At 48.2% G+C, this 71,667-nt stretch overlaps 1 protein-coding gene across 2 annotated transcripts; it reads right to left on the minus strand.

Annotated features, from left to right (window-relative positions):
* Window positions 1-11,881: 11,881 nt before the first annotated feature.
* INCENP (inner centromere protein) lies at window positions 11,882-39,185 on the minus strand. 2 transcript variants are annotated; one of them, XM_082626439.1, is made up of 18 exons: window positions 39,085-39,185; window positions 35,823-35,973; window positions 35,295-35,408; window positions 33,688-34,478; window positions 29,460-29,511; window positions 28,556-28,613; window positions 28,361-28,478; window positions 27,239-27,290; window positions 26,673-26,790; window positions 26,467-26,601; window positions 19,390-19,499; window positions 19,195-19,315; window positions 18,691-18,813; window positions 17,287-17,417; window positions 15,582-15,660; window positions 15,292-15,399; window positions 13,914-14,064; window positions 11,882-12,411 (listed from the first exon to the last, which is right to left on the minus strand). In XM_082626439.1, exons 2-18 carry the CDS (start codon window positions 35,960-35,962, stop codon window positions 12,197-12,199), a joined length of 2,616 nt encoding a protein of 871 aa, XP_082482565.1. In that variant the 5' UTR covers window positions 35,963-35,973; window positions 39,085-39,185; the 3' UTR covers window positions 11,882-12,196. The 2 variants fall into 2 exon arrangements, with proteins under 2 accessions (XP_082482565.1, XP_082482564.1); XM_082626438.1 differs by having other exon boundaries at window positions 33,688-34,481.
* Window positions 39,186-71,667: the final 32,482 nt, after the last annotated feature.

The raw sequence follows: 71,667 nt of genomic DNA on the forward strand, positions 1-71,667 counted from the left end.
ATTCCCATGTTCACCCCGGCTGCCATGATTAATCATGATTGCTCTGGAACATTCTTGTCTTTCCCTCAAAATTGAAAGTCTTGGATATGAACACGTCTTTGGTCAACCTGGGCCGCCTGCTGCACGTCCAAGATCTCTGTGCCGGGGAGCTGGAAATGTGACCCTGTCCCCTCTCAGCCTCTACAGTGTGAGGTGGGGTCCTGTCTCCCACCTGCCTTCCGATTCCCATCAAATAGGAAGGGTCCAGAGCTTCCCTGGTGGCGCAGTGGTTGAGAGTCCGCCTGCCAATGCAGGGGACATGGGTTTGTGCCCCGCTCCGGGAAGATCCCACATGCCGCGGAGCGGCTGGGCCCGTGAGCCATGGCCACTGAGCCTGCGCGTCCGGAGCCTGTGCTCCGCAACGGGAGAGGCCACAGCAGTGAGAGGCCCGCGTACCACACACACACACAAAAAAATAGGAAGGGTCCAGATGCTGAGCAGTCAAAAAGGGACAATGGTCCATGACACATGGACAGCTCTTCTGAGAACCTGGAGATGCTACAGTCCCAGCAAGCCCAAGCCCTGGCTCCTCAGATTGAGACAGGCTGGGACCTGGGACACTTTGCTGCAGCGTTTGCACCTGGATAAACGTCTCCTCAAGCCACAAAATACAAAGAAACTATAAGGGACTAAAAATAACTGCATGCAGTTGGGGCAAATTATGGACAACAAGATACAAAAAGACCAAAAACCCAAATGCCACTTCTGAAGAACCCGGGAGCAAAAGCAGGGGGTCGGGAGAAACGCAGGGTACTGCTCATGTCCCCTGCACACAACGCCACCAAAGGGGTGGGCAGGCCACCTGAGCCACCCCTCCGGCCTGACCCCTGGACACACCCCTACCCTCACCCCATAGAAGGAACCAGTTCGCCCCCCTTGGGAAGAAAGCGGGCAAGCAAGGGAACCTGTCACTTGTTCCCGCTCCCCCCCTGCTGCAGCAAGAGCCCCAGTAAAGCCTTGCCTGAATTTCTTGTCTGGCATCTTATCAATTTCTATTGATTAAGGAGGCCAAGAACACCGGCCGGTAACAAGATCATCACAGTTACAGATCCATGAGCATTTAACCAGCAAAAGCCTCCATGCTGAGCTCTGTACAAAGCGGGTGACTTGGGATTTCAATGAATTCTCCTGGTGGGGCCTCTATTCTTATCCCCATTCTACAGATAAATCCCGCAGAGGTTGCCTGGGGGGCGAAGAATTATTCCTTACCCTTCACCTAAAGAAGTTTAGCAGCTGTCCCTCCGATTTGCTGCAGGGGTTGGAGCCCCTGTGTATACACGTGCTGCTCCCACCCCCACCTCCCTGATGAACTCCTATGCATCCTTCAAGCTGCACTCAAGTAGCCTCCCAAAGCCTGCTTTGACCTACTTAAGCAGGTTGAGGTGGAGGTAGGACACAAAGGGTAGGGCTGTCCAGCCCCACCTTTGTACCCCACTGAAGCCTGTGCAGGAAGGAGCGCCCTCCAAACTCCCCTTCCCCTGGCACCCTGGACTGGCCTCCATGCCCTCCTATCCCCGATGCGTGCCCACGCCACCAGCAGGAGCCCCGGGATTGCTGTGGCAGGTGGGAGCAGGTGCCGGGATATAAGCAGTGGACGCCACAGGCTCTCCGTTCTGGCCTTTAAACACTGTCCACTGCCGGCCCAGCCACGGAGGTGACCTTGGTTTTTCTGATCCTCACACTGGGACTCTTCACCCTGCTGAGTGTCCTCCAGGTCAGATGTCTCCTGCCACTAGAACATGGGTCACATTGACCTTCCAGGCTCCATTTGAACTCTGGAACAAATTCTGGGGCATCACCAAGGGACCTTCCTTTATTACACAAAAGAAATCCCCATATGGATTTGGAAAGAGATGGGAGACCAAATAGTAACCGTGTGCCTGGGCTATGGGGACAGAGACATGAACTGGGATGTGACTAACCGTCTACTCCCTGTGTGATTTTTGTCCCTAAGCCTGTTTGCTACTCTGTAAAATGGGCATGACTGCCCTGCAGGGCTTTGAGAGAGTGAGTGTGGATAATGCAAGTAAAGTGCTCATCGTAATTCCAGGCACATACTAAGCTTTTAGTACATGGAGTCCCTAATGACAACGTTCTGGATGATTTTTGTCATGCTTTATAATTAAAATATGTTTGCCTCTATGTACATCAGTGGTTCCCTAACTAGAATCCCCTCGGGAACTTTTAAAGCTCCTATGCTCCAGCGGTACTCCATACTGATGACATCAGAATGCCCGGGGTGCCACTGGGCAGCAGAGTTTGGGAACCTCTAGCACACAGCATCTGGCACGGTGCTCCCATAAGGTTGGCAGGACAGTGTGCTCACAGCAACATAGCAGATGAAGAACCCGGGGTCAAAGAGGGAAATGTCATCTTGCAGGTTGCCGACCAGGCTGAGGCAGGACGGGCCCTCTGACCACTGGAATCTCCACACGCAGTAGACACACGTCTGCGTGGATGAGCTCTGCTCTGAGCCTTGGATCTGCATTAGGCTTCCCCACCTGACCACGCTCTCCCAGCGCAGCTCCTTTCCTCCCAGCCAGACTCCCACACAGGAGGGAGGAGTGACCACCAGCTTCCGGATGTCACAGGCCCAGAGGCCAATGGCCATCGGGAAAATATCTGTGACTTCCGTCTAGAAGGCTGGAAACCACACAAAATCCACCCCCCTCAGCTGCCTCAGTACAGGGATATGGTCCTAGGGAAGTAGACTTGCCTCACAAAGCACTGTCTCGTTAATGATTTTTTATTATAAAGGTTTTTTGCTGTAACAGCTTTTTGCTACATTGCCACTTTTTGAAAAACTATTTTTTAAATAAATTATTTGTTTATTTTTGGCTGTGTTGGGTCTTCATTGCTGCCCGCGGGCTTTCTCTAGTTGTGGCGAGCAGGGGCTACTCTTCCTTGCAGTGTGCAGACTTCTCATTGTGGTGGCACGGGCTCTAGGCGCGGGGGCTTCAGTAATTGTGGCATGTGGGCTCAATCCCACGAGGCACGTGGGATCTTCCTGGACCAGGGCTCGAACCCGTGTCCCCTGCATTGGCAGGCGGATTCTTAACCACTGCACCACCAGGGAAGCCCCACAGCACTATTTACAATAGCCAGGACATGGAAGCAACCTAAATGTCCATCAACAGAGGAACGGATAAAGAAGATGTGGTACATATGTACCACAATACAATAGAATATCACTCAGCCATAAAAAGGAACGAAATTGGGTCATTTGTAGAGACATGGATGGACCTAGAGACTGTCATACAGAGTGAAGTAAGTCAGAAAGAGAAAAACAAGTATTGTATATTAACGCATATATGTGGAATCTGAAAAAATTGGCAGAGACGATCTTATTTACAAAGCAGAAATAGAGACACAGAGAACAAATGTATGGATACCAAAGGGGAAAGGGAGGTGCGTGGGATGAACTGGGAGATTGGGATTGACATATATACACTATTGATACTATGTATAAAATAGATAACTAATAGAACCTACTGTATAGCACAGGGAACTCTACTCAGTGTTCTGTGGTGACCTAAATGAGAAGGAAATCCAAAAAAGAGGGGATATATATATACGTATAGCTGATTCACTTTGCTGTACAGTAGAAACTAACACAATATTGTAAAGCAACTATACTCCAGTGGGTGGACATGTACACAGTGCTATATTTAAAATGGATAACCAACAAGGACTTACTGTATAGCACAAGGGAACTCTACTCAATGTTATGTGGCAGCCTGGATGGGAGAGGGGTTTGGGGGGAGAAGGGATACATGCATATGTATGGCTGAGACCCTTTGCTGTGCACCTGAAACTACCACAACATTGTTAATCAGCTATACTCCAATGTAAAATGAAAAGTAAAAAAAAAAATCCACCCCAGGAAGTCTTCATTTCCCCGCACTCCCAGGCTATGTCATCTGCCAGCCCTGTGGGTGATACCAGATACCATGCCCTGCTGCCAGCGGGCGTCAGGAAGTCTGGGTGAGCCACAGCAGCCTGGGGCCAGGGCCCAACACTGCTGGCCGAGGACTGGGCAGTCGGCAGCAGCATCAGAAAAGTCTGGGTGCCAACTAGAGGCAATGGGGGGCCCTCCCCTTACCTTCCTTCCTCATGTCTGGACAGCGGTGCAGCAGAGCTGACCTAGAGCAACACTTTCTGAGTCAGAAATTCCGACCTCACTGCACACCCTACGTGACCTTGGGTAATGACTTTGAGTCTCACTTTCCATAAGCTTAAAACGAAGATGAAAATAACACCATCACCACACCCTCCCCTGGCACAGAGAGCTGGTGTGATCGAGAAGCACAGCAAAGGCGCCTCGCACACAGTAGGCGATTTGTAATTGACAGTTATTATCCCTATTTCCAACTAGTTCCCCGGGGAGCAGTTATCTGGGGCTGGATACAAACCCCACATCCTTGACCCTGACACAGTAAGAGTTTACTGCCATGTTGTGTTATCTGCCTGAGTCAGTCTTCTTCATCTGTTTCAGCAAAACACAAGACACAACTGCCAAAAGGCCAGCGGCACCTGGTCCTGAGGACGGCAGCGCAAGAGACGATGCTCTTCCCATTGCAGCCCCTTGGGCTGGGCCAGAGAGGGGACACGTTCCTGCTCCCAGGAGCGTAGCCATCTGCATCTGGACCCTCCCCACTCCTGGCGCTGCCACCTCGTCTTGGCCCCTCTCAATAAAATCACCGTAACTGCCTTCATGGTGAGGGTCCTCCCTGCTGGGGTCTCCTGCAGAGGTGGATGCTGCAGAGGCAGACCCAGCAAGGGCTGGGTGCTGGGGGTGGAAGAGGGTGGCATGGCAGCCAGGGGTAAGGGGCATCGGGGTAAGAGGGAAAGGTTTGGGGGCCACAAAAGGTGTCCATCCAGGAAGCGTGATGGTCACCTAGATCAAACCAGGGCTTCTCAAGTGGCTATTGTCAGGTCCTTTTCAGCCCTGAAGGGATCTCTGATGCAACGCTGACCACACAGAACTACCGGCTCTGCCCTGAGCTTATATTTGCCCTGCATCGTCTCAAATCTCTGTCTCTCTCTCTCTCTGCCATTGTGTCTGCTCTCAATCAATTTAGTCCAGTGGGATCACAAACATTCTAATAACATGATGACCAAGATACCTGGGGCAGGAATCTTCTAGGCTGGCGTGTTTCCCTGCCATTCCTGCAGTGCTGACTACACCCTCCCAAGCCCTTCCTGCTGCTCCCAGCACCCCCATGAGGTTTCTGAGTACAAGCAATCCCTTACAGGAGGTGATCCTGTACTTGTTTTGTTACAGAATCCAGGGGCCCCTACTTCTGTTATTCTCAAATCACAATTCAAAGACACAAATATACCCCTCAAATTCTCCTGCTCTGATTCTGTGGGATGGATCCCCATCCCCACCAATCCCTCCAGGCGAGAGGCAGGGCTGGCAGGGACAACAGAGACCCAAAGAAATGTTACAGCTCTCATGGGTTATTTTTTATTTTTTTTGCAGTACGCGGGCCTCTCACTGTTGTGGCCTCTCCCGTTGCGGAGCACAGGCTCTGGACACGCAGGCTCAGCGGCCATGGCTCACGGGCCCAGCCGCTCCGCGGCATGTGGGATCTTCCCAGACCGGGGCACGAACCCACGTCCCCTGCATCAGCAGGAGGACCCTCAACCACTGCGCCACCAGGGAAGCCCTCTCATGGGTTATTATCTCCTCTCCCTTGACATGTAACCCTAGACTCGTTATCTTGAAATTAATCTGATATGATCAGCTTTCCTATATCTTAATAGCAGAGGAATGGGGAATATTTAAAGAGGAAAGTAATGTAGGCAGTTGTATGTTTGTGTGTGTGTGTGTGTGTCTGTGTGTGTGGGCAAATAAGATTAAAGGGTCGTGGATTTAGGCAATTAAATCTGAATGAAAGTGTTGGACCTTCATGTCCCCTTTTCTAGGCTTAATAAATTGCAATCAAGGCAAGTACCAAACGAAGGTGTGACTGTTTTCAAAGCTCCCCATTATAAGAAAATGAGTTCACTTCCTCTTTGCAGCATGCAGGACAGATCGCTTTGGTCGAGAAAGTTCAAAGTTATTGGCAGGAGTGGAGCTTTGGTTGGGGTGAGCCATGGAACTTATTTTCTGCTTTGCTGGTTGGGGACAACCAAGGTTGCATTCCTCAGTAAGGATACAAAGCAGGTGCCTCAGGCCTCGAGTAACTCACCTTCTCTAGTTCTGGCTGCTGCTGCCTGCTCTATACATATCCACGAGAACCTCAGAATTGAGCTCCAAATGGACAGACAGGACAGTAACCTGAGATCAAGTTTGCAAACCTTTGGAATGCAGGCTATGGCCAGGCCTTCTGATGCCTGCTCTTCCTTCTTTCCTGAAGCTTCTGCAGGAGTGTTTGCATCAGGGAAGCCCAGAGGGAGCAGAGGCTGCTGTGGCTGTTCCCAAGCAGGGCTTACCCAGCGTTCACTGCCGCTCGGCAGACTGAGCTGCAGGGGCACCCGTGGCATCACCATCCTGGATGGAGCCAGAAAGCAGCTGTGCCTTAGTCTACCTGAGGGAGATGGGGAAAGTCTCACAGGGCAGGGAACCACATGGGGCCTGACCAGAGGAAGAGTTTGAGGTAAGATGGAGGGCTACAATGAGGGGTGGGATTGGCACGCATGGATGGGTCCTACAGAAGCAAGAGAGAGCCTACATAAACCTGTTCTGTTCGTCTTTACTCTGACTAGGTGTTGAAGACCTTTCCCAGCTCTGTTCCTGGGAATATGGTAGGATAGGCTATTTGCGCCACCCTACTCATGGGGGCAGGGGAATGGTTAGCAGCAGTGACTTTTAAAGGACAAAAAGTTTGAAATTTTGACTTTTTTTTTTTTTTTTTTTTGTGGTACACAGGCCTCTCACTGTTGTGCCCTCTCCCCTTGCGGAGCACGGGCTCCAGATGTGCAGGCTCAGCAGCCATGGCTCACGGGCCCAGCCGCTCCGCGGCATGTGGGATCTTCCCGGACCGGGGCACGAACCCGCATCCCCTGCATCGTCAGGCGGACTCTCAACCACTGCGCCACCAGGGAAGCCCTGTTTTTATAGTTCATACTTTTTGTGTTGTGTAAGAAATCTGTGCCAAATACAAAGATAGTAGGATTTTGTCCCATTTTTTTTTCTAGTTTTATTTTTTAGTTTTTACATTTAGGCCTATGATCCATCATGAATTAACCTGATAGATGGTATGAGAAGGGTGGGAGATTTTTAAATATATCCAATTGTTCCAAGACAATTTTTTGAAAAACATTATCCTTCCCACACTGAACTGCCTTTCCACCTTTGTCAAAAACCAAGTGATTATACATATGTAGCTCTATTTCTGGACTCTATACAGTCCCATGGATCTATTCCATGGGTCTATTTATCTATCTTTACACTAATACAATACTATCCTGATTACTGCAGCTTTGTGATAGTCTCGAAGTTATGCAGTGTAGCCCCCTCAAATTTGTTCTTATTGACATCTTAAGAACACTGAGTTTCCAATTCATGAACATTGTATTATACATATCCCTTTTAGGTCTTCAATAGTTTCTCTCAGCAATTGTTTTTTTTTTACTATACAGGTCTTTCACATCTTTTGTCAAATTTACTAAGATTTTGATAATTTTGGACATTGTCAATTGCATTGTTTTTTAATTTCAACTTCTGATTGTGCAAGGTAGATGTATAGAAATACAATCGGTTTTCATAATATTAATCTTGTACCCTGCATCCATGCTAAACTCACTTATTAATCCTTTTGTAGACACTGTCAGATTTTCTACAAGTCATCTCTGAATATAATTTTAATTTTCTTTCTTGTACTTTTTTTCTTTACTGCGCTCTTGCACTGGCTAGAACCTCCAGTAAAATGTTCAGAAGTAGTGACAGTGGACATCCTTGCATTGGACCGGTTAGTAGGAGGAATGCATCCAGACATTCACCATGCTTCCTGAAGATTTTTTGGTAGAAGGGCTTTTTCAAACTGGGGAAATTCCCTTTAAATTCTTATTTGCTTAAAGCTTTTATCATGAATCAGTGTTAAACTGTCCAACTCACTTTCTGTGTCTATTAATTTAATCACATGATTTCCCCCCTGTATTAATATGGTGAATTACATTAATTGACTTTCAAATGTTAAACCTACTTTGCAGTGCTGGGATAAACCCTATTTGGTTAAGATATATTATGCTCTTTATATGAGTCATTTGTTGGATTTCATTTGCTAAAACTCAAAGAACCTTGATGTTCATGGCAGGTAATCTTCTAGCTTTCCTTTCTTGCAATGTCTTTTGTCTGGTTTGGGGATCAGAGCAATGTTGGCCACATAGATGTAACAGGAAAATATTTTTTCCTCTTTGATTTCTTGGGAGAGGTTGTGTAGAATTGGTGTTATTTCTTCCTTGAACGTTTACCGCTAAAGTGATCTAAGCCTAAAGGGTTCTTTGTGAGATTTTATTTATTTTTAAAATTTATTTATTTTTGTCTGCATTGGGTCTTTGTTGCTGTGTGCAGGCTTTCTCTAGTTGCGGCGAGCAGGGTCTATTCTTCGTTGCAGTGCGAGTGCTCCTCATTGCGGTGGCATCTCTTGTTGCAGAGCACAGGCTCCAGGCACACGGGCTTCAGTAGTTGTGGTGCGTGGGCTCAGTAGTTGCGGCACACGGGCTTAGTTGCTCTGCAGCATGTGGGATCTTCCTGGACCTGGGATCGAACCCATGTCCCCTGAGTTGGCAGGTGGATTCTTAACCACTGTACCACCAGGGAAGACCCTTTTTGTGAGATTTTAAACTACAAATTAAACTTCTGTCATAGATAGGGCTGTTTAGATTTTATATTTTTTCTTGAGTGAACTGAGATAATTTTGATCTTCCAAGAAATTTGTGTCCATGTCATCTAAATTGTCAAATTACCATAAGTTGTTCATAATATTCTCTTTTAGTTGTAGTATCTGTAGAATCTGTAGTGGTGTTTCCTCTCATTCCTGATATAGGTCATTTGTTTACTCTTTTTCTCCTTATCAGTCTCAACAAAGGTTTACATTTTTTTTTTTTGAGCTTCTTAAAGAACCAGCTTTTGGTTTAATAAAATTTTCTCTATCATTTTTGTCTTTCCAATGTCATTGACTTCTGCTCTACCTTTGTTATTTCCCTTCTTCTGCTTATATTTTTGTTTGCTCTTCTTTTTCTAGTTTCTTAAAGTGGAAGCTAGGGTCATTGATTTGACACTGTTTTTCTAACATAGGCATTTTAGTGCTATAAATTTCCCTCTAAGTACTGCTTTAGTTGCATCACAAGATACAAGGTCAATACATCAAAGTATAGAAACTGCATTTCTATATACTAGCAATGAACAAGTAGAAACCAAAATTAGAAGGACAATACCATTTATAACAGCTCCAAGAAAATAAATATTTAGCTTTAAATCTAACAAAACTTATACAGGATCTGCATGCTGAAACTACAAAATGCTGATAAAAGAAACCAAAGATGTAAATAAATGAAGAGATATATCATGTTCATGGATTCGTGACTCAGTAGCATAAACATGTGAATTCTCCCCAAACTTATATAGATTTAATGTAATTTCAATCAAAATCCCAGCAGTGTTTTTGTATAGATAAGTTGATTCTAAAATTTATAGAGAGGCAAAATTGATAGAAAAGCCAAAATAATTCTGCAAAGAATAAAGATGGAGAAATCACACTACCAGATTTTTAAGACTTATACAAGCTACAGTAATCTTGACCGTGTGGTATTGGTAAAAGGACAGACCCATAGATCAACAAAAGAGAATACAAAGTCTGGAAATAGACCCATACAAATATGGCTGATTGACTCTTGACAAAGATACAAAAGAAATTCAGTGAAAAAGAATAGTCTTTTAAACAAATGGTTCTAGAACAACTGGACATCCATCCATATGCTCCCCAAAACAAAAACCATAAACCTCACATAAAAAAAAAAATTAACTCAAAACAGATCATAAGCCTAAATGTAATATAAAAATCTATAAACTATTTAGGAGAAAATCTTTGAGAACTGGGGCTAGACAAAGATTTCTTAGACATGAAGCCAAAAAAGCACAATCCATAAAAAGGAAAAAAAGTTGATAAATTGGATTTCATCAAAATTAAAATTTTTGCTCTATGAAAAATACTGTTAAGTGAATGAAAAGATAAGTTGCAGACTAGGAGAAAATACTGCAAAGCACGTATCTGACATCAGATTTGTACCCATAATACATAGAGATTCTAAACACAACAGTAAGAAAATTAACAACTCAATTTAAAAATGAACAAATGAGGGACTTCCCTGGTGGCCCAGTGGTTAAGACTCCGTGCTTTTACTGCAGGGGGCACGGGTTTGATACCTGGTCTCCTGGTTGGGGAACTAAAATCTCACATGCCATGTGGCATGGCAAAAAAATAAACCCACAAGGCACATGAAGAAAGAAATCGTGGCCCAGTAAAAAAAGAACCAAAAACAAAAACAAATGAGTTGAACAAACACTTTGCCAAAGAGGACATGCAGATGGCAAGTAAGCACATGAGCAGATGTTCACCATCACCAGCTATTTCGGAAATGCAAATTAAAACCACGATGAGAATTCATTACACGTCTATTAGAATGGCTAAAATAAGAAGCACTGACAACATCAAGTACTAGTGAAGATGCAGTGCACCCTGTAACTACCTTTTTGCTGAATAACAATGTTTTTCTCAAACACACTACATAAATATGGTTTTATAAGAGGTAATATTTTGACATTGTGGTTTCAGGTAAAGACAGACTCACCAGTTGACTCAACACAACAGTTTCTCATCAGAGAACATATGGAACAAATTTAAATTCGCACCATATTTGAATGAACTGTAAAATGTTTTTCTTTGCATGGTGGAATCTTCTAGATTTCAGCCTGTTGTGTGCATTCACTCTTCACTCATTTTAAAGAGCTCTCTTATATTCAGCCTTTATTTTGTCCTAAAGCAGGGTCAGCAAACATTTTCTGTAAAGGTTCATAGTAAATATTCTCAGCTTTGCAAACCATAAGGCCTCTGTTGTAACTACTTAACTCTGCCCTCAGCAGAGTAGCCGGAGACAACAGGAATTCATTTCTACCAGGCAGGTCCCAATGAAACTTTACAAAAATGGACTGCGACTTGATTTGGCCCATAGGCCCAAATTCACCAACCCTCGTTCCAGGGGCTGGAGTAGGAGATGATGAAGCTGTGGCACGTTTAGAACACGGTTGGCAGCGATGAGGCAGGGCCAGCTTCCATGGACACTAAACATTTAATTAGCAGCTGCCTGAATTTGTTGGAGAAACATCTCAACTACTTGCACGTACTGGTCCCGAGGTAGTTTCAAGAGGCGGCCCCTTCCTAACCCAGACCTCCTGCTTCAGCAGCACGTCCACGTTCTTAAGTCCTTTCACCATCCGTGCAGCAAGGGTGGGTGGAGCCTGAGGCGTGGAGGGGCTGAGGGCCTCTCTTAAGTGGCAGAGCTGTGTCAAGAGCCCAATTCCCGACCTCAACTCTAGGTCTTACCCACTGAATGAGCCCCCCTTTACAGGCAGGGCGCTCCCCAGAAAAACAGGAAGTATCGTCACCTGCCCCAACATGAAAGTAACTGAAGTGTTTCTCAGGGCTGTCCAGGGCTGGCATCAGAATCACCCACTCCATCGGCATCTCTGGGGGTGGGACCCAGGTGGCCTTGATGCACACCCCAGGAGAAAAAGCAGTTCCTACTCCTCTAGCCCATCCAGCAGCCCGAGACAGGGCCAGGGTCCAGGGCTTTCTGCAGAGAAGCCCAGTCTTCATGATACTCACAGCAGGCATGAAGGAATAGACTTTATTAATCTAGCTCTCAAACACTAGAGGCTAAAATTCAGCTGAACTCTAACAACCTATTTACAGAGTGCTGTCAGCAGACCAGGCACGGCTGGCCCTGGGTCTTCCCCGAACACCCATCAAGCTCAGCCTCCCAACAGGCCAGAGCTGCTTTCCCCCTGCAGCCCACAGAGGAAGTTTATATACACTTGACCAAAACCTCAGCGACAGGATACCAGGCAGGATGGCACCAGACCAACAGAGACACAGACATATAGACACAGATGAAGGCTGAGACTGCTGAGCAGGCCCAAGGGCCTGGCTCAGTGCTTCTTCAGGCTGTAGGCCAGGCTGCCAGGGACCCTGGTGCCCTGCAGGGGCGGCGAGTTCCAAACGGCAGAGCTGGTGCGCTTATGGTAGCGGGGCTTGCTCTTCTTGAAGATGTCCTCCAAGTCCAGTGGCAGAATGGTTCCGAAGAGCTCCAGAAGGTTCGGGGGGTGGTAGTACTGGTGGATGATGGCCTGGCTAAGCTGGGTGCCTGCAGGAGGACACCAAGGACTGGGTCACTGCCCTGGGGCTCCCCCTGCCCCCCCACAAAGAGCCCTCGGCGCCCTCTCCACCTCAGCATTCCTTCACCTCCTGTCAGATCAGCTCCTCTCAGGGCCCTCCTCCAGCCGCCCCCCTCCCCCCCCCACCAAACACTGATAGCCTCTCGCTGCACGCTCCTACAGCTGCTTTCCAGCGACTCATGTGAGCCAGGCGCTCGGCTGAGGTCACTGTATGACCCCCTCATCCCCACAGCCACCTCGGAGGCCGGCCCTCTACCCGCCCTGGTTCACAAGGGTGAGATCTGCCCAGAGGCACACAGCTGGAGACTGGCAGAGCCGGGACTTAAAGACAAGTCCAGCTCCAGAACCAAAGCATCTGATGCCATGCTCGACTGCCTTAGTTGGCTACTCATCTCATCATCACCACAGCCCCACGATGCCTGGTGCAGGCTGACACTGCCGGTGGCTCAGAGCCCGGCCAGCGAGGCTGAGGAGGACCCCGGGGGGTCGGGAAGCAGAATGTGTGCCCGGCACTTGCCCTGCACCAGGCCTTCCTACGCTAACTCACTTCATCCTCGATAGCCCTTCTCAGTTGGGTGCTCTAAGCACCCCCATTCCACAGATGGGAAAACTGAATGAGAGTTTAAGTAGGCTGGTAAAAAGGTCAAGGGCTCCCCGGCCACGCTGACCCCTGCCCGCTGCCACCTCTGGAATGACTGGATGTTAAGGAGACGAAGTCAGATTCCAGTCACTGTGGGGTTCAGATGAGGTGAAACTCACAAAGCAAGCTCTCTTCTGTACAGTGCTGATCCCCTCCAGGGTTCTGGGCCCTTCCTCCGGGGAGTGAGACCGCAGCCTGCCCCGATCCCAGCTCGGCCAACTCTGTAAGGCAGCCGCTGCATGCACTGGCCCTGCTCACTCCCCGCAGGCCTTGCACCCAGGCCTGAGGTGGCACCTTCACACTTACCCACACTCCTGTTTAGAGGCCTGTAAACTCAGTGTCCCATCCTGCTGAGCCTCAAGTAACCCCATCCCCATCTCCAACTCCTCCTCTAGCTGGCTGGAAACCCCTGCTCCAGCTCTGTGCACTGCCAAAACCCTGCTACTCTTAGCTCTATTCCCACCCCCAGGCAGCATATTTGGGTCCCTGTGGCCTGCTGGGTGGGACTCCAAAGGGGCAGCCAGATAGTCTGAGGTGGAACACCCAGCACCACGCCTGCCAGCAGATAGCTGAAATCTAATGTATCTGTTGAGAATGGAAGCACCCAACGTCATAGGTCTGGGTCCTCAGATGAGCCCGCTGGCCACAGGGCGCCCACCCTTCCCCAGGCGCATCCCGAGGCCCGATGCAGACTTGTCGGCCAACGAGTCAAGCTGCCAGCTCATGGGTACAACGGGCTCCTGACCCCCGCAGCCGCTGGGCCACCCCCTCCAGGGCTTGAAGTCACAAGTGGGGACCCGGCTCTCCTGGGGAGCTCTGGGCCCTGCTCACCTCTGGCCCAGTTGGGGATGGGTTTCCGGGGATGGGCCTCGTCATCTGTGGAGTCATCACTGTTCAGATCCATCCCGTAGTTATCCGGGTTGATCTTGGGGGGCGCCCTGTGTCCTTGTGGAGTCATTTGATATGAGGTACAAGCTGGGGACTGGAAAAGATGAACAAGGCCTTCAGCTGCCTGCCCTGCAGGCAGGCACCTGCCACTACTGAGGGGCATGCGGCCCTGGCCACCTCCCCTCACTTCACGTGAAAAAAGAAAAATATTCAGGGGTCGCTTTTTAATTAAAAAAAAAAAAAAATCACACCACATACATGACTCCATGTCTCCCTTTTTCATGTGAAAGTATGTTGTGAACATCCTTCTAGGTTAGTGTGTCAGTGTGTGTCCTGTGACCCGCAGCAGGGCACTTCACTGGGAACCCCATGATGTGTAATTTAACCATGCGGTTCAGCTAACTTCCAAGTTTTCAACATCTTAAACCGTGTTGCAATGAAAACCTTATATTACATTTTGTTTGTAACAGCATTAATAGCCTAAATGCTTGTCATCAGGGACTGGTTAAAGACCTTCTGGTACCACTAACTGGAACACAGCGGTCAAAAGTAAGAGATTTACAAGCGGTGAAACAGACAGACGTCTAGGATACATTAAATGAAAAGAAAAAAATGAGAAAAAAATCAAACTGCCAAATGGTATGTGTTGTGGACTAAATGTCTGTATTCCCCCCCAAATTCCCATGTTAAATCCTAACCCACGATGTGATGATGTTTGGAGGTGGGGCCTTCGGGAGGTACTCAGGTCATGAGGGCAGAGGCCTAGTGAATGGGATTAGTTCCCTTAGAAAAGAGAGCTCCCTCTCCCCTTTGGCCATGTGAGGACGGCCGTCTGTGAACCAGAGGAGGGCTCTCATCAGACGCTGGATCTGCCAGCGCCTGGACCCTGGACTTCCCAGCAGGTCTGTCGTTTAAGCCACCCAGTCTAGGGTAATTTGTTGTAGCAGCATGAACAGACTAAGACAGTATGGATAGTCTGTGCCCATTTAAAACTCTGTATATGTGTCTGTGAGAGCAAGTGTGTGTATAAAACGTATTTATACGTAAAATATAGAGAGATATACACCAGACTTAGACTTTCCCTCTGGGGGTACCTTTCTTTTGCTTTATATTCTTTTATAAAGTTTAGTTTCCTTTCTTTTACAACAAATTCTGCTTTCAGAATAAGGAAGAAGACATATTTCAAAAATAGTAAAAAACAACTGGGCCAACCGTATCCTTCCACCTTATGGTCCTAATACACACAGCCTGTGCCTCTGGCTACCGGGAAGAGAATAACAAGAGCCAGGGGGCCCTCTCCACCCTGACGCCCGGGCCGCACCTGCACGTCCACGGTCACGTTCAGGCCTTTGCTGGCCGCCGCGGCCTCCCTGGCTTTCTTCTCCTGCTCCTCCTGCAGCCGCTGCTCAGCCAGGCGCTGCTGTTCTTCCTGGGGTGACCCGGCGGACGGCGGGATGTCACAGACCACGTGTGCGTTCTCCCACCACCACCACCAACGCCGCGCAGCGAGGCAGGCAGGGCAGCTCCTGCACCAGGGCCCCTGGACCAGGCCTCCCCAGCCCAAAGCTCAGCACAGACCCCGTGGGAGCCACAGGCCTGGCTCCCCTTTACCTTTTTCTTCTTCTCCTCCAGCTCCCTCTGCAGCCGCTCCTTCTGTAGCCGCAGGGCCTTCTCCCTCTCCTGCAGCTCCCTGAGGACCGAGCAAGAGCCTGTCAGGGCAGGAAGCTGAGGCCCGGCCCCGTTCCATCCTTGCCAGGGAAGCCAGGCCCCGGGCACACGCCGTGGAAGAGGAAATGGCAGGACGGGCACGCCAGCTAAGAGCCAGCAGCTGTGCTCGCGCCCAAGGGGCTAGGAGTGCACAGCTGAGGGTGGGGGAGCACTCAGCCTCGAGGCCCACCAAACTGGGCCCCCGCGCCTCCACACCACTTAGATCTCTGTGCATCAGTCTTGCCTGCTGTACAATGGGGAGCATAACACCTTTCCTCCAGAGCTGCCACGAGAACAAAATGAGGTCATCTGAGCTACCGCCACTCGTCCTGACCCACAGGCCAACACCCGGCCCCAAGCCTGACACGAAGCAGGGAGGGGCCGTTCACGGGCTCAGCGCCACCTCCACTTACTCGCTCATGACCCTGAACAAGTCACGGAACCTCTCTGGATCTGTGTCCCCCTCCGGGAAGTGGAGCAGCTGGTACCCATGCTGCAGGTGTCTTCAGGTGAGGATTAAACGAGGAAACGTGTGGAAAGCGTGTGGCTTGGTACCCGCCCAAGCTGCCAAACGCTATGACCATCGCCACCCCCCGAAGCCCCTGGCGCTGCCCGACACACATCCAATTCTAAAGCCACATCGGCTGCCACCCTCTGTGCCCCTCCCAGACTCCTGTCTCTGACTCTGCCCACAGGACCAGGGACCCCTTTGGGCTAAACAACACGACGGCCCTAACGCAGTCAGCTCTCTGGTTGTGACCCGCCTTCTTCTCCACTGGGCCTGTAGCCACCCACAAAGACGGACACGGAAAAAAGTGCTGCCTGGTGTTTCCCAGGGGGTGGAAGCAGGAGAGAGGCAAGGCCTGGGCCTGGGTCCACCCGAGAGTCCACACGCACACAGGCATAGGATCCCACGTATCTCCTGGCCAGTGGTGACGGAGGCTTATCCTCCTCGGCATCCCCAGGACCCAGCACAACCCGGCACAGGGACTGGCCTTGGATAAAGCGCTTGTGGAACTAAACATGGAATTCTTGCCTGTCACAGAGACCACTGCCTCTGCGAGGGCTCATCTGCCACAGTCCCCAGTTGGGGGGAGGTGGGACAGTCGGGAAATGTTGGTGGGGGGCAGCCTGAGTCATCACCAGCCCCAGAGGAGCACGCGCGGTGGGCACGAGCCAGGGATGCCGAAGGCCCTGCAATGAATCACAGCACGTGGTGGCCTGACTCTCCCCCGCAAAGGCCCTCAGTGGCTGCTGAGAAATGCTGGCTCGTCCTGCGGCGCCCCCGCCCCCTTATGTCAGCTGAGAAAAGAACGAACCAAAGGGCTCAGCTCATCCGGTTGGAAGCAGAACAGAGACACAATCCCGAGAGACCCTGCCCGTTACTCCTTGGATCTCCAGCAGCCAACACACCACGTTCGGGTGGTTCGCCTTGTCTGGGGCCAGGAAGAAAGCCTGTCCTTCTTTTCCAAACTCCCGAGTGAGGGCGGGAGCTGCCTCTAGGTGACGGCTACGTCTGTCTCTCAGCCACACGCGCACAGGAGGACGGCTGACGTGACGGCAAAGCGCTGCAAGGTCACCTGGGGGCCGAGCCTCTGGGACACCTCACCTCTCGGCCTGGAGCCGCTCCTGCTCGCGCTGCTCCGCCAGCCTCTTAGCCTCGGCCGCCTTCCGCAGCCGCTCCTGCTCCTCCTCCCTCCTCCTCTGCAGCAGCTCCTGGTGGCGCCTCTCCTCCTCCTCCTGTGACCAGAGAGCAAGGTCAGGGTCCGCAGGCCAGCCTGGGCTGGAGAGGCGAGAGCGGGTCTGGGAGGGAGGAATGGGGGGTGGGGGGAGGAGTGGCTGGCCGGAGGGCCTGTCCTTCCCAGCGGCTCCTCTCGCGTCAAGAACAGCGGGGGATGACTTCCCTCGTGGCACAGTGGTTGAGAGTCCCCCTGCCAACGCAGGGGACACGGGTTCGAGCCCTGGTCCAGGAAGATCCCACATGCCGCGGAGCAACTAAAGCCCGTGCGCCACAGCTACTGGGCCTGCGCTCTAGAGCCCGCGAGCCACAACTACTGAGCCCACGCACCACAACTACTGAAGCCTGCGCACCTAGACCCCGTGCTCCGCAGCAAGAGAAGCCACCGCAATGAGAAGCCCGCGCACCACAATGAAGAATAGCCCCCGCTCGCTGCAACTAGAGAAAGCCCGCACAGCAAGAAGACCCAACGCAGCCAAAAATTTAAAAAAAAAAAAAAGAACAGCAGGGGCTGAGCCCAGGGACACCCCATACGAGGCTCCATCCACAAGGACCACTGCAACCGGCTTGAGGAGCGTCTTGCGACAACTTCTTTTGCTGCAGCAGCAGATTTAGTAGTTAAGGGTACAGACTGGATGGAGCCAAACTCATGAGCTGGGTGACACGAAGCGAGTCACAGAAGCCTTCTGGCCTTGGTTTTACCCTCATTGATAAAATGGGGACAACAGTCACGCCCACGCCTCCTAAGACTGCTGAGTTTATACACATGACGCACTTAGAACAGTGCCTGGCACAATGCAAATACTCCATAAATTTTAGCCATTAGTCTTATAACCCCCTAATGCCAGATTTGTGTTCCCTAGAGTCATAAGACCGACAGTTCCCAGGAAGAGGTGGGCCCGTAATCTTAGAGGCAGAACGTTTAATCCTCACAACAACCCTATCAAGTAGATACCACTGCTACCTGAAGGAACCAAAGCACAGAGAGGTCAAATAACCCACCCAGGGTCACACAGCTAATAGATGGCAGAACTGAGATTGGAAGTCTGCCTCCAGAGTCCCTGCACTTAACCCTCAAGCTGCTGCCTCTACAGAAAACACACGGCGGGTCACCGTCCCCGTCCCCACCTCCATGGCCTTTGTTAAAAACCTCCTCGTGAGCTCAAGGCAGCAAAACCCACCAAGATCAACCCAACAGAGGTGGGTGTGCCCAGCGGTCCAGGGGCACGGAGGCAGTGCCGTCCTCCTCCTGCCGCGCGAGCCCGGCGCGTGTACCTGCTGTAGCCACCTGAGCCTTCGCGCCTCGTCCTCCTGCCTCCTGCGCGCCTCCACCTCCTCCATCTTCTTGGCCGCCGCCTTCTTCTTGGCCTTCTCCTCGGCCAGCCGCTCCTCCTTGGCCTGCGGAGCCCACCCACAGACGCCCATTGGAGCAGCCCCCCGCCACTCAGCTGTACAGGGTGGGGCCCAGTACGCTGCGGGGCAGACACTCCATGTCCCTGGGGCCCCGGCTTGCTCCCCACAGCCCGGGGGAGGGGGCACCCGGGAGCCAGTCCTGCCAGGAGCGCAGGGCTGTGCTCGGTCCCGGGCAGCCCTTCTACCCTCCACATGGCTCAGAACAGACCCCATGGCCCACGGGCGGCCAGGAGAGGGATACAGGGCATCAAACCCGTAACTTCCCGACGGGTCCAGTCCTAACCCTCGGGCCACCCAGTGTGACGGGCCTGGGTCCCGCCAGGGCACAGCGCACGGACGCTGCTGCCCACAGCCCGAGGCCTGCACCTTCTCCGTCTTCTCGTCGATCTGCGCAAACTTCTGCTCGATCTGCTTCTTCTTCTCCTCCTTCATCTGCTCCACCCGTTCCCGGGCCTGCAGCACCTTACGGAGGCGCTCCTCACGCTTCCTGCGGGCACAGCGTGGTCACAGGGGCCCAGCAAGGCCGCGGGAGACGGAGGGGGGGGCGGGGCGGGCACTTACAGCTTCACCTCCTCCAGCCGCCGCCGCTTGTCCTCCTCCACCTTCTGCCTGCGGAGCTGCTCGGCCTCCTCCTTCCGCCGCAGGTTCTCCAGGCGCTGCCGCTCCTTCGCCTGAGGGGGTGGCGGTGGGGGAGTGAGGGCAGCCCCGCGCTGGGCCAGGACGACCCCAAAGGCCTCCCAAGGGCCTGAGTCACGAGTGCCCTCAACTGAGCCCTGCCAAGGTGTGGGCGACACAAAAGTCAGGCTCAAGCCTGGATGATTCAGATTGATCTGCTGAACCAACTAGTACTTCTAAAAAGTTGTTTTTGAGATTATTATGTAGCCACATCACAAGAAGTTTGGAAAATAAAGGGAAAAAATGCCATCCCTAATCTACCTCACCAGCCTATAGTAACCTCTGTTAGCAGAGGTTATAACTATATAAAAAGTTATATTTGAAAAAAGAGTTAAGAACGAGGGACTTCCCTGGTGGTGCAGTGGCTGAGACTCCATCTGCCAATGCAGGGGACACGGGTTCAAGCCCTGGTCCGGGAAGATCCCACACGCCACGGAGCAACTAAGTCCGTGTGCCACAACTACCGAGCCTGCGCTCTAGAGCCCACGAGCCACAACTACTGACCCCGCGTGCCTAAAGCCTGCGCTCTGCAACAAGAGGAGCCGTTGCAATGTGAAGCCCACGCACCGCAAGGAAGAGTAGCCCCCGCTCGCCACAACTAGAAAAAGCCCGCGTGCAACAACAAAGACCCAACGCAGCCAAAAGTAATAATAACAACAACAAAAAGAACCTGATTGGGAAGGGACAGAAAGGCAGCTTTGAAAGTTATGGTTAATGTTCGATTTAAGGCGGGGGATGGGTACATGTGTGTTAATTGTTTATTATTATGCTTTATAACTGTTATGAGTGTATACACACACACACACACACACACACACTGTGTATCGACTCTTTCCTAACAGTTGGAAAAAAAAGAAAATACTGTCAAATGCTAACAGAGGTTACTATACAGGCTGGTGACATAGATTAGGGATGGCATTTTTTCTCCTTCATTTTCCAAACTTCTTGTGAGACGGCTACATACCAATTTCAAAAACGACTTTTTAAAAGTCTTAGTTGCTTCAGCAGATCGATGCTGGTACCTTCCTCCTCCACAGGCCCAGAAAGCCCCGGGGGCATGGCCATAGCAGTAGGCAACCAGCAGGACAGGCGGGGCCTCCAAGCCCTCCCTGGCCAAGGACGAGACTGGTGCTTTACCAGTAACGGTCAGGGGATAAGGGTAGAGGCTGCGACTTGGACCAGAGGCCCACCCCTCACCCCAACCTGGCTCCCATTAGACACCACCTCTGGGCTAAGCCACCCATCGGCCTCCCTCTCTCTGTACTAGTTACTGTCCATTTCTCCTTGGCCACTGACCTTGACTGCATATTTCCCACCTAGAAATCTGGCCCCGAGGTAATACCATCCTAAAGATGGAGAGAAGGGCTCCGGTTATGGGTGAGATGGAGTAGACACTTCCATCTGTCTCTCCCACTACATGTGGCTGCATAACCTAACAGAATGCACGGAGCAGTTATTTGAGGCCTCTGCAAGGTAAACAGCCGCAGGCAGACTGGGGAAGGAGACCAACCTTTGAAGCATCACCGAACCAGCAATGAGCTGAATGCTTTTGTTCCCCTCCAGCACTAACTCAGTGAAGCCTGAGACCCCAAAGAGATCACCGAGGTGATGACAGAGCTCCGGGAAGAGCCCTCTGGTTCTGACTCAAAACACTGTGGTTTTTTCCCTCTTTTCTCCCTTCTCTCATGCTCTGGCCCACAAGCAATCCTGTGGCAACAGGGACAGCAGCAGTTACTGCAACCTGCAGAGTCAAAACTCAAGGAGGAGGGCCTCCCTGGTGGCGCAGTGGTTGAGAGTCCGCCTGCCGATGCAGGGGATACGGGTTCGTGCCCCGGTCTGGGAGGATCCCATATGCCACGGAGCGGCTGGGCCCGTGAGCCATGGCCGCTGGGCCTGCGCATCCGGAGCCTGTGCTCCGCAACGGGAGAGGCCACAACAGTGAGAGGCCCGCATACCGCAAAAAGAAAAAAAAAAAAAAAAAAAAAACTCAAGGAGGAGAACCTTCCATGCCACACTATGGAGCTGTGATCCCAAAACGCTGGGAAACACTGTTGCCTTTCTTTCTGTCTCCCAGCCGGAGGCCCTCCATGTGGTTAGGGGAGCACACAGCAGAGCAGAGTAACTAAGGCCCCAGCTTCCTGGCTGGGGGGCAGAAAGGGGGAGCCCCAGAGAAGAGGAAAGTACTGGATAGATTGAGAAAGTAATACCATAAGGTTTTTATGAACTCCCGGGCACAGCACCAAACTGGAGATGTTTGGATTTGACCCAAACTATCACACCTGAAACTTTGAGAACTAAACTCACAGGCCACCTGCCAGATCCCAGACGGACCGCTGACTGGCACACCCATGACAGAACCAAAGAGCACTGTAAAGGCTTTGAAATCTGCACGGACATTGGAACCACAGGCCACAGAAAGCAGGTTGGAACCACAGCCAGAACCAGTGGGTTACTGCTAAAGCAAACTATCAACAGTCTCCATAAGATTTAAACAAGACCCAGAGTCTCCTAACATCATATTCAAAATGTGCAGGCGGCAGTCCAGAATTACTAAGCATACAAGGACCAGGAAAATCTCAACTCCCACAGGAAAAGGTAACCAACAGACACCAATGCCAAGATGTCCGGTTGGAATTCTCTGACAAAAATGCTCCAACAAATAATCACAGCGCTCTTAAGACAACTGGAAAAACAGAAAATCTCAGCAAGCAGAAGATCTAAAGAAGAAGCAAATGGCGATTTTGGAACTAAAAATGCAATAACTGAAAAAAAAAATTCAGTGGATGGATCCAAGAGCAGAATGGAGAAAACAGGAAGATAAATCAATAAAATTTATCCAATCTAAACACAGAGAGAAAATATACTGAAGAAAAATTAACAGAGCCTGAGGGAACTGTGAGATGACGACAAAAGTTCTATGAGGATTTCCCTGGTGGCCTAGTGGTTAGGATTCTGGGCTTTCACTGCAGTGGCCTGGGTTTAATCCCCGGTTGGGGAAGATCCCGCAAACCGTGTGGTGTGGCAAAAAAAAAAAAAAAAAAAAAAAAAAAAGTCTACGAAATGCTGAGAAAAAAACCCAAAACCTTGAAGAAATAATGGCTGAAGATGTCCAGATTTGCTGAAAGATATAAATCTACAGATTCAAGAAGGTCATCAAAACCCAAACAGGATAAACCCAAGGAAACTCATGTCCAGCCACAAAAGAATCAAACTGCTAAAAACTTAATATTAAAACAACGGGAAAAAAATTCTGAAAAGCAGGCACCAGAAGAAGAAAGACACATTATCCATCAGGGAGCAATGATTTGAATGACTGGGGATTTCTCATCAGAAAGTATGGAGGCCAGACGGAAGGAGCACATTTTAAGATTGCTAAAAGGAACAACTGTTAATCCGGAACTCTACCTATATTCAGTGAAAATATCCTTCAGAAATGAAGGGAAATAAACTTTCTCAAATAAAGGAAAACTAAAGAATTTGTTGCCAGCAGACTTCTTCTCAAAGAATTGCTAAAGGAAGTTTTTCAGACAGAAGAGAAATGATACCAGAAGGAAAGGTGAAGCATCAAGAATGAAGAACAACAGAAATGACAAATATCTGGGTAAATATCAACAGACTTCTTTTCCTCTTGAGTTTCTTTAAAATGTTTGACAGTTGAAAGCAAAAATTATTCTGCTGGAGTCATCGATGTATGGAGATGGAATATGTAAGACAAGGATCACACACAGTGGGAAGTCAAGGCATCTATAGGTGGTAAGGTTTCTACATTCCAATTCAACTGATAAGATACCGATGCTAAAGTGACTGTGAAAGTTAAGTATGTAATGCCTCAGAACAACCATTAAAAACCCTCAAAATGATATAGTCCAAATCGCAAGAGACAAATTAAAATGGAATACTAAAAAAGTCAAGGGACCCCAAAAAAGGCAAGAAAGGGGAAACAGAAGAAAAAAACAAAGGTAACAGCCAGCACTAATAAAACAGTAGACATAAATTGAAACATACCACTAAATATATCAAATAAGACACTGTTAGATTTTAAAACGAAACAAAACAACCACCCTGACTCAACTATATGCTGTCTACAAGAAACTGACTTCAAACGTAATGACCGAGTTCAGAAGCATTATGCTGAGAGAAGCCAATCTCAAGAGGTCACCTGTTGTATGATTACACTCATGTGCCATTCTCAAAAAGACAAAACTATAGTGATGAAGAACACGCAGTAGGGGTGGGGGAGGGAGTTTTGTGGGGTGATGGAACTGCTCTGCACCTCAACTGTGGTAGTGGTTACATAAACCTATGCTTTCACAAAGTATAGATTTCACCGTATGATAATTGTTAACATAAATTTTACTGTAAAATGTTTTAGTTATTTATTTTTTGTGGTACGTGGGCCTCTCACTGTTGTGGCCTCTCCCGTTGCGGAGCACAGGCTCCCAACGCGCAGGCTCAGCGGCCATGGCTCATGGGCCCAGCCGCTCCGCAGCATGTGGGATCCTCCCGGACCCGGGCACGAACCCGCGTCCCCTGCATCAGCAGGCGGACTCTCAACCACTGCGCCACCAGGGAAGCCCTAAAATGGTTTTTAATATGAAATTTTTTTTTTAAAGATGGAAAGAGAAATGGAAAGAGAGATGATCGTGAGTCATAGAAGCCAAGCTGGGGTAGGAAGCCAGGCTGGAGGAGGATGCTGGCCTTTGGAAGGACCCCTCAAGGAGGGAGCAGGTGGCCTTTTGCTCTCCAACCACACGGACCCAGGGAAACCCAGCAAGAGGCCACACCGCCCGCTGGCCTATAAGGAAAGCACCTGGGAAACAAAGGCCACGTGGCACCCAGAGCGCTCACCACCCTCTCTTCCTGCCCCCAGACTCCTGCTCTGAGCAGGGCTCAGCAAAACAGGCTTTTGTCCTGAAGCTTGACTATTAGGATTTCCCAGCCCAGGTCAGAGAATTTATCCTGTTGCACTGTGAATTTTATAGAAGAAAAGGGTTTCTTAGGTCGTAGAATCCGTGCTTCCTCTCTGCCCCAACCTTGGAAGGTGGGCTGCTCCCCAGGGGCCACCATCAAGCCCAAAGCAGAGGGTGGGAGGGATCCAAAAGCTTGTGCAGCCCCTTCTACCTCCAGGGGTCTCAAATGAGCAGCCTCTCTGCCATCCATCAAACAACCACTTCATGCCGATCCACGTGCTGGGTGCTTGACACTTGCTACTACTCCCTGGTTTATCCAATCTTCCTGAATGAACCTGTCTCCACACTTTGTAGCCAAGGAAATTTAGGCCCAAAGGTTAGGAAACCAGTCCAATGCCACAGCGACCTACCTAGGTAGGTCCCCTGGCCTCCTGAGGACTGTCCCACCCGCGCAGATGTCGCATGCAGGGACCTGGGCTCCCCAAAGCAGGAAAGGGCAGCTTCCTGAACCTCTTGGTCATTCCTGCAAGGCCCCGATCAGTCTGGGTGGGGCACAGGTAGTTCCTTGTAGGAGGAAAAAGTCCAAGGCTGGTTCACTGCTGTGGGCCCAGGTGCCTCGTAGGGCCCTGGCACAAAGCCAGGTACATAAGGACCACACAGCCTGCTTGCTGGCACGTTGGATGACACGCCATGGCCCTGTCCACCCAGATGGGACCAGTCTTCCTGCAGGAGAGGCCAGTTCAGGACCTGCCTGTCCAGCTGCTGGGCAGCCTCTTGATTTGCCAAGCTCCATGGCAGTGCTGCCGAGGCCCTAAGACCCCTGGCTGGAGGCAGAAGCCCTCCAGGTAGGTGGCCCTTCAAAGCGCCCGTGGACACTAAAGGACTCGGGGGATGCAACCTTGCAGCTGCTCGGGAGACCCTGGGAGCTGGGACTGTGGGCCGAGCAGGTCCCAGGCCCCCGTGGCTCCTTGCAGGCAGCCGGCGGTCCAGCTCAGCTCTGGGGTATCTGAGAAGAGAACAGCTTCTGTGGCCTTCTTTCTGGAGGACGGCACTGACGGTTCCACCGTCACCCAGCGGACCCAGATCTCCTTTCCCCACTGCCCTAACCCTCAAGGCAGCAGCTCAGGCCTGCGATCCTGTAAATCTCGGGGGCCTGGGATCAGAGATGCCTTGTCTATTCTCTTTGCAGCCCCAGACCCCGAGGGCAAGCCCGGCACCGGGGAGGTGGGAGGGACGTGGCTGGGGGGGGACACTGCAAGGTGTGGCCCTGGTGACCCATCGCAGGTCACACCCCCTCTGCTTCCTCCTGCCTGGGGACCAGTCGCAGGTCACACCCCCTCTCATCCTCCTGGGCAGGCTCTGCAGAGGGAGGACACCGGCTCCAGAAATGCTGGGCCGGCGGGCCAGCCAGCCACTCTAGCTCGCCCCCCACCTCCCGGCCCCCTTAACGCTCTCACGGATGACGTTAGTGCCTCTACAAGCGGTGTCAGTTTTCCAGGGACAGGGCTACGGCGGGTAAGTGCCGGGTGGAGCTAGGTTACAAGCACAGGGAAAAGCTTTACTTACAACAAAGCTGCACTGTGGAGGAGAGGAGACAAGGAAAAAGCCAAGAGTTAATGCCAGGCGGAGGGCATCCTGAAGGCGCCAGTGAGTCTGCTTGGGGTCTGCGCCCTCTCCCAGAGCCACCACCTCCTCTCACGTCACCCAGCCCTCATCCCCAACAAGTCAGCGTCCACGTGAGTCCCTCACCTTAACTACTCAGGCCGCCGGGAGGGAAAGGGGGCGGTGCCTGGGGATGGATGGCCATGGCGGTGGCCAGCCAGGCCAATTCTGCCACTTCCCAGCCCCGGATCCCAGACCCGGGAGGTCACCCTGAGCCGGCCGAGCCTCTAGGCTGCAGTGCAGAGCCCAAGGAGTCAGGACAGTCCCCAGATGTCGAGGTAGCCCAGGGCCACAGAGGCTCAAGCTGGTCCTTGACCAGTGCCAGGTCACACCCGCCTTGGCTCCCAGCAGCCTGGGGACACGCTGCAGCCTTCAGCCAGGCCGCCCTCACCTTGGGGTCCACGCGCAGGGGAGTGTTGCGCTTCATGAAGGATTTCACGCTGCTGCTGTGAGGGGTCGAGGTCGGGGTCATGAGCGTCTGGTTCCTCTGCACGGTGTGCAGGAAGGTCCGGAGGGGCCGCACCACCTGCAGAGGGACCAGGGTCAGAGCTCGGGGTGGGGGGGCAGGGGGCGGAGGGAGGGCAGATGCACACTCACCTTGCTGGCGGGACAGGGCGGGGAAGGGGTCTTGCTCCTGGGGGGCTGCAGCTCCTCATCCTCCAGCTGCTGCTCTTCGTCCAGCTCACTCACGGCCTGCTTGTAGCTGCGCTTCCTCCTGCCGGCGTGCGGGTGCAGCAGCGTCACAGGGCCCGCCCTCGCGCCCCCCCAGCGCCCCCCGCTACGCCCCAGAAAAGGTCCCCCTTGTGAATGGAACTGAGCCCAGCCCCCGGGACTCCAGACTGAAAGGCACTGCACAGGTGGGGTCTCCCTGACCGACCCCCTGCCGTCCAGTCAGAGGAAGGGGAGTGACCAGTCCAAGGTCACACGGCCAGGAGGACACAGGAGGATGGGGGTCTGGGATCCCGTGGCCCATCCCCAGGCCAGGCTCCTCCCACAGCCTGAAGCCACCTCTGTTAATAAGTGAGAACGCCAGTCCCCACCCCTGCTGAGAGGACACGGAGGCCCCTGACCACACGCCCACCCTTCCCGAGGGAGGACTCAAGGTTCGTGCCCCTCTGGGCCCCTCAAAACGGTCGCCTGCACACGCCTTCCCGCACGCAAACCTGACACTCTGAGGCGGCTCCTTGGGGCCATCTGCTTGGTCAGTCTTGGCCTCTGTGGAGAGAGCAGTTTCAGGGGGGCGACCGGGAGAGCACGGAGGGGTCAGGGGAAAGCGCCCACTGGCAGCGGCCGTGGCAGGGGCGAGGCTCTCTTCCCGGCAGACCCCAGGGTAGCCAGGAGCAGAAGCATCAGGCTTAGCACCGCCTGGCTGTGACCCCTCTGTGGACACGCAGAGCTGGCATGCTGCCCGCAGCCCGCAGACCCCTCGCCGCCATGCCTGGCCTCTGGGGCGAGAACAGCAGGACAGTCCCATCGAGGTGGCCCTAACCACATCCCACCCACCTCTAACAGTGAGAGCGAGGGACAGAAACCTATGGAAGCTGCAAGCTCTAACAGGCCCCTTGAGTGGCTTCGAAATCCCACTCCTCCCGGCCCTTTCAGCTGGGGCTGGCACGGGGGCGGGGGCCTCCTGAGCAGGGTCAACACGTGGGGTGCAGGTCTGTACGTCTCATGTCGCCGCCAGGAGGAAGCGCCGACCTCTCCCCCGGCTCTCCGACACTCTTTACTCCAAAGGGTCCCGGCAGCCCCCCGGGGCCTATAGGGCTGGCATGGCCATTGTCCTAACCCCATCCAGCAGCTGGGGGAGCCGTGTTCAAGATCTCACGGCTACGGTGCTCCTCCCACCAGGGAGATGCAGGCCAGGCCCCAGAGCCCACAGCTCTCACGCCGTTTAGCCAGGAGACCCACAGAGGTGAGAAGTGAGCCAGCGACAGAGACAGAACACGAGGCCAGGTGTTCGCACCCCAGGACACAGTTCCTCCTGCCCACCCCTGGAGTGAGGCTCCAGGCCTTGACCTGGCACATTCACAGTTAACGCCCCAATTCAGGTCCCACCCCCAGCTTCCTGCACCAACCAGCCATGGCCACCCAGTGGCACTCGGCAGCGGCTCCAGCCAAAAGGTGGGAGATGAAACATGCAGACTCGGAGATCGCTGCACCCTGGGTCTCATTTCCCCTCGGCCTATCAGCCCAGAAAACTGGGCTTGCCTCTCCTCCAAGAGAAAGTCAGGCCGAGGCTACCACGGCCTGCATGGCCCTGAGGGTCTGTAGGTCAGGAGACTCACCCCGCTGCCCTTCAGAGGGCGTTCCCTGGCCACCGGCTGCAGGCTGCGAGCCGGGCGTGCTAATGGCGATCTTGGTGGCACTGCAGAGCCGCAAGGCGCTGCCACTGTTCTTGGGGACCTAAGGGAAGAGCCACGGCTTTAGGGGTCTGCACATGGGACTCGCAGGCCCGCCCCTCCCTGGCCTGCCTGTCTCACCTCCGGCTCAGCTGCCTCCTCTGGCTCAGCTTCCTTGCTGGGCTCCTCCGCTGTGGGGCTGGAAGCAGAGCAGGGGGCACTGTGGGACCCGCCCAGCCCAAGCCTCCCGGCAGGAGCCCCTCCCCTACGCCCTGGGGTAGCAACCTAGGAGGGACTGGAGGATGAGAAAACAGAGCCAGGGGCTCCGTGGTTTAAGTCTGCGGCCTGGGCAGACGAGGGGTGACAACTTCTGAATTTGGCTTCATGTATATTCCATCAGGGCCTTGATCCGGGAGGTCAGCCCTTTCCCAGCTCTGTCTCGACCCTTTTGGCCTGAATGGGCCACGTCTCTTTTGAGGCCCGTTCTCCACTCACCGTGGGGCCGGCAAAGTCACCGGTCTCCCCATCCCAAGCACTGCCCCCCTGCTCCAGAGCAGGGAGTCGTGGTGGTGGTGGAATAGCTTTAGTGATGGCAGGACGTGGCCTCCAGGAAAAGGAGCGCTGTTTCAAGGCAGTGCTGGGGTGTAAAAGCCTGGAGCAGGAAGCACCCCACCAACCCCCATGCCACCCACCCCAGTCTGAACTGGCTCCTCATGGCTGCACTGGCTCCTCCACAGGCCTCTGGATTTGACAAAGCAATGGAGCCCAGGTCCCAGGGTAAGGCTTGGAGGGGTCAAGGCCAGGCCAGGACTGACAAGCGATGTTGACAAGCAATTCGGGAGGACCTGACGCCCGGGTGGCACTGCCTGGTAAGACTGGGGCAGGGGCAGGGGGCACCGGTGGGCAGCCCAGGGGCAGTCCCTGTGATGAGGGAAGGCTCGAGCACAGGAAACGCCTCCACCTGTGGGGCTCACCTAGAAAGGCCACCCTCCCGTGTGCCCTGCCCAGCCCTGGGGAGGTCCCCAAGCCCTGGAACTGAACTCACCTCACTTTCTGGGGCACCTCGACATTCAGGAGCCTCTCCAGGTAACTGTGGCCTGACGGGAAAACAAAGGAACAAGAGATGTCCTCAGAATCAGCCAGGTGCCCCTCCAAGAGGTCCAGGGAACCAGGCTCTGATGGAGCTCCAGCACTTCTCATCTGCAGCCAGACCCTCTCCACCTGCAGACCCCTCCCTTCACCAGACACAGACCCTCTCGACCCCGTAGACCTCTCCCTCTTCCCTGGGTGCACAACCCTGCCGTCAGCACTCCCTCGACTCCTAACACCCTCAACAGATCTGCTGGCTTGATGTCTCCTGCTACCCCCTAGAGGGTAACATGCCCATCTGAGGGCACGTCTTGGCTCCTTCACTGGGTTGGGAGTATCCTGGGAAGAGGGACGATGTCCAGCTCCGAGCCTCCAACTCCCAGCACAGGCCAACACAAAGCAGCTTATTCATTCAACAAACATACGTCGAGGGTCTATTCCATGCACAGGCCCTGGGGACCCAACGGAGAGCAAACCAGACTGGGCCACGACCTGGTCTAGATAATCATCAGATAATCCTGTAACTGACATGTGACATGTGCCATGACAGAAACGAGCAGAGGACTTGAAAAGCCTATGATGGGAAGCCGAGCTGGTCTGGAGGCTGGGACGTAAAGGATAAGAAGGTAAGAAGGTCGTGAAGGAGGAAGGGGAGGGAGGAGGATGTCCTGGACAGCGGTTCTCAAAGTGTGCTCTGGGGTTCTGGAAGTCGACTGCCCAAGAGGACCCTTTCGGGGTACCCACGAGGTCCTAACTATTTCCACCATAACACCAAAATGGTATCTTCCCTCTTCATGGTGTTGAGACTTGCCCTGAGAGAGTGAAAGCAATGGAGGTAAAGTACGAAGCCTGGGTACCAAACTGCGCCCCACACTCGGGACGGAAACGTCTGGTTTCACTTAAGAATGTCCTTGGTGAAGGAATGAAAACTATTAATTTTATTAAATCTAAACTTAAGTACATGTCTTTCTAATACACTATGTGATAAAGTAGGAGGTATGCAAAAATGCCCTTGGGCTGCATAACCAAGTCTCTGAAAAGCACGGGGCTCTGAGGTCTCAGCTGAACTGGCCCCTTTTTTAACGGAATGCTGTTTTTTTGTTTTGTTTGCGGTACGTGGGCCTCTCACTGTTGTGGCCTCTCCCGTTGCGGAGCACAGGCTCCGGACGCGCAGGCTCAGCGGCCATGGCTCACGGGCCCAGCCGCTCCGCGGCATGTGGGATCTTCCCGGACCGGGGCACGAACCCGTGTCCCCTGCATCGGCAGGCGGACTCTCCACCACTGCGCCACCAGGGAAGCCCACGGAACGCTGTTTTTAAGTCAAAGAACACCTGACAAACTAGGGCCAATCAAACCTGGGTATTTGGCGGACATTTTCTTAAAAATGAACAAAGGGAGGCTGTCCATTCAAATAAAAGGAACAGTATTTGTTGCCAGGAATAAAAAACTGAGCCCCCAAAAAAGCCAAAAATAGAATTTTGGAACTTGTATCCACCACCATGAACTTCATAGCTTCCCAATACCTAAAGATGTTTCTGATGAGACCAGAAAGCAAATGTTCTCCTTTAAAAAAATACATAATGAAGTATGTCGACATCTGGAAGATGTGCATAACTCCACATATTTGTGAGCATGCACAAATTATCTGGAAAAAAAAAAAAAGAATATGCACCATTATCTGAAAAGGCTTTTAAAGTACTGTTCCCTTTTCCAACTACGTATCTGTGTAAGGCCAGATTTTCTTCATGTACTTGAACCCAAACAACACAATGCAACAGAGTGAATGCAGAGCCCAGCTGTCTTCTTTTAAGCCACCCATGAATGGGCTCTGCAAAATGCAGAATAACGCCAGTCTCATCACATTTTTGTTTGGAAAACAGTTATTTTTTCTTAAAAAAAAAAAACCAACAAAAATAAACCCAACTAACCTTAACAGGTAATTGGCTTGTTACTTTTATATTAAAGTATTAAATAATACTTTAAATATCAAAACAGTAAGTAATATTAATATAAAAATAAAATATTAATATTAAGAATTTTTTAATCTGTCAAGTTAATTTCTAATACAGTAACTGTCAATAGATAGCACCCTCATAATCAAAAGCTCTTTGGGGTCCTCAATAATTCTGAAGTCTGGAAGCAGGGGCTGAGGCCAAAAGTTGAGAGGTGCCAGTCTAGGCAGAAGGAACAGCATCTGCAAAGGCCATGAGGCAGGAAAGAGCAGGCTTTGCTGGGCACAGAAGACGCCTGGCTCGGCTGGAGCATCTGGGCCACAGGTGCATGGCCAGAGGTTAAGGCTGAGGGAGACAAGGCCGGAAGCAGGGACCTTCCTGGGGTGAGGCAGGCAGGCCTGGAGGTGTGGGAGGGAGCAGAACAGGGCCAGCTCCCAACTGAGGGGTCTGTAGCCAGGAGACAGCTCACATCCCCTGCCTCCCATCCCAGCTCAGGGCTCGCTGATGAGGGGGCAGGAGGGAGAGAAGACGCCCACGTGACCGCACAGCTATTCCACCAGCGCAAAGACTGCTCTGGAATGGTAAGTGCCACCTGCATGTCGTTCAGGCTTCAGAACAGGTCTGGGGACAGGGAGGAGGCCTGGAGGGGGGTCGAGGGGCACCACACTGGCTCCAGAGGCTCCCCCGAGGCCCCAGGCCTGCTATGGGCGTTACTGGCGGTCCTCTCTCCCCGGCTCACCTCCCCGCTCCTCTGCTGCAGGTGCTTCCTTCCCCTCCCACGGTAACAAGTTACACTCAAATCCTGATATCAAGGGCTGCTTCTGGGGCAACCCAAACTAAAATCCAACCTCTGAGTTGCCCGCCCAGCCAAGCCCCAGGGCCTCGGCATCAGGAAGGCCTCCAGGAAGCCCCCTCTCCCCTCCCTGCTCCACACCCCTGAGCGCCCCGGAGGGTCACCCAGGCCACACCTCCACTGAGCTTCAGGGACCCAGGCCGTCTGCAGTTTTATCATCCAGTTTTGTTTTGATTTAGATGGACTGAGCTGTACCATATCCAAGCACTAAGATGGGTCCTCTACCCACATTCAAGGCAGGTGTTCTTACCGTTTAACACATGGGGAAACTGAGGTTCGGAGAAGGGTGTGCCCCAGGCCCCCCAGGCTCTGTGTGACTCCAAGGCTTAACCACTGTGTTTGACTGTCTTCCTTCCACAGGACTGGGTCAAAGGCAAATCAAATCAGAAGCCCACCCGTGTGCAGGGTCGGGGGCCGAGCAAATGGACTGGCTTAAGAGCTTCTGGATGTCTGATCCAGAAGCATGGGGAGGGCCTCTAGGGTCTCTCCCCAAACCTCCCTCTAGAGTTCCAGGCTTGCCCGCCCCCTTGGGCCCCTGCCCAGGATCAGATTCACACCTGAGGAAATCTCCAAGGCAGGTCAGAATCACTTGGGCCCTTCTGAGAATCCAAAAATGGACAGTGTGCCAGATCGCATGTCTGCACAGGCCCCCGATTGTGTGTCCCTGAGCCCCAGGCCCTGGAGCAAACCCTTCCCCAGGTGGGGAAGAAACCGGGCCCAGGGAGGTGCCCTCACCTGCCTGACAAGCCCGCCCTATGCCTTTCTACCTGGCCTCCTCAGCAAGCAGCCACCATCCCAGGAGGGACGAAACATGTGGGGCTCTTCCCAATTTAGACTTGGTAGCCTCCTTAAGCCTCAGTTTAAATGTACAGCTGGGCCCAGACCAAACAGTTACGTTAACAGGAGGTGGCCCACAAACATGGTGAATCTAAGTGAGCCTCCGCAGGAAGGGAAACATGCGGGCCCTGGGGAAGAGGCGCAGGTACAAGCTCAGCATGGCATTAACCACAGGGACACTGCGGCCAACGGCCCCAGACCTCAGTTTCCTCATTTGTAAAACAAGAGCGTTGGACCAGATCTGCCCTGTCCAACATGGTAGCCACTAGGTACGTGTGGCAACTTAAATCTGAACTAAGTAAAATGTAATAAAACTAAAAATTCAGTTCCTCGATCAAACGAGCCACATTTTGAGGGCTCAATAGCCATTCGTGGCTAGCTAGTGGCTACAGTATGGGACGGCACAGATCTGGAACATTTACACCACTGCAGAAAGTTCTGTGGACAGCTCCTTGCTAAATGGTCCCCAGAGCCCCTTTGGCTGAGCCAGGCATGAAGGATCACCCTCCGCAGCCTTGCCCAGTGCTGAGCCCCAGACTCACAGATGATGCGGGCGGAGGCGGCCGGCTCTTTGGTGGCCTTCCTGGCAATCCTTCTGCTTGATCTTCGGACGGTGCTCTCTTTGGAAACCAGGGAGTAATTCTGGGCCAGCGAGACCTGGGGGCCCGGGGAGGACGGGGCGATCAGGCTGCGCCGCACCGACCTGCGGTCCACACGGGAGCCCGTGGGCGTGGAGAAGTTATCCGGCAGGATGGGAGCCAGCACCCGCTCCCGCCATGGGGAGGCCGGAGAGCTGGGCGAGTCCTGCGGGCCTGGGGAGGTCGCGGCAATTCTGAGCTTGGAGGCGGACCTTCCTGCTCCAACCCCGCGGCCCTTGGGGTCCTGGGGTGTAGTTATCAGGGAGCTCATGGTGACAGACTCCAGTCTCCCGGCCTCTGGCTTCTGGGGTGTAGAGTCCTCCTCTGAGGTCAAGGTCATCTGGGAGGCCGAAGCTGTGGCCGGAGCCGGGGTCGGGGGTGGAGCCTCGGCAGACTGGAGCTGGCTGATGTGCTGCTCAGCGCTCTGGCGCTCGCTGATGCAAATCTCCACCATGGGTACCAGCTGGCACTGGGCCAGGCTCTCCTTGGGCTTCTCGGTCAGCACCGTGGGAGACTCAGGGGTGGGCAAAGGCGTGGCTGCCGCAGAGGTCACTGCAGCTGCGGCTGCAGCACGGGTCACCCGCCGCAGGACGGAGCCGTTCTCCCCCACCACCGTGGCCAGCCTCTCCACCTTGTCCTTGCTGCGGAGGTGCCGGGAGCTCTGATGGCCGCTCCGCGTCTTTCTGCGGGACAACCTGCTGGAGGAGGTGGAGCAGAAGCTGAGATGACCCAGCAGGGCAGGGAGGCTCCCCGAAATTCCAGCTGCAGGCACCGGCCTCCCCAGGAGCTGCCAGCTCGAGTGGAGTCTGAAGCGGAGGGCTAGGAGGCAGAAGACCGGGGTTCTGGTCCAGGCTCTGCTGCCTCTAGCCGTGACACCACGGCTGCCCCTCTCTGGGCCTCAGTCTCCCTACCTGTAAACTGGGATAACGCCCGTCCTCTCAGAACCACTGGGAAGATGAAATTCCCCTAAACCTCCCACTGACCAGGGTCACACTGGGCCAAACACCTTGCTGGAGGCATCACTCATGCTGTCGCCTAAACCACCAGACAGCCGGGAGAGGCAGGGACCAGTATCCTCACTTTAGATTTCAGAAACTTGAGGCTTAGAGACGTGGAAAATTAACCCAAGGACATACAGTTGCTAAGGGGCAGAGCTGGGGTGTGCACCCAAGACCACCTGACCCCCAAGACCCAGCCTCTTTCCCCTGGTGCTTTGCAGCCCATGGTCGTTACCAGGGCAGTTATAACCAGCACAGCAACAGGGTGTTAGGGAACAGCGCCCGGTCTATACTTCTGGTCACTCTCCCCCAAGCAGAAGGTCAGGTTCTCTGGCTTCTCCTACCTCTGGAAGGAGAAGCCCAGATCAAACACCATGCCCACCTCCAACACACACAAGCTCTGGACTCCACGGCCTTGGGTTACTCTTTATTTCCCCTCAGCGGCTCCTTATCTCAGTTAACACTTGCGAATCAAGCTCTCCACGTGGGCCCCAAGCCTCCGGCCCCTCCTACCTTCTCCGGACGGGGTCTCTGTTTTCATCCTGAACATAAGAAATCCGTCTCTTTTTCCGTCGGTTCTTCTGAGAAGGTGTTTTGGGCATCAGCTCGGGCTCTTTGCTGAATTCTCTGTTTGGTACAAAGAGGGTGATGTTCGAGGCTGCCTGGAAACCATGGGTCCCCCTTCCCCACCCAGCCCACCCCCTGCCCCCTTCCTGGCAGTGCCTGGTCAAGCTGGGGTGACCAGCACCAAGCAACCTCTCCAAGGCTGCAAGTGAGTCACCGCAGGCACTCAGGGCTCCGCCCGCGCCCCCCTCCACCCGCCGAGACATGGCAGGGGAGCAAGGTTGCCAGGCAGACCCACCCTCTGAGGTGCAGCCCAACACCTCCCCCCCGCTTCCCATCACCCTAGCCCTGAGCATCCTGTGCACTCAGGAGGGACCGCTGGCAGCCTGTCTGTCCTGCCTGTCAGGTGGGGAAGAGGCCCCCGCTGGGGCCTCAGGCAGCCCCTGGCGCGTCCCTCCGGCACGGCCCTGCCCGCACCTGGTGAACATGCGCTCGGCCTCCTCCTTGATCTCCTCCAGCCACACCAGGTCCTTGTTGTCCACGTTGCAGACAAACTCCACGAGCTTCTGGTCACAGAGCTCCAGCAGGTGAATGGGCCCTGGGGCTGTCGTCCCCATGATGGCTCTGTCTGGAGAAAGCAGAGACAAGAGGCATGAGGGCTCAGGGCTGGAATCTTCACACTCTTCAATGCCTCCTCCCCATCCCCACCCCAAACAGCACGTTGTCCCCAGAAGCCCACAATGACCAGCCAATTCTGGTGTCAATGGACCTCCTTACAAATGGCCTTCTCTGGGGCTTAAAATGACAGGGCATGGCCAACTGCCTTCCTGGATCAGAAGAAACTGTGGTCCCACCAGGTAGGACCCCTTGACCTGCCCAAAGGCCTGCTCTTACCCTCCTAAGGGCTCCTCTCCTACTGCTGGAGGGTGAGTTACCCACGAGCTGACCCCAGGCATCAGGCCAAAGAACATCAAATCCAACTGCCTCTTCAGGAGGCCAGTGGACGGAAGGGGTTCTGTGTCCCAAAGTAGTGGGTAAGAAAGCGGGGGTCTACAGACAGGCTCTTCTCTAAGAGGCCCCTACAACCCTCTCCCTTGAGCTGAAATGCCCTTGAAACGCACGAGGGAGCACGAGGGGAGCGGATAAGCAATGTCTTGTTTTTAAGAAAACTTGTCTAGAAATATCAGGCAGTGGAAAATACAAAATTAGTTTTCTCTTAATTTCCTTTTAAAAAAATTTTTAAATTGAAGTATCGTTGATTTACCATGTTGTGTTAGTTTCAGGTGTATGGCAAAGTGATTCAGTTATACATATATATATATATTTATTGTTTTTAAGATTCTTTTTTATTATAGGTTATTACAAGATATTGAGTACAATTCCCTGTGCTATACAGTAGGTTATCTATCTTATACATAGCAGTGTGTATACCTTAATCCCAAACTCCTAATTTATCCCTTCCCCCTCTTCCCCCTTGGTAACTGTATTTGTTCTATGTCTTCACTTAATTTCTTAAAAAACTAGGAACTCAAAAAAGCAAACAAATAAACAAACAAAAACAAAAAAACAACTGGCAACTCAGATATTCTTCTCAAAACTCAGTTATAAAATCATCACCAAAGCCCCAGGCAAGGAAGAAGTGTTCTCTTCTGGTCATAGCAGGGGCTCAATAAATATCCCAACTGGTGGAATGAATGAAAGAACAAATGAATGGATGACAGTCGTTAGCCACAGTAACAGACTGCATGTCTCATGCCATGGCAGTAACCCACCACCCTGATCTACAACTTCAAAACCAAGAACCACGCAGAGCTCAGCCTCCCACCTAAGATGGGAACTCCTGGAAGGAGGGGCTAGGTCACTGACCCCTTACAGAGCTTAATGCCAGGTCCTGGTGCAGCCTCATAGGACTTCCTGGGGGCTGATTTCCAGGGCACACGAGCTTTTGTTCCTTGAGCAAGCTCTGCCTTCCGTCTGGAACCTTCTGTTTCCTATTTTGTGCAGCTCATTCCTCAGGACTTGGCTCTCAGCAACTCAGGGAGGACCTGACCACCAGCTACCATCCTATCCATCAATTTCAGTTCTCCGCATGGCACTTGGGGGACTTGCTTGCTGCCTGTCTCTGACCACTAAGCATTTGTTCCCTGAGGACAAGCCCTTGTCTGTCTTGCTCGCAGCTTTGAAAGCCCAGAGTATGGCACAGTGCCTGGCACAAAAGGGATACTTGTTAAATGAATTCATCCATCTATCAACTCTATACCTAGAAATAAACATTCTACAGGTACTCCCACCCCAACACATACACATGTACAGGGACACCAAATGAACTCATTCTACACAGGTTAGGGCATGCCTTACTCATCCAAAGGCCTACTCCTAGATGCCAAAGGGAGCACTCATGGGGGCAGGTCCAATCGGGCAGGATCGCAGAGGCTTTGGGCAGAGACAGCTCTGCAGCCAGCCAGTCACCGACACAGTCTCTTGGCTGCCATCCTTCTGGATCCCCCCAGTCCCTCTGTCCCAGAGCTCAGCCCTGGCTAAGGGCAGGAACCCAGTTTGAGGCTAGGAAAGAGAAAAGTGTTAAAGGAAGACAAAACACTTTGTTGCTATGGAAGGCAACAACTTTCTCTTTTTTATTTAAAGTATTTGTTAAAAATGGCAAAATGGGCGAAAGCTCCTTTCACAAAGTGCAGAAAGGTGTTTGGGCTTCTTCCATGAGGAAGTTTGTTTTCAGCAGCCTCAGCCTGGGTATTTAAAAAAGGTCATTGTCATTAGATCAGAGGTGACCCTGTGCAAGGAGGGATCAGTGTTAAGAATGAGGGTCCTGGGAAAAGCAGCAAAAATCTCTCCAGCCCCTGCAAGAACCTGGGCACAAACCCAGAGCACCCTACATCCCACCAAGGGTGAAGGGAGCTTGCTCATTTTCCTCTCCCAATACTTCTCTCACATCATACACCAGACTAGAGCCCCACAGCCCTCCTTCACAATGCCTGTTCTTTTGAGGGTGCAGGAAGTCGGGCACCTAACTCTGACCTCGCCTGAGCAAAGAAGGGTCACAAGAATTGCTTTCTTTAAAGAGTCCTACTCCGTGCTTGGATGGAGCATCATCTCATTTAATTCTCGCCACAACCTCAAGGAGACCCTTGTGCAGGTGAGCAAACTGAGGCAAAGAGAAGTTAAGTCAAGGGCAAGGCCTGGATGTAAGCTTAACCACAAGCTTTGCCGCCTACTCCATTTCAACCTCGGGAAGGCAGGCGCCAAGTTCTGGCTCTGGGCGCCCCAGAGAAGGCCACTGTCAGTGAACGTGCGTGGGGAATGACAAGATCAGGGGTAGCAGTGGATTCCAGAAATGGTCAGTTTAAAATGTTGCTCAGCCGACGGGGGAGGTGTTGAGCGAGAGTTAACTGTACAGAAATGCCATCTGGCATAATTCCGTCACACAACCCGGTCGGTGTGCGCTTCCTGCGCGTCCAGATAGATCAACAAAGGGCCTCCTGGGCACAAAAGAAGGTGCTAGGCACCGGGAGGGGGAAGGGACGGGGTTATTCTTTAGGATGGAGGGTGGGGGTCATCTCTGGCCCCAGGACCAAGGCAGGTCACCTCGTCACTTGGAAGAGGTGACCCATCCACTGCCAGGCCGCAACGGGGGCAGAGGGTCACGCCCCCGGTCCGGGGCTGGAGGAAGGGTAACAAATCGCTAACTACCCCCCACCCCCGCCGGCCGCCCGCGCGCACTCACTCGACTGCACCGCGTCTCCTAAGTGCTGCTCCGATCCAAGTCCGGCGACCTTCCCAGCACAAATCTCAGCCCACCCAAGTACCACCGCTCCCGGCCTCCAAAGCTCGCGGCTGCAAGGAAGCAACGGGGCGGTGCAGCGCGGGCCTAACCTACGATTTTCAAAACTGAAGGCTCGACCAATCCCCGGCAAGTTTGTCTGTGCGGCTGCAAAAACCTAAGCCAATCAGGTAAAAGGAAGCACCAGTTCGGCCATCTATTGGCTACTTGGATTGGCAGTCTGCGGGACTAAGAGGCGGGGAGAGGAAGCTTTGAAACTTTAACCCGCACAGCTTCCGGGAACGGCGGCGCGCGGCCTAGATAGGAAGTCGCCCGCGGTGGGGGTTGCGCGCGCAGGACCTCGCACGCCGGAACTACAAGTCCCAGCGTGCACTGCGAATGCCCTAGGGGACGTGGGAAGTGCCGTGGGGCCTTAAGTCGTGGGCCTGGAGGTCGTGCTCTTTCTGGGAGTCTTATGCTTTGCCATTGCCATTACTTCACCCAATTTGTCCTCTATATGAGATGACAACCTTCTGACCTCTGCCACTTTTGAGAAATAATACTTGCTATAGACTTGATAATGTTTCTTAATGATTTCAACTTAAAATTACAAACTGAAATAGCACTTACATGCAAAATTTATGATACAGTGAAATCATTTTGATGACAATTAACAGTGTTTGAGTCACAAGTAAAGCCAAGTTGCTTATATGCTTCCCATGCTGTCAAATGTTAAAACAAGAATCCAGGGCTTGCCTGGTGGCGCAGTGGTTGACAATCTGCCTGCCAATGCAGGGGACACAGGTTCGAACCCTGGTCTGGGAAGATACCACATGCCGCGGAGCAACTAGGCCCGTGAGCCACAACTACCGAGCCTGCGCGTCTGGAGCCTGTGCTCCGCAAAAAGAGAGGCCGCGACAGTGAGAGGCCCGCGCACCGCGATGAAGAGTGGCCCCCACTTGCCGCAACTAGAGAAAGCCCCACGCACAGAAACGAAGACCCAACACAGCCAAAAATAAATAAATTAAATTTAAAAAAACACAAGAATCCAGATCTCTGTTCCCACACAAATTTGCAGCAGGTATATTTTCCAAGCTCAAACTGCAGTTCCAGCATAGTTTTTCAGACTTTGATGCAAATGCAAAGGAAATTTCCATTATTTCAAAATCCATTTAACTCTGTGATCCAGGAGTTTCCACCTAATCTCCAGTTGGGAGTGATTAATCTGCAATGTGATGACCTGCTAAAAGGCAAATATCAAGAGAAGAATCAAACAGATTCTACAAATGTCTTCCTGCTGATGAATATGATTGATTGAAATCATCTGCTCAGGGGCGGATATCAGCAACAGGCAGTACATACCTGTGTGAAAAGACATTTCAAAAAGGAAGTGGGTAAAAATCTCACTGTAGATCTGCATTAACAGATGAACATTGCAATCGAGTTTTAATGATAGGGAACACTAACTGAGCCACAATTAAGAAAATATTATCCTCCACGCCTCACCCTTATCCCCCAAATAGAATTCTATTGTTATTAGTAGGCATATACCTTTAAAAATTATATTCAATTATTATTACTATATTTTGAATTACATCAATTTTTAAAACTGAAGATATTTGTTTCCTCTCTTGTTAGGTAAGTACCTACGTAATATCCGAGATTTTGCCTCCTGGCCCACAAAGCCGAAAGTATTTACTGTCTAGACTTTATAGAAGCTTGCTTATCCCTACGCAAGAACAACATTTCTGGAACTAAACACGGGTACCCCCTTAGGAACGTGCAACTCAGTCCAGAGGACACACGACCGCAGCTCCTAGACACGTAATGATACTTTGCCCACCGGGCAGCTGCCAACGACTCCCTCCCTCCAGGTGCTGCGGGACTGGAGTTAAAGCCCAGCGGGGCAGACAGCGCATGCGCAGCCGAGTCTCCCGCAGGCATGTCAGCGCAGGCGCAGGTGGTGAGAAGCCACTGGTTGGGAGCCTGACTGCTGAGCTGCCGAGAGCACGTTCCAGGCAGTTTAGTTTCCAGTCTGTTTGTGCCGGAGGATCTGGCGACCAGCGAAGGACGGGCTACCCTTGATGGGGCTTCATGCTGCGGGTGGTGGATGGACCTGGGGGCAGGTGCTGGCTTCTTGGACACCTCAGATTATTCTGAATTAGGGTTTCTTTTTCTTTTCTCTCCCTCCCAACCTCCCTCCCTCCCTCCTTTCCTTCTTTCCAACATTTTAATTGTGAAATATAGCACACATCTAGAAAAAGGCACAAAACAGAGATATACAGCTTATTAGTTTGTCAAAATCATTTATTAAAAACCACCTCCCACGTCAAGAAATAGAGCTTGGCCAGCTTCCCAGAAACCCCCCTGCTCCCTCCCCCAAAGTAAAACCTTTAAAAAAGTATGGTAATCATTGTATTGTATTGCTTGTACAGTAGTCTCCCCTTATCCATGGTTTCACTTTCCGTGTTTCAATTACTAGGGTCAAATGCAGTCTAAAAATATTACATGGAAAATTCCAGAAGTAAATAATTCATAAGTTTTAAATTGTGCTGTGTTCAGAGTGGGGTGTTGAAATCTCACACCACCTGCTCTATCCAGCTGGTGACAAGCATCAACCCTTGTCCTGTGTATCCCACCCATTAGTCACTTACTGTCTTGGTTAGCGGATCAACTGTCGAGGTATCTCAGTGCTTGTGTTCAAGTGACCCTTATTTTACTTAATAATGGCCCCAAAGCACCAGAATAGTGATGCGAGCAATTCGGATATGACAAAGAGAAGCCATAAAGTGCTTCCTTTAAATGAAAGGTGAAAATTCTCAATAAGGAAAAAAAATCGTATACTAAGATTACTAAGATCCATGGTAAGAATGAATTTTCTATCTGTGAAGTTGTGAAGAAGGAAAAAGAAACTCGTACTAGTTTTGCACCTCAAAGGGCAAATGTTACAGCCACAGTGCCCAATAACTGCTTAGTTAGGTTGGAAAAAGCATTAAATTTGTACAATAAGATATTTTGAGAGACCACATTCACATAGCTTTTATTACAGTATATTGTTATAATTGTTCTATTTTATTATTGTCAGTCTCTTACGGTGCCTAACTTATAAATTAAACTTTATCATAGGTATGTATGTATAGGAAAAAACTTGGTATATATAGAATTTGGTACTATCTGAGGTTTTAGGCATCCATGGGGGATCTTGGAAGGTATCCCCCATGGATAAGGGGGACTACCGTATAGTTTTACCACCCAAAAACATGCGTCTCTCTCAACATTATAGTTTTGTTTGTGTTTTTTAAAAAAAAATAAAGTTCTTGTGTCTGGCATCTTTTGCTCAATATTACGTGAGACTCATCCACGCTGTTGTTCGTGGCTCTAGTTCCTTCACTCTTTTTTTTTTTTTCCTTACGCGGGCCTCTCACTGTTGTGGTCTCTCCCGTTGCAGAGCACAGGCTCCGGACGCGCAGGCTCAGCCGCACCGTGGCATGTGGGATCTTCCCGGACCAGGGCACGAACCCATGTCCCCTGCATTGGCAGGCGGACTCTCAACCACTGCGCCACCAGGGAAGCCCAAATGTTTTTTGGTTTTTTTTTTTTGCGGTACGCGGGCCTCTCACTGCTGTGGCCTCTCCCGTTGCGGGGCACAGGCTCCGGACGCGCAGGCTCAGCGGCCATGGCTCACGGGCCCAGCCGGTCCGCAGCATGTGGGATCTTCCCGGACCGGGGCACGAACCTGTGTCCCCTGCATCGGCAGGCAGACTCTCAACCACTGCACCACCAGGGAAGCCCCTAATTCCTTCATTCTTATTGCTGCTGTGTAAAAGTACAGTTTATGAGTATTTTGCAATTTTAATTCATTCTACTGATGATGGATATTTGAGATACGGATTTTTTTCCCCACAAATTTCTGCTATTATGAATAGTGCTGCTGTAAATCTTTTAACACTCTCAACAGCTCTTGGGGGAAAAAATAGCATTATCCCTTTTTAGGGTTGAGGAAAACCATCTCAGAAAGGTTAAGTCATTTCCTCAAGACTATGACACTAGTGAGTGGAGGAGTCAGATTCTAACTGCAGACTCTGCCTCCTGAGAAGTTTCCAGAATCTTTCTCTGTAGAAGTTACTAGAGGAGTGTGGAAGTTAGCAGCACCTCTCTGACCTCTGATCAGCTACCAATGCCAGGGGCTAGCCCTCCTTGTTCTTTTGTTTTAACCAACTTTATTGAGGTATAATTATATATGACTATATTTTATTATTTATTGAGGTATAGTTGATTTACAATGTGTTAGTTTCTGGTGTACAGCAAAGTGATTCAGTTATACATATACATTCTTTTTTGTACTCTTTTCCGTTATTGTTTATTACAGGATACTGAATATAGTTCCCTGTGCTATACAGTAGGACCTTGTTTATATGACTGTATTTTAAATGTCCAGTTCAGTGAGTTTGGGCAAATGTATGCACCTGTGATCAAAATAAGCACACTTCCAGCCCCTCAGAAATGTCCCCCCTGCCGCTTTGTACTGCAAAATGTGCTTTGTGTCTCACTCCTTCCATTCAGCTTTATATTTTTGGGAATCACCCATATTGTGGGTCTCAGTATTTGGTTTCCTTTTTATTGCTGAATAGTATTAAGTTGTGTAAATATACCACAACGTGTCTATTCATTCATCATTTTGGTTGTTTCCAGTGCGGGGCTATTATGAAGAAAGTTGCTATGAACATTCACAGAGAACTCTTTGTGGATTTATGTTTACGTTTCTCTTGTGTAAATATGTAGGAGTCGAATTGCTGAGGCATATAGCTAACGTACGTGTAACTTTATAAGATACAGTTTTCCAAAGTTGTTGCGCCATTTCACACTTCCACAAGCAAGTTGATGCATGTTCCACTTGCTCCCCATCTTCCCTACTTCGTAGAAGACCCCACAGTTTTCTGACCCTGCTCTGAAATTCCAGTCACTCCAGCTGCCCCTAGGTCTGATACCTGCCTGCTCAGCTCAGCGGGGCTCCAGCTGGCTGCACCCCAAGGAGACAGAGGCTGAGTGGTCCTGGGGCTCAACCCCAGGTGTAACCCCTTCTCTCCAGAACTATAGTCTGCCTTCTCCTGTGGTCTAACACCTAAAAAGAGTTGCTCAGGGCTTCCCTGGTGGCACAGTGGTTGAGAGTCTGCCTGCCGATGCAGGGGACACGGGTTCGTGCCCCGGGTCCGGGAAGATCCCACACGCTGAGCCTGCGCATCCACAGCCTGTGCTCCACAACGGGAGAGGTCACAACAGTGAGAGGCCCGCGTACCGCAAAAAAAAAAAAAAAGAGTTGCTCATATTTTTGACTCCAGCTTTACTGCTGTTTACCATAGGAGGGCTTATTCTGTACTAGTTCCTCCGTCGTAGCTGGACGCCGAAGTCCGCCATGCTGTGTTTTTTTTTGGTGGGGGGGGCCTATATATTGAAGTCTCAAAGAATCAGTCTTTTTTGTTGGTGCTCTCTGATCCTGATGGCTGAGAAACTCATTTATATGAAATAAGAAATGTGCAGACCAAAACTTATTGAAAGAGTTCCTCTCAATCAACGTGCAGTGAAGAATAAATATCACCAAACAAAATCCTTGTTCAAGTGTTATCTGTGCAGTCTCCCTCCTAGCAGGGCACTGAGTGAAATCACGATCAGAAGCTCTTTTACTGAGGATTTAGTATGAGGAATCGCGGTCTTGGGTAGCCAGTTTTAGTCTGGAGGTAATCGAGTGCGTTCTCTCCCTAAGGTACAGCAGAAGCCACGTCGTAACCTGAAGGTTGTCCTGTTAATGCAATCAGCACGGGAAATTAGACAAATGGTTCATGGCAGCCAGCTATGGCAGCCTGAGGCATCCAGCTTGTAACAGGGAGAGCCTTGCTGGCGGTTCAGAAATACAGAAGGTCCGCCATACTCCCTGAATACACACCTCAATCAAATAGAGTTGGGAGACCAGCAGGGGGAGCTCTCACACCCTGCAGCAACAGCAGAGCCCAACAGAAAGAAGGAAAGACTCCCCTTTCCTGGCAAGGACTCAGCCAATAAAAAGCCACGGACCCTTTGTTTACACTAGCCCTCCCAACTTCCTTTTCTTCCCTATAAAAATGATCTCTTTTTCCTTGCTGTGTGGGGACTTGGACAGAGCTCACCATCGTGGCCAACCCTAAATTGCAATTCTCTGCTCTCCTGAATAAACCCATCCTAGCTGGAAAAATATCTGGCAGTCTATTTGTTTCAGGTCAACAGAGAGAACCTTTCCTTTGGAACAGGAAATGCTTAAAGTTGGTGACTAAAACTCATCCTTCCTTGGATAGGAAGCGTACAGCCCTTGAATAGGAAGCATTTGCCACTTATGTTCCTTTTGCTTTGCTTGGGGGACTTTGCTTGTCTCCGCTCTGACCCCTTATGAGTGGTCTTAGAGTTGAGCTCACAGATGGCAGCCCCATTTTCCTCATTTAAGGTTTGTAAGGCCCTCCTCTCTGTAGCTTCAAGTATGGAAGGTAGTCGAGCACATTAATCCTTTGCTGTGTTCTAAGGTGACACCTCTATTCTATTACAGAATATCTCATCTGGGCTGTCCTGCCTTGCTTGTGCCCTAGGGCAGGGGCCCCCAACCCCTGGGCCATGGACTGGTACTGGTCCTTGGCCTGTTGGGAGCCAGGCTGCACAGCAGGAGGTGAGCGGCGGGTGAACTGAGCGAAGCTTCATCTGTATTTACAGCCGCTCCCCATCACTTGCATTACCGTCTGAGCTCCGCCTCCTGTCAGCATTATGGTGAGTTGTATAATTATTTCATTATATATTACAATGTAATAATAATAGAAATAAAGTACACAATAAATATAATGTGCTTGAATTATCCTGAAACAATACCCCCCCGCCCCTGTCTGTGGAAAAATTGTCTTCCACGAAACCGGTCCCTGGTGCCAAAAAGGTTGGGGACCACTCCCCTAGGGGTATAGCACTCTTTTCTGTCCCTGGCTGAAGGAGATACTGTATAAGGAATTCCTATTCAGAATGAGTGGTTGAACTGTGTTGCTTCCAATGAATGGCTCTGAAATTCTAAATACATGCGCCCTTTTCACGTTTTGAAATTTCACAGTCATTGGCTACTTTGGAGAAAAGGCAACTTTGTTTGGTTCTGCAAAAATCAAAGTCTATGTGACAACTGGAAGGTGTTTGACAGAGAAAGCTTGCAAACTCTGTTACGCTAGTGCTGCCATAACAAAGTACCACAAACTGAGTGGCTTAAATGACAGAAATTTATCGTCTCACCATTCTGGAGGCCAGAAGTTCAAGATGGTGTCCGCAAGGTTGGTTCCTTCCGAGGGCTTTGAGGGAGAATCTGTTCCCTGCTGCTCTCCTAGTGTCGGCTGGTTTGCTGGGCATCCTGGCACACCCCATCTCTGCCTTCATGTTCCACGACCTTCTCCCTCTGTGCTAGCCTTATTAGGTCACGTGGCTGTGTCTGAGGCATCCTCCTGCTGCCAGTGGGAGGCCGACTGACATGGGGTGGTATCTTTCTTTCCCTGCCACAGGTAATGAATAGTAGTTCCCCTGCTCTCAGGACGTCGACAGAAATAGGTGGAGGCCGTGCAGCCTAATGAAGCTGCTGTGTGATGTAGGGGCATGGGCCCTGGACTTGGGACAAAAAGCCCTGGGCCCCACTGTGTGACTTCAAGTGTCAACATCCCCATCTGCAAAGTAAAGGAAGTAAAACAGGCAGCTTTTTAAGGTCCCTCCAGTATTAATGATTCTTGCAGCTGCTGGGGAATCAAGTGGTAGTCTCTGAATCTAGAGAGGAGCCCCATGCTGTGTGTCTGCTAGGAGGCCAGGGGACTGTCTGCATTGGATCCACTGCCCTTTGAGCAGGATGCCTCATTTACTAGAAGTCAGTTAATGAAAAAAAAAAAAAAAAAGAAAGAAAGAGGGCGTCCCTGGTGGCACAGTGGTTGAGAATCTGCTTGCCAAAGCAGGGGACACGGGTTCGAGCCCTGGTCTGGGAGGATCCCACATGCCACGGAGCAACTGGGTCCGAGCCACAACTAGTGAGCCTGCGCATCTGGAGCCTGTGCTCCGCAACAAGAGAGGCCGCGACAGTGAGAGGCCCGCGCACCGCGATGAAGAGTGACCCCCACTTGCCGCAACTAGAGAAAGCCTTCGCACAGAAATGAAGACCCAACACAGCCATAAATTAATTAATTAATTTTTTAAAAAAGAGGGGATGGAGTAGGAATCTCTTCTTAGTTTCCCCCTCAATATCAAACCACTCTAGAATAACAACTTATAAGTCATGGCCATTTAAGGTAATAAGAAAAACTGAGTGTTTCTCAGTTTTTTGTTTCACTGAGTGTTTTGCTGCTTTCTGCAATCAGTCTGAATTTCCCCAGACTTGACCCTTTACCCACGAGGAACCCTCTGTTTTTCTTAACATGTTGAACTTGGAGATCACAAACTTGTTAAGTCACAGAATTTCAGACCCAGAAGGGGCTCTTTCCAGTTGAGGAAACTGACCAGAGTGATAAGTGGCTAGTTTTAACTAGTCATATCACAATTTAGTGGTAGGGCCAGGACTAGAAACCACCAAAATCAATTTTCTCAGCTATATGAGAGGTGATCTCTGAAGTTCTAAACCTTTAGGCTTAAGAGACTGATGTTTTGGTCTTGATTATCTGGCCAGTGATCTTTGCTCCCCCATGATGGTTCTAACTAATCATTAATTTTGCTTGGTAGGTTGACTTTTTTTTTTTTTTTTTTTTGCGGTACGCGGGCCTCTCACTGTTGTGGCCTCTCCCGTTGCGGAGCACAGGCTCCGGACGCGCAGGCTCAACAGCCATGGCTCATGGGCCCAGCCGTTCCGCGGCATGCGGGATCTTCCCGGACCGGGGCACGAACCCATGTTCCCTGCATCGGCAGGCGGACTCTCAACCAGTGCACCACCAGGGAAGCCCGGTTGACTTTTTTTTTAAATAAGACTTTATTTTTAAGTGCATTTTAAAGTTCACAGCAGAACTGAGTGGAAGATACAGAGATTTCCCATATACCTCCTGCCCCACACATGCATAGCCTTCCCAATTATCAACATCCCCTGCCAGATGGCACATTTGTTACAACTGATGAACCTACATTGACACATCATTATCACCCAAAGTCTGTACCTTACATTAGGGCTCATTCTTGTTGTTGTACATTCTATGGATTTAGATTAAATTATAATGATATGTATCTGCCATTATAGAATCAAACAGAGTACTAAGCATCCTCTGTCTTTCTCTATTCATTCCTCTCTGCCTGCAACTGGTATTTTTTTACCATATTCAAAGTTTTGCCTTTACCAGAATGTCATATAGTTGGAATCCCAGAATACGTAGCCTTTTCAGATTGGCTTCTTACACTTAGTAATATGCATTTAAGTTTCCCCCATGTCTTTTCATGCCCTGATAGCTCATTTCTTTTTACTGCTGAATAATATTCCATTGTCTGATGGACCACAGTTTATTTATCTATTCACCTACTGAAGGACACCTTGGTTTCTTTCAAGTTGGTTGACTTTTTGAATGTCCAGAGATAGATTATTCAAAACTTTCCTCATCAGAATGAAATTCAATTAAGTCTCATTAAGTCCATTATCTCAAGTTAAATCTCTGATTAAATCTATTAAAGTGATGGTTCTCTGGACTTTTGGATTTCACAAAGGTGTAAAATTAACAAAAATGTTTGCGCATCTACATTGTGTTAATTTTACTGAGTAAATATGCATGTTTTTATCTAAGACCTACAATTTATTATTATCCTACTACTATAAAAGACATTTTAACTCAAAAAATAAAAGAGTACACAATTTCAGAATGCATCACAGCCAGATAAATAAGTTCCTCTTTGAAAAACTCTTGCATTGTTCTTATTTTTCTCATTTTGCACAAATCAGTAGAATCCCTGTCACCCACCAAACCCAGCCTACACATCAGCCTTGGAAACCACTGCTTTAAGGAACTAGCCAATGTGACCAAAATTCCTCTACAAAAGAGTTCTTCTGCCTCTGAATGGCTTCCTTCAAGAGATCTTGGAGGCTGAAGACATTTCCAAGCTGCAAGAGAAAACAGTGAGGGTGGGAAAGTAGGTCTTCTAAAGCTGAACTTGCAAGGAACTTCCTGGGAGAAGATTTGTAACTTTGATTTCTATATGATGAAACATTCCTGAGACTTAAACTGCACTAGAAGTTGAATGGGGGTGGAGGGTGGGAAAAAGAGAAAATGTTTCCTTCGGTGAATGTAAACTTGCTGGACCAGTTAGAGGTAGGTTAAATCCTAGCCCGATGGTATAGACAGCTGCTGTGTGGGCCCTCACACTCAGAGTCAGCAGATGCAGAGAAGGTGGTTAAGGGACAGGTCCCTGGTCAGGGAACTGGGATCCCTCTTGCAGCACAGCACGGCCAAAAAAAAAAAAAGACATCATACAATTATTAGCAATATTCGCTCAGATAATGCTGGCTCTTCTTTTTTTTTTTTTAATATTTATTTATTTAGGCTGCACCGGGTCTTAGTTGTGGCACACAGGATCTTTTAGTTGCGGCATGCATGTGGGATCTAGTTCCCTGATCAGGGATCGAACCCAGACCCCCTGTATTGGGAGCGTGGAGTCTTAGCCACTGGACCACCAGGGAAGTCCTGGCTCTTCTTTTTAAACAATGTTCCATGGTTAACAAACCACGTTCTTCACAGCAATTGGTGCCCTTCACTATATCTGTCTCTTAAATTCTATTGTCTGAGAAGAGATATACTTTAAAAAACAAAACAAAACAACAACAAAAAAAACAACCTTCATCCTTTTGTGGGATTTCCTGGGTATATACAAGTCAGAGTATAATTCCCAACATTCCTTTAGGTCATGAGACTGTACCTGTGTTCTGCTTTACCACTAATGCCCCATTTTGCTCTCTCTCATATACTCTGCCTCTCTTTTGCAAAGAGCCAGGTAAAAATCAATCTAAGATTCTTCCCAGATAGTAGGGGCATTCAGGACGCTCCCTAGGCACTGCGTGCTCCTGGAAAAAGTAGGAGCCCAGGGGATTTCTCCCCACAGGAAAATAGGAAACCATAACCACTGGAATGGAGAGGGGTTCGTGCCATGACATCTCTCCAGAACTTGAAGTTGTGCCTGAAGATCTCATTTCCTCAGAAAAACTGAGCAAGGGGGAGAAGGTGAAATAAGAAGACAAATTGTTGAGGATTATAAACTCTCTGCTACACTGTGAAGCTCTGGTGGGTCAGTGCATCTTCCCCCAAAGGTAAGTACAGATTACTAGTAAAGACTTTTTCACCAGGTAGGCTCTGAGGCTCTTAGGAATGTTCTAGAATCCTTCAGGAGAACGGTATGGATAGTTCTACTGTCCTCGCAACCTGGCCTTTTGTCACCTTGAGAGCTGTGATGTTTTGTTTGCTTTTTTTTTTTTTTTTTAAACTGGATATGAACCGGGGACCGAGAGCTGTGATGTTTCACCACTAGATTATGTTTGACCACTAGATTTTTAAATAATTAAAATAAATTTTAAGATAAACTGTAAAGTAAATGAAAATATTTAAAAATAATATATCCTCATTATAAGAACTTTGAGACAAACAGAAATAGAAAGTGATCACTGTAATCTCCCCATCTGACCACACCATGGCTGTATTTCTTCCTATGACTCCTGGGTATTTTTTAGGCACAGCTGTAATGGCATCCTAACAACCTCGTATTGTTTTGTTACTTGGTGTGTGTGTGTGTGTGTGTTTTACCATGTCACCACTTCATGAGTCTCACTTCTACTGGCTGTGAAATTCCTTCTTGTGGGTGGCACAGTTTAGTTAAATATCTCCTTGTTGAGCTTGCGGACAGTATGGCTTTTGTTTTTGTTGTTACTCACCAGAAATCTATGAAAGTGTTCATTCTGCCAGGCCCTTGCCTATGTTAGCCATTGTTTTGTTCAAAATCTTTATTAATTGAATAAAAATAGCAGCTCATGTTTAATACATATTTCTTTTATTACTGGTGAAGTTGAACACTTTCCCATATTCTTCTGTTTGCACCTTGTGTTTTTTAAAATTAATTAATTAATTAATTTACTTGTTTATTTTTGGCTGCATTGGGTCTTCGTTGCTGTGCACAGGCTTTCTCTGGTTGCGGTGAGCAGGGGCTACTCTTCCTTGAGGTGCACGGGCTTCTCATTGCGGTGGCTTTTCTTGTGGCGGAGCACGGGCTCTAGGCGCATGGGCTTCAGTAGTTGTGGCACGCAGGCTCAGTAGTTGTGGCTCATGGGCTTAGTTGCTCCGTGGCATGTGGGATCTTCCCAGAGCAGGGCTCGAACCTGTATCCCCTGCATTGGCAGGCGGATTCTTAACCACTGTGCCACCAGGGAAGCCCACACCTTGTGTTTTGGTGACATCCTGGTTAAGTCCTTCAGGCAGAACCAATTAGAAGGATGTTTCCCATTGATAATCTTTTAGATATTCGCAGTAAACGTTCAAAGGGGGAGCATTCCATAGAGAGTGGGAGTGAGAGGGCTAAAATACATGATAGTAATTATCAAATATTCTACTTTAAATACAATTATAAATAGATGAAATGTTATTTTAAAATGAAAGACTAGTAAGTCAGAGAAAGACAAATATCATAGGATATCACTTATATGTGGAATATAAAAAAATGATACAAATGAACTTATTTACAAAACAGAAACAGACTCACAGACTTAGAAAGCAGACTTATGGTTACCAAAGGGGAAAGGTGGGAGTAGGGATAAATTAGGAGTTTGGGATTAACATATACACACTACTATATATAAAATAGATAATCAACAAGGACCTACTGTATAGCATAGGGAACTCTACTCAATATTCTGTAATAACCTAAATGGGAAAAGAATCTGAAAAAGAATAGATATATGTATATGTATAGCTGAATCACTTTGCAGTACACCTGAAACTAACACAACATTGTAAATCAACTATACTCATATAAAATAAAAATTAAGGACTTCCCTGGTGGCGCAGTGGTTAAAACTCTGTGCTCCCAATGCAGGGGGCCTGGGTTTGATCCCTGGTCAGGGAACTAGATCCCACATGCATGCCGCAGCTAAGAGTTCTCATGCCGCATCTAAGAGTTCACATGCCACAACTAAGGAGCCCACATGCCGCAACAAAGGAGCCCGCCTGCCGCAACTAAGACCCGATGCAACCAAATAAATAAATTAAATTAAATTAAATTAAAATTAAATTAAAAAATAAAATGAAATACTGAAACACCTCCCCCTCTTTGTTCTCAGAGTAGTTTTTATTTGGTTCAGTGCATATACTTGACGTTCCATGCATCTCCATGTGCACTGAACTAGTTAGTTTCTTGTCTACTTCCTCCCATGGTAAGTGAAGACCAGAAAGCAGTTACATACGATGCTATTAACTGAGGGCCCCTCTGAATAAAAGATTCACATATTCAAAGATTCCAAAAGGGGACTTCCCTGGTGGCACAGTGGTTAAGAATCCGCCTGCCAACGCAGGGGACACGGATTCGATCCCTGGTCCGGGAAGATCCCACATATGCACCACACGCGCACCACAACTACTGAGTCCGTGCGCCTAGAGCCCGGGCTCCGCAACAAGAGAAGCCACTGCAGTGAGAAGCCCGCGCACCACAACTACTGAGTCCGCGCACCTAGAGCCCGGGCTCCGCAACAAGAGAAGCCACTGCAGTGAGAAGCCCGCGCACCACAACTACTGAGTCCGCGCACCTAGAGCCCGGGCTCCGCAACAAGAGAAGCCACTGCAGTGAGAAGCCCGCGCACCACAACTACTGAGTCCGCGCACCTAGAGCCCGGGCTCCGCAACAAGAGAAGCCACTGCAGTGAGAAGCCCGCGCACCACAACTACTGAGTCCGCGCACCTAGAGCCCGGGCTCCGCAACAAGAGAAGCCACTGCAGTGAGAAGCCCGCGCACCACAACTACTGAGTCCGCGCACCTAGAGCCCGGGCTCCGCAACAAGAGAAGCCACTGCAGTGAGAAGCCCGCGCACCACAACTACTGAGTCCGCGCACCTAGAGCCCGGGCTCCGCAACAAGAGAAGCCACTGCAGTGAGAAGCCCGCGCACCACAACTACTGAGTCCGCGCACCTAGAGCCCGGGCTCCGCAACAAGAGAAGCCACTGCAGTGAGAAGCCCGCGCACAGCAACGAAGAGTAGCCCCGGCTCGCAGCAATTAGAGAAAGCCCGCATGCAGCAATGAAGACCCAAAAAAGCCAAAAATAAATAAATAAATTAAAAAAAAAAGTTTTCAAAGGTATAATCCTAGGTCCTTTTCTGCTGCTGTTGAATGTCCTTCGCCTGGTTTGAAGGCTGTCTGACTGGCTTTACCCTCAGATTTCTGACATCACTCTTCTGCCACATTGTCACCTTTGTTTGCACCTTTTCAGTTTATCAGCACCATAAATTCTTTCTCAGATAATGGATATTTGTTTTATATTACTAACTGACATCTGCTGGTACTGCCTGTGTCAGGCATGGGGCTGAGTACTTTTCAGGCATTACTCATTTAATCTTTACAACACCCTATATGGTAGTTACTAGTATTATTCCCAGTTTACAAATGTGGGCAGAGTCTCAAAGAGATGAGCCAACTTGCTCTGGACCCAGAGGAGATGCCTGGGGAGTGGCCGGGATTTGAACTCAGGTCCTGATTCTAGAGCTACTAAAACATGTCACCTCAAACCTGCAGTTTAACCCCAAAGGTCCTGAAAAAGTACTGTACTCTGAAATCTCATGCCATATGGCCGAACACTTGTACATAGTAGATGCTCATTAAAATCGTTGCTGAGGGGCTTCTCTGGTGGTGCAGTGGTTAAGAATCCACCTGCCAATGCAGGGGACACGGGTTTGAGCCCTGGTCCAGGAAGATCACACATGCTGTGGAGCAACTAAGCCCGTGCGCCACAACTACTGAGCCTGGGCTCTAGAGCCCGTGAGCCACAACTACTGAAGCCCACGTGCCTAGAGCCCCTGCAACAAGAGAAGCCACCTCAGTGAGAAGCCACCACAGTGAGAAGCCCGCGCACCGCAACGAAGAGTAGTCCCTGCTCTCAGCAACTAGAGAAAACCCACGTGCAGCAGCGAAGACCCAATACAGCCAAAAATTAAATAAATGAATAAATAAATAAATTTATTTTTAAAAATCCTTGCTGAGTAAAAAGAGGATCTACCTGTTTAAAAGATTTTATGTCTCCAAATGAGGTAGTTTCTCTGCCTCTCTACAGTAAACTATAAACTCATCGTTGAGAATTCATAGGAACATTCCTTGGGGCTGCAGTGGACTAGAGCATCTGAGTCTTTGGAATGACCTGAATGAGAATAGAACAGAATTTTTGACCTGAGAAATTCTTTACTACAGAAAAACCAATAAGTTGTGGATAAACTGTGTAGTGGAAATATAACAAAAGGTAGGATACTTAACATCCCTCAACTTTCAAAGACAAAATTTTGTCCTGTTTTCTGGTGAAATGATGTTCATGTTGCAGACTCTGAATTGCTTCCCTGTTTGGACCTGACACATCTGGGTCTGTCTGTGGGTAATGTGGCCTCTGAGGACATTTTTATACACTTGGCAAAGGGACCACCTTTTCAAGCTTGGACCTTAAAATCCCAGTGAGACCTTCCTCACAAATGGGCTCCAAGGTAAGGACATACCCCTTTTCCCTAACAAAGTCCAGATTGCAGTGTTGGTAACCTCCTGCCAATCTCAAATAGGACCTCAGCATCCTGGGATCCCCTGGAACCACTTCATTTATCTCTGGGCAAACTAAACATGCTCAGTTTAAAATGCAGTGAAGCTCACCATTGTCCTTTGTTTTAGAGAGTCTTATTTTTGCATAAGTAGTCCATCCTATACAGGCTGCTAACTACTCTGTATTCCCCTTGCCCCTATGACTGCTGGTGTAAATAAACTGCATCTCCCCATTGGGAAGCAATGATAATAAACAAAATTTTAAAAAATGAAAAACAAAAGCTAAACATGCTCAGTTTAAAGTCTTTGTCACATTATTTTATTAGACTAATTTCATCCGAAATAAACTCATATTCTAATTACTGATTTTGTTGACTGCCTTAGTATTACATCTTTTCAGTGTTTTATAATATTGGTTTATGGACCATGTTCAGAGTTTGTATGTTTCTCTTTGTCTCCCTCCTTCTGTGCTCACCCCTCCCAGTTTTCTGCTTTTGCATTTGTCTCCCTCCCATCCTCAAGGCTCTAGTCCAGAACTGGCTCTTATTATGACAGTTGAGCTGCCCCACTGAGTGATTAAGGATGACACAGATCCAGGCACTGAGCCAGCAGGCAGCCTGGCTCACTCCCTGGACTGCAGGATGAATCCTGGTCGACCCACGTCTCTGGACTTGCAGCCTGTTACACACCTTAGCCCAGGCAGGTTTCAGCAACAATTTAGTTCAGCCCCTAGCCTAGCCTGGCCCAGCCCACAACTTTAAGCAGGGATCCAGCTCCATCCCCATCTAATTTGAGACTTTTAGTTCCCATGACCCCACCCCAGGAATGAAACTTGGGGTTCCCACTGAATGTCTGGGCCTGGAGCTCTTCAGCCCACTTACTGCAGTGCATTTTCATCCTGCTTCTCATCCATGGTTCTGAGCCCCCCGTACACAGAGTAATGGCCCGTAGAGTTGTCCACATTCTAATTCCAGGAACCTGTGAGTATGTTACCTTACATGGCAAAGGGGAGTTTGCAGATGGGATTGAGTTCAGGATCTTGACATGGGGAGATTGTCTTGAATTCTGCCAGTGGGTTGATGTGATCACAGGGGTTCCTTATAACGAAAAGGGGGAGACAGGAGAGTCAGAGATGTGATGATGGAAACAGCAGAGGTCAGAGAAAGAGATTTGAAGATGCTACACTGCTGGCTTTGAAGATGAAGGAAGGGGCCTGAGCCAAGGGATGCAGGCAACCTCTAGAAGCTGCAAGGAAACATATTTACCCCTTGAGTCTTCAGAATGAATGCAGGCCTGATGACACCTTGATTTTGAGCTCAGTGAGACCTAATTTGCACTTCTGACCTCCAGAACTGTAAGATAAATTTGTGTTGTTTATGCCACAAAGTTTTCAGTAATTTGTTACAGCAGTAATAGGAAACTATCTTTGTTTTTCTGATGTTGCTGCTCTGTTTTCTTTTTGATTATTTTAAACCTCCCCCTCCTTTTCTGTGTGTGGAGCTGAGAAAGACTGTCAACCATGAATTTGCCCACAAGTGGACCCTTTCTCTAGAAATAAATGGTGACCATTTATTAAAGTGGGAAAACAGATTGGTAGGGACAGGAGTGTGTAGAATGCTTGCTAGTGTACTTTCAGCATTTTTTTTTAAGTACTGAAACTTTAAAAAAAGTTTTTTCTAAATTACACATATACCATGTATGCACCTATAAACCTAACATTGTAAGGCCATAAATGAATTGCCAGACTGTTTTTGAAATAGCTATAACCTGATAGTGCAAGTACTGGACAAAAAATAATTGAAATCTGAGATATCTTTTTATCCCTGCCATCTAGTGCCTGTGAATTAAAGAAATAACTCACCCTCTCTAAGACTTCCCTTTTCACTATCTGCCTCTTTCAGAGTTTGTGGGAGTAATAACAATATTTAAAGGCTTTTAAGCAATTAGAATTGTTTTCTTGTTATCAGATTGGTGATGCTTCTATGAGAAAACCATTGTATAAGTTATCTATCACTGCAAAACAAAGTACCCCAAAGCTTAGTGACTTAAAACAAATATTCATTATCTCACATCATCTCACATCATTTTTGTGGGTCAGGATTTCAAGAGCAGCTTGTCTGGGTAGATCTGGCCCCAAGTCTCTCATGAGGCTGTGGTCATGATGTCGGACATGGTGCAGTTGATCTGAAATTTGATTAAGGCCGAGGATCTACTCCCAAAGTGACTCGCTCACATGGGTGACAAGTTAGTGCTAACTATTGGCAGGAAGTCATGGCTTATCTCAAGGATCTCCCCATAGGGCTTCTGATTGTGTTTACCACCTGGCAGCTGGCTTCCCACAGGGCAAGCAGTTCAAGAGAGAGAAAGGCAGAAACCACAGTGCCTTTTATGACCTAGCTCAGAAGTCACATGGTATCGTGTCCACACATCCAACTGGCTACACAGGTCAGCCCTGCTCAGCATGGAGTGGACTATAGAAGGGCATGAATAACAGGGGACAAGGATCGCTGGGGGCTATCTTAGAGGCTGCCAACCATGACCAAGGAGAAGGTTCTATCTAGTCTTCAGCCTTAAAGCCTTCCTTATCTCATAAATCTCTAGAGATGCCGCCGAGTAGGAAGTAAATTCCAAGGTTAGTCCAAACAACTAGCTCACAGGAATCACATCTTTAAAATCATATCACCTAAAACTCTCTACTGATAATTTAAAACTGAGTTGCATAAGCCTTGTCTCATTTGCATTAGAGCCTCCGTATCTCCCAGGAGCAGAAACCCTGCCTTGTACTTCTGAAGCTCTTAGGACATCTCGCCTGCTCCTTGGCACAGAGTTAGGAATACATACATTTTTGTAAACTTGACAAATTGTCAACGGGCATTTGAAGAGTAACACATTGGTTAATATCCAGCCCCCCTCCCCCCACCCCGCCCACATTGGTTAATATCCAGCCCCCCTCCCCCCCCCACCCCGCCCTCTTAATTTGATGTTTCTGTGTGTTTTGAAAGCCTGGGCTTACGGGAGTGACTGACTCCAGAATTTTAGAAGTCAGTTGTAGGGTGAATCTCTCCACACTGAGGTTGAATTTGGAGTCCAAATAGGAGCCAAATGGGGGTATATACAGAACCAAAACTATTGCCAGCGTCCTTGTCCAGGGATGCTAGTGAATGAAGCACATTGGACAGAAGCAATATGTGTAAACAGAGAGACAGGATGTCAAATGTGATGGAGACACAGCTGCACCTGCTGTGTGATTTTTAGGCAAGTCCCCAAATCACCTAAACTTTCTGGGTGTGGCTTCCTTATGATTTAATTGGGATAATAATGCCCACGTGTTTTCAAAGATGTGCAGCAACTGGACCTCTCTACTGGAAGGACCGTAAATAGTTATAATCACTTTACAGAGCGCTGGCAATATCCAGTATAGCTAATGATGTAATACCCGCCCCGTGATAGACACCCCAGCAATTCTATTCTTGGTCTGACCTTGGAGCGGAAGTTCTCAGCCCTGATTGCATGTTAGAACCACCTGGGGGAGTTGGGTTTTTTTTAAGTGCTAAGGTCTCAGCTCTACCCTCAGGGATTAAGATTTCATCAGTTCTGGGATGAGGCCCAGAAACTGGTTTTTTACAAAGCTCCCAAGGCTATTCTAATGTGCACTCTGGCAGAGAGAAACTCACACAGACAAAGAGACATCCACCTGGTACCAAGTATACACATAAAACCAAGGGGGATTAAGCATCTAAATGTAAAAAGTCAATCTTTAAAATTCTTTTAAAAACGTAAAAACTACCACATGACCTTGGGATATGGAAGGATCTCATGAGATTCGAAATGCATACACCATAAAAGATAAGATGGATACATTTGCCTTTGATGTGTAAAAATCTTGTGTTTGAAAAGATGCCAAAAACAAAGAGAAAAGATAAGCCACAGGCTGAAAGAAGTAATTTGAGAATCAGATAACCAAACAAAGGATTAGTATTCAGAGTATAAAAGAATTCAAACGTGTTAGTAAGAAAAAGGTGAATTACCTATAAATGCTCCAACCAAAGAGGAATGGATACAAAAACAAGACCCATATATGTACTGTCTACAAGAGACCCACTTCAGACCTAGGGACACATACAGACTGAAAGTGAGGGGATGGAAAAAGATATTCCATGCAAATGGAAATCAAAAGAAAGCTGGAGTAGCAATACTCATATCAGATAAAATAGACTTTAAAATAAAGAATGTTACAAGAGACAAGGAAGGACACTACATAATGATCAAGGGATCAATCCAAGAAGAAGATATAACAATTATAAATATATATGCACCCAACATAGGAGCACCTAAATACTTAAGGCAACTGCTAACAGCTATAAAAGAGGAAATCAACAGTAACACAATAATAGTGGGGGACTTTAACACCTCACTTACACCAACGGACAGATCATCCAAAATGAAAATAAATAAGGAAACAAGAGCTTTAAATGACACAATAGACCAGATAGATTTAACTGATATTTATAGGACATTCCATCCAAAAACAGCAGATTACACTTTCTTCTCAAGTGCACAGAGAACATTCTCCAGGACAGATCACATCTTGGGTTGCAAATCAAGCCTCAGTAAGTTTAAGAAAATTGAAATCATATTAAGCATCTTTTCTGACCACAACTCTATGAGATTAGAAATCAATTACAGGGGAAAAAATGTAAAAAACACAAACACATGGAGGCTAAACAATACGTTACTAAATAACCAAGAGGTCACTGAAGAAATCAAAGAGGAAGTCAAAAAATACCTAGAGAAAAATTACAATGAAAACACGACTATCCAAAACCTAGGGATGCAGCAAAAGCAGTTCTAAGAGGGAAGTTTATAGCAATACAAGCCTACCTCAAGAAACAAGAAAAATCTCAAACAATCTAACCTTACACCTAAAGGAACTAGAGAAAGAACAAACAAAACCCAAAGTTAATAGAAGGAAAGAAATCATAAAGATCAGAAATAAATGAAATAGAAACAAAGAAAATAACAAAGATCAATAAAACTAAAAGCTGGTTCTTTGAGAAGATGAACAAAATTGATAAACCATTAGCCAGACTCATCAAGAAAAAGAGGGAGAGGGCTTCCTTGGTGGCACAGTGGTTGAGAATCCGCCTGCTGATGCAGGGGACACGGGTTCGTGCCCTGGTCCGGGAAGATCCCACATGCCGTGGAGCAGCTGGGCCCGTGAGCCATGGCTGCTGAGCCTGTGCGTCTGGAGCCTGTGCTCTGCAATGGGAGAGGCCGCAACAGCAAGAGGCCCACATACCCACCCCCAAAAAAAAGAAAAAAAAAGAAAAGAAAAAGAGGGAGAGGACTCAAATCAATAAAATTAGAAATGAAAAAGGAGAAGCTACAACAGACACTGCAGAAATACAAAGCATCCTAAGAGACTACTACAAGCAACTCTATGCCAATATAATGGACAACCTGGAAGAAATGGAAAAATTCTTAAAAAGGTATAACCTTCCAAGACTGAACCAGGAAGAAATAGAAAATATGAGCAGACCAGTCACAAGTAATGATATTGAAACTGTGATTAAAAATCTTCCAACAAACAAAAGTCCAGGACCAGATGGCTTCACAGGTGAATACCATCAAACATTTAGAGAAGAGCTAACACCCATCTTTCTCAAACTCTTACAAAAAATTGCAGAGGAAGGAACACTCCCAAACTCATTCTATGAGGCCACTATCACCCTGATACCAAAACCAGACAAAGATACTACAAAAAAAGAAAATTACAGACCAATATCACTGATGAATATAGATGCAAAAATCCTCTACAAAATACTGGCAAACAGAATCCAACAACACATTAAAAGGATCATACACCATGATCAAGTGGGATTTATCCCAGGGATGCAAGGATTCTTCAATATACACAAATCAATCAGTGTGATACACCATAGTAACAAACTGAAGAATAAAAACCATATGATCATCTCAATAGATGCAGGAAAAGCTTTTGACAAAATTCAACACCCATTTATGATAAAAACTCTCCAGAAAGGGGGCAAAGAGGGAACCTACCTCAACATAATAAAGGCCATATATGACAAACCCACAGCAAACATTATTCTCAGTGGTGAGAAACTGAAAGCATTTCCTCTAAGATCAGGAACAAGACAAGGATGTCCACTCTCACCACTATTATTCAACATAGTTTTGGAAGTCCTATGCATGGCAATCAGAGAAGAAAAAGAAATAAAAGGAATACAAATTGGAAAAGAAGAAGTAAAACTGTCACTGTTTGCAAATGACATGATACTATACATAGATAATCCTAAAGATGCCACCAGAAAACTACTAGAGCTAATCAATGAATTTGGTAAAGTTTCAGGATACAAAATTAATGCACAGAAATCTCTTGCATTCCTATACTAATGATGAAAAAGCTGACAGAGAAATTAAGGAAACACTCCCATTTACCACTGCAACAAAAAGAATAAAATACCTAGGAATAAACCTACCTAGGGAGACAAAAGACCTGTATGCAGAAAACTACAAGACACTGTTGAAAGAAATTAAAGATGATACAAACAGGTGGAGAGATATACCATGTTCTTGGATTGGAAGAATCAATATTGTGAAAATGCCTATACTACCCAAAGCAATCTACAGATTCAGTGCAATCCCTATCAAATTACCAATGGCATATTTTACAGAACTAGAACAAAAAGTCTTAAAATTTGTATGGAGACACAAAAGACCTCAAATAGCCAAAGCAGTCTTGAGGGAAAAAAAATGGACTTGGAGGAATCAGACTCCCTGACTTCGACTATACTACAAAGCTACAGTAATCAAGACAATATGGTACTGGCACAAAAACAGAAATATAGATCAGTGGAACAGGATAGAAAGCCCAGAGATAAACTCACACACCTATGGTCAACTAATCTATGACAAAGGAGGCAAGGATATACAATGGAGAAAAGACAGTCTCTTCAATAAGTGGTGCTGGGTAAACTGGACAGCTACATGTAAAAGAATGAAATTAGAACACTCCCTAACACCATACACAAAAATAAACTCAAAATGGATTAGAGACCTAAATGTAAGACTGGACACTATAAAACTCTTAGAGGAAAACATAGGAAGAACACTCTTTGACATAAATCACAGCAAGATCTTTTTTTTTTTTTTTTTTGCGGTACGTGGGCCACTCACTGTTGTGGCCTATCCCGTTGCGGAGCACAGGCTCCAGATGTGCAGGCTCAGCGGCCATGGCTCATGGGCCCAGCCGTTCCGCGGCATGTGGGATCTTCCCGGACTGGGGCATGAACCCGTGTCCCCTGCATCAGCAGGCACACTCTCAACCACTGCGCCACCAGGGAAGCCCGCAAGATCTTTTTTGATCCACCTCCTAGAGTAATGGAAATAAAAACAAAAATAAACAAATGCGACCTAATGAAACTTAAAAGGTTTTGCAAAGCAAAGGAAACTACAAAGAAGACAAAAAGACCACCCTCAGAATGGGAGAAAATACTTGCAAATGAATCAACGGACAAAGGATTAATCTCCAAATTATATAAACATCTCATGCAGCTCACTATTAAAAAAACAAACAACCCAATCCAAAAATGGGCAGAAGACCTAAATAGACATTTCTCCAAAGAAGACATACAGATGGCCAAGAAGCCCATGAAAAGCTGCTCAACATCACTAATTATTAGAGAAATGCAAATCAAAAGTACAATGAGGTATCACCTCACACCAGTTAGAATGGGCATCATCAGAAAATCTACAAACAACAAATGCTGGAGAGGGTGTGGAGAAAAGGGAACACTCTTGCACTGTTGGTGGGAATGTAAATTGATACAGCCACTATGGAGAACAGTATAGAGGTTCCTTAAAAAACTAAAAATAGAATTACCATATGACCCAGCAGTCCCACTACTGGGCATATACCCTGAGAAAAACACAATTCAAAAAGACACATGCACCCCAATGTTCATTGCAGCACTATTTACAATAGCTAGGTCGTGGAAGAAACCTAAATGCCCATCGACAGACGAATGGATAAAGAAGATGTGGTACATATATACAATGGAATATTACTCAGCCATAAAAAGAAATGAAATTGGGTCATTTGTAGAGACGTGGATGGATCTAGAGACTGTCATACAGAGTGAAGTAAGTCAGAAAGAGAAAAACAAATATCGTATATTAACACATATATGTGGAACCTAGAAAAATGGTACAGGTGAACCAGTTTGCAGGGCAGAAATTGAGACACAGATGTAGAGAACAAACGTATGGACACCAAGGGGGGAAAGTGGTGGTGGGGTGATGAATTGGGAGATTGGGATTGACATGTATACAATGATGTGTATGGATAACTAATAAGAACATGCTGTATAAAAAAATAAATAAAATACAAAAATTCAAAAAAAAAAAGAAAAAGAAAAAGATGAATTATCTAATTACCGTTACTTTTTGTAAGGAGAATAGGTAAATAAAATGGGCAGAGTTATATAGGGAAGGTTTCAGCAGTAAAAAAAATGAATCAACTATGTATTAACATATATACACATTTACATATGTTCATACATACATATGTATTAACATAAATAACTCTTAAGACAATGTTTATCAATAAAAACAAGACCTTCAGAATTATACTGTATGACGCCAATTTCCTAAAAAAAATTGAAACACACAAGTCAACACTATATGTGTTCATTAATAAAGACTGTACAAGTATAAATACACACATGGGTCTGAAAAACACTATCCTGAGTTTTATTTTTACCTCTAAGAAGAAAGGGAAATAGGATTGGGATTTCAAATAAATCTATAATATTTTAGGTGTTCAACTGAATCACAAATACATGAATGTCTGTTGTATCATTATCTATACTTTTTTGTATGCTTAAAAATATTATAGGGACTTCCCTGTTGGTGCAGTGGTTACGAATCCGCCTGCTAATGCAGGGGACACGGGTTTGTTCCCTGGTCCAGGAAGATTCCACATGCCGCGGAGCAACTAAGCCTGTGCGCCACAACTACTGAGTCCACGTGCTGCAACTACTGAAGCCCACGCGCCTAGAGCCCGTGCTCTGAAACAAGAGAAGCCACCGAAATGAGAAGCCCGCGCACCACAACAAAGAGTAGCCCCCCACTCGGCACAACTAGAGTAAGCCCACGTGCAGCAACAAAGACCCAACGCAGCCAAAAATAAATAAATAAATAAATTAAAATATTATAAAAATTATTGAAAAATCTAAAAATTAGTTATAGCGTCTTTGGGGGCTAATCCTCTAGAACCACAATAGACTTTTTAGTGTGAAATCTTGATCCGATTATCCTGGTTTTGTAAACGGTCACTTTAAAGAGAAAGCTCGTGACCCTGTAGAGAAACAAAGGCAGAAAGTCTTTAGTTCATAGAGTAAATATCGGGGTTTTAGCTTCCTATATGAGGCGCCGTTTGGGGGCGCCAGAGGACAGCACAAGCCAGCCGATCCCAGGTTCTCCCAGGGGAACAGAACGGCCGGGTTCACCTGTTCCATACTGGTTAATAATGAAACATCTGGTGGGTTCTTACCTCCTGAAGTGTCTTGTGATGACGGTAGCACGTGCTGTCTTTAACGCCCTGGACTTGATATAGTAAGGGTTTGCGGAGCCCCTGAAATGCAGCTTATTTTTGACCTGAGTACTTAGAACTTTTCAAGCTGAGTCAGGTGGCAATGGTTCTTCCATTGCATAGGGTTATGAAAAATTAATATGGCTGAAACTCTGTACTTTCTGACACCCCCAGGATCCTCTTGAGCAGGAAATGAGGCTGCTTGATAAACGTGCTTTTTTTATCTCTTGAGGAATTGTCATATATTAAAAATAATTTAAAAGAAAAAAAGGATGATCAAGGTTGTTACCCAATATTACAAAGAAAATTACAGGTAGATAGGTTGATGCCTGGTGAAAATGGAGTGTGAACGGCTTCCCTAACCTAATCGGAGGGTCTTCTGAGAGGTCCTGTTAAAATCATCCAGCCGGGCTTCCCTGGTTGAGAGTCTGCCTGCCGATGCAGGGGACATGGGTTCGTGCCCCGGTCCGGGAAGACTGCACATGCCGCGGAGCGGCTGGGCCCGTGAGCCATGGCCGCTGAGCCTGCGCGTCCGGAGCCTGTGCCCCGCAATGGGAGAGGCCACAACAGTGAGAGGCCCACGTACCGAAAAAAAAAAAAACCCATCCAGCCAAGTTAGGAGGAATTCTTCCCATTTTATAGCAAAGGAAGAGAAAAGATCACCAAGAAGTCCCCTCCCTTGGGTCCCCTAGACCAGTGCTGTCCATTAGAACGTTCGTGACGATGAAAGTGTTCACATTTATGATGTACAATGAAGTAGCCACTAGCCATGTGTGGCTGCAGCGTGCTGAACTACGGCTAGAATGAAGAATAAAATTTTACATTTTATTTAATTTTAGTTCTTTTGAATTTAAGTGACCACATGTGGCTGGTGGCTACTGAATTGGACAGTGCAAGTCTAGATATTTTTAAATGTTTATTTTTGTGTTGTACCACTAATATATGCACTAAAGAAAATGAGATGCATGTTAAATTCAAATTTGGGTGTATATACTTCTAAATTTTTCCCTACAGATGTCAAATGTACTTATAAATACACACGTTTTTCTTTTCGAAAATGGGATCATACTTAACATATTGCTTTTAATGTTTTTAAAAAGTAATATACAGGGAACATCTCCCCATACCAGAACTTTATATAATTTTTAATACTTGGAGTATCCTCTGTTGAATGATAATAATGGACAGTTATTATTCTAAGCACACTGCCCGCATTATCTCATGTGATCCTCACAACCCCATGAGGTAGATATTCCATTTTACAGATGAATTCTCTGAAATACATAAAGATTAACGTGTACTTTGCAAAACTCAAGCAGAGGCAGTGGGAGAGTCAGGGTTTCAAGGCTCCCAACCAGGTGGGCTGACTTCAGAGCCTGCTGCTGAATCTCTCTGCTTTAAATAAAGTTTTTTATTATTTATTTATTTATTTATTTATTTATTTACTTCTTTGCAGTACGCGGGCCTCTCACTGTTGTGGCCTCTCCCGTTGCGGAGCACAGGCTCCAGACGCGCAGGCTCAGCGGCCATGGCTCATGGGCCCAGCCGCTCCACGGCATGTGGGATCTTCCCGGACCAGGGCACGAACCCGTGTCCCCTGCATCGGCAGGCGGACTCTCAACCACTGCACCACCAGAGAAGCCCTAAATAAAGTTTTTTAAAATTGAAGTATAGTTAATTTACAATGTTATGTTAGTTTCCAGTGTACAGCAAAGTGATTCAGATATATATAGAAATAGATATTCTTTTTCAGAGTCTTTTCCATTATAGTTCATTACAAGATACTGAGTAGAATTCCCTGTGCTTTACAGTAGGTCCTTGTTGCTTACCTAGTTTATATATAGTAGTGTGTATATGTTAATCCCAAACTCATAATTTATCTCCCCCACCTAAATAAATTCAGTTTAAAATAAGCATTCAATTCATCTAAAAGACACCCCAACAGCTTTGTCCTTAGTTTTGGTCTTAGGGCTTGAACACATCCTTTGTGCTACATTCAGTAATTAACGGGATGCTTTTAAGTTGCTTTACTTGACCAATGGGGACAAAGAGCTGAGTTTACTGAGCACGTGAGCCTTCATCTCTGCAACACAAGGATGCCTTTAGGTGGTGTCAAGCCACTGCTGCATGGGGGCAGGTAGAAGAGCAGTGGCTCTTCCTACTGGGCATGTAAAACCTCCTACCCCAAAAACCGATCACGATCACGTCAGCCAAGAGTTACCTGCCTTGCTGCAGAGTACAGCACTTGAAAGCAGATAACAAAGTGGTGTGAGTGAGTTAACCTGCTGTGTTCACAGCCAAGCTCCCCACCTGTAAAACAGGGTTCATAAACTTCTTGAGTGCCTGCAGGGAGGGATGCATCTGGGTGCTCCTTGAGGAGGTATGGAGGTACATAAGGCGTGATCCTTGCTCCCAAGGAGGTAGAGCAGTGTAAGCACTTGAGAGCACATCCCTCCAAACCCACATGGCAGCTTGTGCAAGAACACAGGCAAAACACCAGGTTCAACAGAGCAGAGACAGCGAGGTGTCGTCTCCAGGGAAAATTCCACGAAGAGGGAGACATTTGACCCAGGAGCTGAGGCTTCATACAATGGTTAAGCTTTCAGTTGGAAGAATTCCCAAGTGGAGAAACAGAATGATGTGAAAGAACATTGGTCTTGCGAAGCTGACAGCCGCTGACACAGCATCTTTTTTTTTTTTTTTTTTTTGCGGTACACGGGCCTGTCACTGTTGTGGCCTCTCCTGTTGTGGAGCACAGGCTCCGGACGCACAGGCTCAGCGGCCATGGCTCACGGGCCCAGCCGCTCCGCGGCATGTGGGATCTTCCCAGACCGGGGCATGAACCTGTGTCCCCTGCATCGGCAGGCGGACTCTCAACCACTGCGCCACCAGGGAAGCCCAACAGCATCTTTGTTTAAGCTTTCAATTCTAATTACAAATGAATAAATGCCAACTATCAAATAAAAATGAGAAAATCTAGGCAAATATAAAGAAGAAAACTTAAATTATACCTAGTCCTACCACTTAGAAATATTTCCTTCTAATCTTTTTCCTAGTTGCCCCGACCTGGTTGCATACTTTAGTGTCGTTTTCCCCCAAATCTCCCTTGGAAATGTAAAACTCCTTATTATAGATTTAAACACAATATGCATTTTACCAACATCATCCTCTTTGGGGTGTTTTCCTGAGACCCTGGTGACTGGCCCCTAAGGGGACAGGTTGCTCTCTGCACTGCAGCCCAGCTGTCATCCTGGGATCTCCCTGCACCATCATCACCCTGAGGATTCCCTTCTCCTCGCTCTTGTGTTGAGACCTAGATTCCCAGATCAAATGGCTTTTTTTCTTTCTTGGTTTACCCCTTTATTTTGGTGGAACACATCCTCTAAAAGCTTTCTGGAAATGGGTGCATGGTAGCTAAAATGTTTGAAACCCTTGCATGTCTGTTAATGGCTCTCATTCAGCCCCATCCTTGATTGATGATCTGTCTAGGAATTGAACTGTTGGTCACAAGTCATTCTCCTACAGATCTTTTTAAGGTGTTGTTCCATTGTTTTCTAGCCTCCAGTGTCCTGCTGAGAGGTCTGCTACCAGTTCGATTTGTTATCATTTCCCTGGAAGCTTTTAGAAGGGAGCTTCTCTTTGTCCCTATTGCTCTGAGGTATCATGGTGATGTCTGTGGTATGGGTCTGCTTTTATCCATTGACAGAAATGCCTTTTTATTCCACCAACTCACATCATCAGTTTTGGAAATTTTTTCTTGAGCTATTTTCCAATGATTTCTACTCTCCATTCTCTTGGTTCTCAGATTCTGGGCTTGCTGGCTTGTGCCCTAGTTTTCATATCATTTCTGAACATTTTTCTAGCTCTTTGTCTTTTTCTCTACTTTCTGGGAGATTCCCTCAATTTCATCTTCCAACACCTCCTTTGAGTTTCTAATTCTACCATTATATCTTATTATAACATGTTAACATTACATAATGTAATATATTTAGTATAATATATTTTGGGGAGCTTTGTTTTGCTCTCTGTCCCTTTTTCATAGCATCCCTTTATTCCATAGATGCAGTATCTTCTCACATCTCTCCTTTCTGTACTTCCTGTCTTATTGTTTCCTTCAAGTTGATTTTTTTCTGATTCTTGTTCATCTTGCTTCTGTCTTTCATCTAAGAGATCATCATCCTCAAATGTCTGACAATCCCTGCCTCTCAGTTCCTATGTAATAGTAAAACATCAAAGAGCTGATTGGATGCTCAGGGCTCACAGATAGGGCTGGTCCAGCCTGGCCAGGGTGTAGGGTGATATGAGCCTCCTCTGCTCGCCTTCTAGAGGGCATATGCCCAGCTCCAGCAATCTGGAGGCCCCAGTGGTCAGGACTAAATCCTTTACTTAGTCCACTGGTTTTAGAGTGCAGGATCCTGACCCTTAACCTCTTCTGGTGTGGCCCAGTTCAAGACTCTGCTTTTACTATCTGCAGAGAATAAATTTCCAGGCTTCAGCTGGGGTGAAGAAAGGGGCAGTTGCCCATCTGCTCAGAATACAGGAGGGGATCTGGGGATCTAGTTTCATCTTAAATAGACTTTTAGCCACTCCTGTTTTCCATTACTAACCAATGTGTCTTCCCCAAAGATTTGTTATATAAAATAATTGAGATAGCCCTTGCATAACATGGGACACTTTATAAGGGCACAAATATAAGGCAATTCTCTTTTCTAAGGGATACTTTTGCAGGGGGAGGGGAGAGGTTCAATTTATATTTAAAGAAATACAATATTAAAGCCACAATGAGATACCACTTTACACCCACTAAAATGGCTGCAAGTAAAAGCACGGATAACTCCAAGTGTTGACAAGGATGTAGAACAACTGGAACATTCATACAGAACTGGTGGGAATGCAAAATGATGTAACCACTTTAGAAAACTGTTCGGCAGTGTCTTAAAAAATTTCAGCATATACTTACTACATGACTCAGCAATTCACGCCTAGGTGTGTTTACCCCAAAGAGATAAAAATATGTGTCTACACAAAGACTTGTTCCCAGATGTTCTTAGCAGCTTTATTCATAATGGCCCCAAACTAGAAAGAACCCAAATCCCCATCAACAAAGGAATGGATTTTTAAAAACGTGGTATAGCCATAGAATGAAATACTATTCATCAGGAAAAATGAACAAAGTATTGATACATGTAACAACATGGATGAGTCTCAAAATGTTAAACTGAGTGAAAGAAGCCAGACACAAAAAATACCTATGATTCCAACTAAATGAAATTCTAGAAAAGAAACTACTTTATAGTGACGAAAAGCAGATCGGTGATTTCCTGGCCCAGTGGTGGGAATGGGGTGGGATGGCTTGCAAAGGTGCATGAGGAAACTTTCTGGGACGGTGGAAATGTTCTACATCTTGATTATGTTGATGGATTCATGAGTATAAATGTTTGTCAAAACTCATTAAAGTGTCCATTTAAAAAATGGGTGCATTTTATTGTATGTAAATTATACTTCAGTAAAGGTGATTTTTTTCAGTGGTTCATAAAGAGATTATGACTTCTGTCCATGGGCAAGGATTGTTGGCCATTGATGCATGGGCTTCACTTGAGGGAGCCAGCTGTTCTGATGATCTATTTTACGGGTGTTACTGAACAAAGTTCGTGTGCCCGACACACAGTGAGGCCAAATAAAACTGAAATGATGGCGTTTGGAGCAGAGAAAGGTTTACTGCAGGGCCAAGCAAGGAGAACAGTTGGCTCACGCTCAAAAACCCTGAGCTCCCCAATGGTTTGGGGGGAAATTTTCTTATAGGCAAAATTTGGGGTGAGGGCTGCAGGGCGTGTGACTTTCTTCTGATTGGTTGGTGGTGAGGTGGTGTTGGGTGGTGCTCCAGGAATCTTGTGCTCAGCCTGAAGTTATCAATACCATCCTCCACCTTAGTGGGGGCCTTAGTTCTGCAGAAGAACTCAAAGATATTATGTCTATTCCTTGAGGAGGAACCAGGACCTTGCCCCAGGTATGTCTTGACTGCTCCTCCCTTGTTTCTGTATTCCCTGACTTCCCTGATTAGCAACTATTTGAATCTGCCCTTTGGAACTCAAAGAAGGTCAGGGAGGCTGAATGAAGCCTATTGCCTACAAACAAGAAACAGGGGACATGGAAAGAATTTGTACGTGGGAGCCCTACAGGGTCCTGCTGGGTTTCATTACCTCACGTGGCAAAGGAGAATTAAGGTAGCAGATGGAACTGAGGTTGATAATTAGCTGAAGTTAAAATAGGAAGATTGTTTTGTTTTATCCAGTGGGCCCAATATAATCACAGGGATAATTAAATTTGGAAGTGGAAGGCAGAAGAGATTAGAGTGATAAGATGCATAGCCATTGCTGGCATTGGAGATGGAGGGAGGGGCCAGGAGCCAAGGAGTGAGGGCACCTCTAGAAGCTGGAAAAGGCAAGGAAATAGATTCTCCCCTAGAGCCTCCAGAAAGGAACACAGCCCTGGTGATGCCCAGATTTAGCCCAATGACATGTCTGACCTACAGAACTATAAGATAACAAATTGTATTGTTCAGGGCACCAAGTGTGTGATAAATTCTTATAGCAGCAATAGCAAGCTAAAACAGGAATTAAAATGGAGTTTACATCTTAAAGTTTACATCTTAAATTAAGAAACTTAAGTTTAAAAAACTTAAGTTTAGGGCTTCCCTGGTGGCGCAGTGGTTGAGAGTCCGCCTGCCGATGCAGGGGACACGGGTTTGTGCCCTGGTCCGGGAAGATCCCACATGCCGTGGAGCGGCTAGGCCCGTTAGCCATGGCCGCTGAGCCTGCGCATCCGGAGCCTGTGCTCCACAACAGGAGAGGCCACAACAGTGAGAGGCCCGTGTACCGCAAAAAAAAAAACAAAAAAAAACCCTTAAGTTTACATCTTAATTTAAAACCATTTAAGATGTAAGCTATTATGTATAGGATGGATAAACAACAAGGTCCTACTGTATAGCACAGAGAACTATATTCAATATCTTCTGATAAACCATAATAGAAAAGAATATAAAAAAAGGATGTGTGTGTGTATATATATATATATATATATATCTGAATCACTTTGCTGTACAGCAGAAATTAACATAACATTGTAAATCAACTATAGTTCAGTTTAAAAAAAAGAAACCCATTTCAGCTCC

This window comes from Mesoplodon mirus, assembly GCF_964341445.2.
Source record: "Mesoplodon mirus genome assembly, chromosome: 7".
Taxonomy (NCBI): Eukaryota; Metazoa; Chordata; class Mammalia; order Artiodactyla; family Ziphiidae; genus Mesoplodon; species Mesoplodon mirus.

Bases quoted from the DNA above. Each gene is read 5' to 3' on its own strand.
- INCENP (XM_082626438.1), bottom strand. From the start codon at position 35,962: ATGGGGACGACAGCCCCAGGGCCCATTCACCTGCTGGAGCTCTGTGAC. The intron at 28,479-28,555 runs GTGAGACAGGCA...CTCTTCCCTTAG, and splicing joins AGGAGGCAGCTGAGCCGGAG to GTCCCCAAGAACAGTGGCAG. The intron at 14,065-15,291 runs GTGCGGCCCGGG...CATCTTTTCCAG, and splicing joins ACGTGACCGTGGACGTGCAG to TCCCCAGCTTGTACCTCATA.